Genomic DNA, 72,089 nt, shown 5'->3' on the forward strand with positions numbered 1-72,089 from the left:
ATGTTTTTGTACATTTTTACTTGTACAGCCGAAAACCAAATGGTTTGTGTATGGCTTCAAGCCAGCCAAATTAACATAAGCTACGCATGCAAAGGGTCTTTTGAAAATGACGCCTAGATGGGAATATACAGGGTGGGCCATATAGCATTTGCTTTTTGAAACACCTATTTTTTTGAGAATGGTAACACAAATGACATGTCAAATGTGTTCATAATTTACTTAAAGGTTTGACATTTACGAAATGGGACGCTATACGCTTGAACAAAATTGGGAAATATTGAAAACCTATTTCCAAAGTGGTGAGTCTTCTTCTTCTTTTCTGATTTTCACATCGGTGGCTACGTCAATAAGCAAAATTGTCGGATTTGGGGCCCAGAAAATCCACACATTACTGTAGAGAAGCAAATGCATCCACAACGAGTCACTGTTTGGTGCGGTTTTTGGTCTGGCGGCATCATCGGGCCATTTTTTTTCGAAAATGAGCGAGGAGCCGCGGTTACAGTAAATGACGAGCGTTACCGTGACATCCTCAACGAGTTTTTGTTTCCAAAAATTGAAGAGGATGACATGGACGACATTTGGTTTCAACAGGGCGGTGCAACTTGTCACACTGCCAAAGTTACACTCCAACTTTTGGCTACCGTTTTTGAAAACCGAATCGCCTCGGAGCTGTGATTTAAGCCCTTTGGACTATTTTCTGTGGGGAGCCGTTAAGGACAAATGCTATGCGAACCATCCAGACACGATTGATGCTTTAAAACACGAAATCGAAGTTGCCATTCATGAGATTGGAGCCCAAACAATCGAAAATGTGCTTAAAAATTGGGTTGATCGAATGGCCTACTGTAAAGCCAGTCGCGGCAGTCATTTGAACGATATTATTTTTCATTCATAAATGACAATGTTCAATCTTCAAAGTAAAAAAAAAAAAATTGATTAGTTTTTTTTATAGCCGATTCAAAAAGCAAATTTTACATGGCCCACCCTATATAATACTTCCTGAACTATACCTTTTTTATGACATCTTTGACATGTGGCAAGTACACAGACAGCAAACGGGTTCCTTCAACACACAAGTGAGCTTGGCAGGCGCTGGGAGAAGCTGTAGATGGGCAAAACTGTTGTTACCTGTTATGTCCGGCCGACTGTCGCTGATTCTCCTGGTATTAAGCAGAAGGGACTGTAGGCATTTGGTTGGACTGCTGACGGGCCACTTTCTAGACAGTGCATTCTGCCCAGCATGTGGATAGGAGGATAAGACGGCGGACAACTTTCTGTGTGTCTGTGCGTCAAAATTAGTAATTTTTTTGGTGGAAGTAATCATCCGCACTGAAGTGTGAGGCATACATATTCCAATGTGTAAATGAGTTCCCCTACTTGGGCATTAAATTATCAGCCAACCAAGACATGTCGGTAGCAATCAATGACAGAACACGGACAGCCAACAAAGCTAATGCTAATCTAAAATTGCTCACATCTAAAATGTTATCGCGTGAGCAAAAATTAGGAATGTATAAAGCACTGATACGACCTGTGCTTACATGTGAACTATGGACGCTGAAAGCTAACAAGACAAAACAGCTAAGGTGCTTTGAAAGAAGAGTGCTCCGAAAGATCTTTAGCCCGCTGAGACTGGCATATGGCATTTAACGCATTTGCCCCAATGCCGAACTGGAAGACATAGTTACGAAAGAAACTAGTTATAATAAGCTTTATTAAGTCTCAACAACTTAGATGGCTGGGAGATGTGGCTAGAATGTCAAGGGAGCGATCAACGAGAAAGGCATTAGATATTCGCCCAATTGGAGAAAGAAAAAGGGGACGCCCGAGGAAAAGGTGGCTAGAAGATTTGAAGCTGATCTTAGGAAAATGCGCGTGCAATGATGGAGGGAAGTGGCTATAAATTGAGATCGATGGCAAGAAGCTGTGAAAGAAGCAATGGTTCCCCAAGGACTGTGGCGCTAAGAAGAAGAAGAAGAATCATCCGAATGAGTCGACAAGTCAAAGGCTGGTGCAAATATTTCAAGAAACTGGTTCTGTGGAGTATAAAAAAAGGAGTAATAGACCAAAAAGTGGGCGTTCTGTTGAGAATATTGCTGCTGTAGTGCAAAATGCTGCTGAACAACCTTCAACATCGACGTTCTCAACAATTAGGCATTCATTAATCGTCTGTTTGGAGGGTTTTGCCTGTAGACCTGTTCATGGTGGATATTTAAATGATATCATTTGAATAAAAAAATAGTAAAGCCTGAAAGAATCTAAATTTTTACATATTTTATTTTCAAACAAAATCGAGAGTGTCTTTGGGAGCACCCTTTACAAATGGATGTATGCGCTTATGAGCGTTTTTTTTTTTTGTGAAATAGTATAGGAAATGTAGTAAAAAATAATAAATAATTATTGAAAAAACATTCTATGTAAATTGCGGCATAAGATACAAAATAAATATTATTCATATTTTAAATCGTTTTTACAATATTTTTTGATAAAAGGGCTATGGGGAATTCTGAAATAATATTTAGATAATTAATGCGCTTACATAGCAATAATATAATATTCCATTTTTAAGTTTCACTTGAATTTTTGTCTGCAAGAAAAACCATCAAATTTATTTAACAAAATCGAGGTCGCTCTACGCGTAAGTAGGCACGCCACTACAGTCTGAGTGCATACACAGAGACCCGAGAGAGAATGAGAGGGAATGAGAGAGAAAGAGAGAGAAAAAGAGAGAGAGAGAGAGAGAGAGAGAAAGAATATATGTATACCTCAATAAATTCACAACATTTGCAGACAATACAAATAGACAGAATTTACAAAAAACGGAGAAGGGTCGACCGGTGTAGGTAAACGACGGACACAAACCGTGGCAACAACGCACACTACTCCGAGCATTTATCACCTGCACAAACGCAGCGATTTCAGGACCGCAGCAACGGCACAAATTACCGCAAGGCAATACCTATAAATCCGACGCCAGAATGGATAGCACTTTATGGTACGCACAAGCATTATCCAGGAAACGGAAATAAGCGCCAACAGGTAGGCACCAAAAAAACGTCAAAAAATGCGGACCAAAAAACGCCCCAAATAATAAGCACCAAGGAAATATAACGCCAAAAAGTAGGCACCAAAATGTATTTCCCACAAGTTTGCACCAACAAACAAGCGCCAAAAAGTAGGCAGTGTTATTTCTCACTAAAAATTAGCCACAAAACAACCAAAAACCAAAAATACCACAAGGAAAAACTCAGGGAAAATAGCCTAAAGTGTATCTAATATAAGGTACAGCTCTCTCTCTCCTTTTCCTCTACGTTACATCTTTTTTCTCTCTCGTGGAACGAAAATGCCCAAAACGTTGCATGGCCTTGAAATTTTACTCCCCATTCTCACTCGTCCAACGACGCCTAAGAAGTTCCACTTCAAACACTGGAAATTTTTATATTGCCCTTTACGCCTTGGTTTTGTATCTGACCGTTCTACAGGGGCTAATCTGGCTGTTTTTGGTGAATGACATACAGCCATCGCTTTCTAAAGGACTCCAAGTTGATTGCATTTACACTGATTGATGGAGTTTTGTCGAACCACTTTGCTGCTACTCCAGATGTCCTCCAAGGGAGAATCTTAGGGCCACTTTTTTTTGTCATTTTTATCAATGACATAAGCAAATGCTTTACTTTTGCTAATTTCTTGCTCTTCGTGGATGATTTAAAAATTGTCTCATCTGTTAAGGACGCGGTGGATGCTGAGAAGCTTCAACCTTTTTGATGGTGCATGAAGTCACGTCTGTCTTGGAATAATAAAAAAAATCGTTTCATATAACATTTTCGAGGCGTCAGTACATTTTTAACACATTCACACAATTTCTCATAATACACTACAAAGTGTAACCAATTTTTAGGATCTTGGAGTTTTATTCGATGCGAAATATTCCTTCAGTGGTCACATTAGTTGTATTATTTCAAAATCGTATTCGGTTCTAGGCTTCATTCGTCGCAATGCATCTGAGTCTTCTGATCCGTATACCTAAAAACTGCTGTGTATGGGTCTTGTTCGTTCTCAAAAAATATTTCTTAAGACAGCATTACGTTCCCTACGATTTGAGTAACCTGCTGCATCCTATAATTTTCGGCCAGAGCTAATTAACTTAGAGTCTCTAGAAAAAAGAAGGACAGTACTGTTACTTTCGTTTATTATCAGTCTTGTTAATAGCTTCGTTGGCTGTCTAATTGTGTAAAAAATTAAAATTTAGTTACTTAATATTTAAGTAGTTTGTTAATGGAGCTCAGAGACATACGCTATCACCTCCCGCAACGCCTTTGGCAAACTTTCATGCACATATACATACATACATTCCCATATCCGGGCTGATCAATGTCAGAGAGTTTAAGATATATTTTGCGAGACTTGCACAAAGCAGCAACTGATTTAAAGAGTTGCGCCCAGTCATATGAAGAGAACAGTTTAACGACGATTTGTGCACGGCACTTGCTATTTCGCGTTTTGCATTTGGCACTTCGCAATCAGACCGCCTCTCGTAGTGGCGGTGTTTTGTAATGCGCTGCACTGCCCAGCTTAGCGAATATATCAGGCTAATTCTCATCAACAGCTTTAGGGATACCGTTTATTACGCTGCCTGTGGCGACAGCGCTGCTTTGTAATTCAGTGATCTGGGCGCGAGCAGCAACAAGTTCTTCATGCATATTTTAAACCTCAGCCACTCCCGTCTCAATAGCAGCTATAGAAAGTTTTAAACTTGAGATTTACCCAGCTAACTCACCGATTCTTTGCATGACACTTTCCTCAGAGCTCTTTATTATCGATTGTTAGCTCTTTGATGATGAAGATTCACTGTTCCTCGAATTTTATTACAGCCGATATGGCGATTTGTGGTGTTTTTCGAGGTGATAATGAAACTTTGTGCTTTTGATTTTTGCGAGTTTTTGACATCAATTGAAAAAAATCTCAGGTTTTGGTACTCAGGAAAAGGAAGTTATCTCACACGCACAGTTTTATATGGCAGTATTAAAGCAAAAATACTCCGATAAAATGTGAAACACTCGGGAGCGCAACAAAATGACGATCCACTTGCACGAGAACATTTTTTTTTAGTGTAGTGTTCTTGCGTTACTCATGCGTATGTATAAGGCTGCAAACATAGTGCACGCTGAGACGAAGACGAAGATGAAGACGAAGCTGAAGAGAAATTGCTTGCGTTGCGAGTAAGCGAATAGGTTTCACAGTGCAAGACGAATTGGTTGCGCTTTTGTTATGTTAGCCGCAATGGATTCGTCATCAGATGATGACCTGCTGATTGAGCAAAGCTTATATTTTAAATTAAAATGTATAAAAGTAAATAAAAAAGTACACCCTATAAATTTGGGAAGAGAAGCATTTGGTGAATTTCATCATTTGTATGATGAGCTGCGCCACGATGAAAAGAAATTTGTGGAATATACCAGAATGACATTTGAATTAAAATTGAGCCACTTATTATTAAAAATTGGACTAATTTTAATAAAACGCCAATTATATGTGCTGAAAGGCTAATTGTGACGTTAAGGTAAAAAATAATTTAAAATATATTTAGTTATATGCCTTTTATTGATTATTACTTCTCATTTAATTACTTGTTTATCGACTGTCTTAACTTAATTAACGTGCCAAAGCATAGACAGAACAAACAAACAAAAACCACGGTAACTAGCAAACGATTCGTCTTCAAATTCAGTACAGCAGCGTTTGAAGCTGATTGCTTGCGTTTCGTCTTCATCTTCGTCTTCGTCACAGCGCGAGTTACATACTCTCTCACTTCTAAGAGTAAGATCATTAGAGAGATCAGAGAACTTCCGTTATTAAGTTTAAATATTACTCTAGCTGTAAGTAAGTTTGTAAGTTTGTAACATAAAAATTGTAATATTAGCTCTTAAGTTTTAGTTTTAGTAGACACTTCTGTTTAAGCAGTTGATTTTAGTGACTAATAAAAAGTATTAATAAAAACAGGAATATTTAAAACATATTCCGTTTGTTGGTTTTAGTGACTAATAAAGACTATTAAAACTTAAAAAGGAATATTTAAAACATATTCCGTTAGTCGCGCACTATGCGTACGAGCGAGCGAATTCATACGATTTGTTCTGCACTGTTTTTCGTCTTCAGCTTCGTCTTCATCTTCGACTTCGTCTCAGCGTGCACTGTGTTTGCAACCTAAGTTTTATTTGCAAGTTAAATTACAAAATTTAGTTATATTTAATTTCAATATATTTTATAATACAATTTCCCCATACATTATTTATATACAAATCAGTGTGATAGTAAAGTTTTGAAATCAAACTTTTTCCCTTTTCAAATTGAAGCACAGTAATACCATCCTCGGCACTCATCTTTGGCAAAATGCAAGCAACGAGGTTTGCAAATGTAAATACACACACAAATCTGAATTTGCAAACATTCGCATCCGAACGATGAATTTGAATAACTTCTAGTTCATCCAACAAAAAAAAACAGCAAAGGCAGCAGTGACTGCGCTTACTCCCCGCAACTAAAGCTGAGAGTGAAGTTGAATTTTTTTAAAGCACAATTCAATACTATTATTAATGATATGTATATGTGTGTATGTTAAAAAAGTTTAAGTTTCGACATGTCTCTGTTTTATGCTCTGTAGTATGTGTGTGTGTGCGTATGCTTTCTCCTCACAGGGGCAAAGCAATCGAGTCAAAAGCACAGTTTTTGCATAATGAAAAATGTAATGCAATTGAAGAGTCGCAAAATATTGCACAAAGTTACTGAAATAGATTTAATAAAAAGCAAAGGTCAAAAGGCCGGCATATTTTTCTTCATTTCATTATGACTTTCCAAAGAAAAAATGCAATATTTGCAGTTTCTAAACTTGACAGTCTGTATGAAATATGACAACAATTTGTCTTGCGCCGATGCTGGAAGCAAATCATGGCTGCAGCAGCATTGAACTTTTCAAATCCTGCATTTTTTAAACATTGTTACGAGGGTCGCCATTTATAGTTTACACCTAAAAAAAAAACAAAGTAAAATAATAATACAAATGGATATATTGTTTTCAAAATATTCTACTTTATATTCAATACACTTCTGCATTTTGTTGAACCAATTTTCGAAGCACTTTTGCCACTCGGAAGTGGAAACCTTCAAAGCAAGCTGTTTTAAGGCGCCAACAGCTTCTACAAGCGTTGAGAAATGTTGGCCTCGCATTTTATTTTTGATGTTCGGGACAAAAAGAAATCGTTAGGTGCCAACTCAGGTAAAACAGATGACTCATTAATTTGATCTTTTGAGTGCTCAAAAACTCGCTTGTGTGAGCCGTTACGTGAGAGAGAGAGAGAGGGCTCGCATTGTCTTAAATGATGCGTAATGATGCGGTGATTAAAAATAAGTAAAAAATTGGCGCGTACGCTCCTAACAGGAGTCTTTGGCCGAGTTTCCCCTCCTATTTGTGGCGTGCGTCTTGATGTTGTTCCAAAAATGGAGGTACCTACAGTTTTAAGCTGACTCCGAACGGCAAATGGGTTTTTATGAGGAGCTTCTTCATGGCAGAAATACAGTCGGAGGGCTACCATTGTCTGCCGAGGGGCGACTGGTTTAGGTTTCTTTGGTGGTACAGTTGCAATATGACCAGATACTCCGAAAAAAAGGCGATCATTTGCTTTGAAATTAACCAATTTTGTTGAATCGAGCTCGACTTGGAACACCCATACTGTCGATTGCTGGGTTTTTTCCGCTTCATATGCATAAATCCAAGATTCGTCACCTGCTACGTCATCATATACCTACTTCAACAACTTAGATGGCACTACGGCCTATGTCAGCTTTTTGCCGGAGCCTGTTGGTGACACCGAGTGCTACCAGGTTTTGCCTCTCGTGATCTCCCCAAAGTAGATTAAGTCTTTCATCCTGTCCGGACTGCCGTGCCGGAGCACTTTCGTTCATTCCCGAGACATGGCCAAGCCAGCGCAGCCGCTGTATTGTAATAAGCTTCACTATGCCTACATCTCGCTATAGCTCGCTCATACAGATCGCTGTTCCATCGGTTACGGTACTCATTCTCGCCTACAAGAAGAGAACCAAAGATTTTTCGGAGAATTTTCCTCTCGAATGCTCCCAGTGCTCTCTTATCAGTTGTACGATGACAAGCTTCTGCGCCATATACGAGGTCGGGGATGACTTGGCTTTTATACAGCGTTGTTTTCGTTTTTCGAGAGACGGCTCTACTTCTTAATTACCTACTGAGCCCAAAGTAACACCTGTTGGCAAGAGTTAATCGTTTAATCTCTAAGCTTACGTCGTTCTGGCTGTTAACACTGGTACCTAGATAAACAAAGTCATTCACCACTTTAAATTCGCGGTTGCCAACAGTGACATATTGTCCAAGATCCGAGGACTCTTTTTATGTTGGCAGTAGGTACTATGTTTTACTCTCAGACTCGAGTACGCTGAACATACGGTTGTTCAGACCGACAATATCACTATCATCAGCACATGCCAATGGCATGACATTTTTGTCGTAGATAGTGCCAAAGCGGTTCGAATCAGCAACACGAATACTTTTTCCAGTAGGAGGTTAAAGAACTCGCACAAAAGGGAATCGCCTTGTCTGAAACCTCGCTTGGTATTGAACGGCTCAGAGAAGTCATTTCCGATCCTGACGCTCAACGTCGTTTTATACAGTCGTATAAGTTTTGCGGGTATACCAAAGTCAGATATAGCGGCATAGAGGCCATTCCTGGTTGTGCTATCGAACGCAGCCTTGAAGTCTATAAAAAGGTGGTGTGTGTCGATTTGTCCTTTGTGGGTTTTCTCCCAGATTTTGCGTATCGTGAAGATCTGGTGAATAGTAGAACAGACCTGATGCAATGGTTCCACGAATGTCCAATAATTCCTCTATCTCGCGATATGACACATGACGAGCTTTTGTTATCAATTGACAACACAACATCGATTGTTTCTGGCACAACAACCGTTCATGGCCGATCTTCACGAAATTCACCATAAAAGGACATGAGCGCGACATTTAAACATATCTTGTGTTGTACTTATTGCATAGAGTCACACTAAACGGCGATTTGAAGATGACAATCTGTACTATAAGTGTCTCTTTGACAGTGTTGAAGATGGAGTCCATCAAGCAAGAAATTCGTCATATTTTACGTTTTTACTACCTTAGAGGTAAGAATGCAACGAAGGCGGCTCCAAAAATGAGTGAAGTTTATTGACCTGATACTGTAACGATTCGCACAGCACAGCGTTGGTTCGATCGATTTCGTTCTGGTGTAGTAGATGTCGAAGATGCACCCCGTACTGGTAGGCCAATCGGTGAGCTGGTCGATTAGTCAGGAACTAGGTGTAGAGCACAAAACCGCTGGATGTTTGGGTGCCACACGTGTTGGCGCAAAAAAATCTCTTGGACCGAATCAATGCTTGCGATTCTCTGCTAAAATGGAAAGAACTTGACCCATTTTCGAAGCAGATGATGACTGGCGATGAAAAGTGGATCACGTACGACAACGCCAAGCGAAAAAGATCGTGGTCGAGAAGCGGCGAGCCGGCTCAAGCCATCGCCAAGCCGGGATCGACCGCCAGGAAGCTTTTGCTGTGTGTTTGGAGGGATTGGAAGGAAATTATCCACTATGAGCTGCTCAACTCATGGCCAGACCCTTAATTCGGTTCACTACTGTGAGCAACTTGCCCGTTTGAAGCAGACGATTGACCAGAATTGGTCAGTAGGAATGTTGTTGTGTTCCACCAGGACAACGCTTGTCCTCACACATCTTTGATGACCCGCCAGAAGCTACGGGAACTCGGATGGGATGTCCTATCGCACCCATCAGATAGTCCGGACCTGGCACCAAGTGACTATCTTCTTCTTCCGGTCCATGCAAAACGCCCTTGGTGATGCCAAGTTGGCCTTAAAAGAGGCTTGCGAAAAATGGTTGTCTGAGTTTTTTTCAAATAAGGAGGGGGGTTTTATAAAGGGGGATAATGAAGTTGCCTTCTAAATGGCAGCAAGTTTGCGAACAAAACGGGGCATATTGGACTTGAATCGGATAATTCTAAGTACGTTAAATAAAGCGCCAAATTTCGATCACAAATACGGCATTTATTGTTCCCCAACCCACCAAACTTTTCGTTAAAAACATTGAGTTACCGCTCATCACTCGTTAAGTTGCCAAGGCGCAAAATATAAAAGGCAACCCTTGTAAAGTCAAATTGCGTAAAGGGTTTAGTTAGAGAGGGAAATATATAAAATATTGAAGATAAATATCATAAACACATACATACATACATACATACATACATACGCAAGGCCATTTGACATCAAATCGTATCGTCGCTTGGTGAAATTTATACATCTTTTTGATAAACTTTTTAGGCGGTTTAAATTATATTTCGTTAGCCCCTAACCAAATTTTGTCTTTGAAAAAAAGTTTTGTATAAATAAAAGAAATTAAATAATAAATTTAAAACAAATTTAGAAATAAATCAATGTTGAAGTAGTGTAAATTTCTTTTCACATAAATTGCTTTTCAAGGTTCTGCTGCTATCTGCACACAATAACGGTATCTCGATTAGATAAAACAGATGCCAATTTTACAACTTTCCTAAGCGAATACGTCAAAGTATAATGAGGAATTTAAGAAATTCGAAGGCTTCTCAAAGAATAGAAAAGTAAATAAAAGGGGATATAGCTCAGTGGTAGAGCATTCGACTGCAGATCGAGAGGTCCCCGGTTCAAACCCGGGTGTCCCCTTAGTCAGTATTTTGCGCACAATAATTAATTCGTAATGCAGCTAAACATAAAAATCATAGAATAATGAAAAAAAGTCATACTGCAAGTTTCCTGTTTAGGCGTACAGCAGCGCGTCTCATAAATATTTAACAGGGACCTTTTTACAATTTATTTGTTGCCCTTTTAATTTTAATAATTTTTATGTGAAAATATATTTCATTTTATAACAAAAACCATTTAGCTCCAACTTGCAAACTTTGTACAAATTTGAAAAAAAAGATTCAACAAATTTTTATCAAAATTGAAAACACTTCTTAATCATAATTTTTTAGAAAAAATTCGCGTACGCAGTTTTATAGCCCATTGAATTTTGAAGTGAAAGTGCAAATTTGAGTTGGCTGAAAAATTGCATTAATTTTTGACAATTTTTTTTTCGCGGCCGTTTTGGGCATTTTCTCCATGCAATGAATACTCGGCATTTTTTATATGGCAGAAAACACGCAACAGCAATAAAAACAATAATCAATCTATTCTAGAACATATAAATATGTATATGCACATAGTTTTACCTCCAAAATTCTCCATAATTTTTATGCTTATTCCACTGTCTTATAGGGAGTGCACCGGCCTTGATTGGCTACCAAGCAACAGTTGCGTCATTCGCAGCTTCTTGCATTGCCAGCGGCATCGATGAGTCATAAAATACTTTGAAGAAAGCAATTAAACTTTTAATTCACCAGCGGTGCTGAATGTTTTGTGCGAAGAGGTTATTAAAGGGGGATATAGCTCAGTGGTAGAGCATTCGACTGCAGATCGAGAGGTCCCCGGTTCAAATCCGGGTGTCCCCTAAGTAAATTTTTTCTCTCCACAAATACCTTTAAGCACCAAAAACATTCGAGGATTGGCAAACACCTGAAGAAATTCTTTTTAGCCTTTAAACGGTACTTTGTTTTTCAACTGTAAGCCTTGAAATCACATGGAGAATATGACATCTTCTATCAACACGTGCTAATTTGCACAATTTAGTCTGAGTACAAAGGTGAGTTCCACTCTCACTCGAACAAAAAACGCACTTTAGAAGACCCTCATCATGTCTGTCCTATTATCTACACAAACTCCTAACAGTATTCGAGGGAGTCATACCTTACTAATGGTTAGGAATAATTCATCCTTGAAAGTTTTCTATGCGTAGGAAAAGAATAAGACCTACTCTGCGTTGGAACGGTCAAGTGCAGACGGGCTTGCCTATTTTTGGTGTTTCTGTTGTTGTTGTTGTAACAGTTCATCAAGCTTTGCTAGTAGGGTGCAGTCACTGGTTGTCAGCGTCTATCTCTTCTAACGGTAGGCCCAGGAAACATGGACATTTAGACGGGTTGTGTCCTAAGAGAGAGGAGCGCTAGGTGAATGGGTGTAAAGAGGCATGTGTGACTTTGGAAAGGGTACCTTTACATGCCGGACATATGTTGGGTTTGTCGGTATCGATTCTGCATAGTTAGAAGTTTAATCTACGGCAATATCCTAGAATAGGTCAAGTTACATTTACACAAACGTGAAAAATGACGAAGCATTTATCAAATTCATGAAAGATATGTTCAATTTCGATTGTGCATCAGACGTTAATAAGTCAACAACACTAAGAGGCACCATCATCAATTTGCCTTTTTCAAGACACTTTACACTCGAAACACTCCCTTTCATTTCCTACTTTTCCTATTATCTCCTATTATCAACAGAGAAATGGTTCATTACCATGTACACAGGAAGAAGGCATATACAAGTAGGAGAGAGCCAGATGTCGAACGTTGCCGAACGCGAAGGCCGATTGTGCCTCTTTGTCGTTCGTTCCGTGCTATCGCTCGCAGTTCAAGCAAGGTAACGACGCATGAGCAGCCGGCTACATCGAATTATAAGAGGTTATCACGTCCAAAAATCCCAATAACTCATTAGCCAGATGCTATTTTTTATTTACAAGAATTACCTGCCTATTTATAATCCGACAGAACTTTCCCTCCAACCCAATAGTCTACCATTCCATCCACTCTGCGGGCATTCAACATCAAAAGACATTATGTTACTTCAACGGAAACATTTCCTCACTATGAAGATGTTGCTCTGACGACATGAAACTTTCTAATTATGAATTAAATTCATCATTGTTTAGTTTTCCTTTATACAAAAGCCGAAACAAATAACACATCTACAAATAAATATTCTTCCAATTAGAATTAGCAATTGATGCAATTGGTTTATATTCTCTAATTCATCAAACAATTAGAATGAGTTCAACTAATTCCAATTAGATAATTGAAATTTTTATTCCAATGGTAAAACTAATTGCAATTAGTTGCCATTAGTAAAAAAAAATTGGTTTACCTTTACAATTAGAAATCTAATTGACTTCTGCTAATGCAATTAGATATTTAATTAGCTCGAATTAGAATTAATTATTTTGATAAAAGTAAATTTTTTGCAGAGAATTATTAAAGTGAACGAATAATGATGTAACTTACGAAAAAAAATGGCGCATAAAAGCTAACGAAAGCAAATCGACGCAGATAACATTCACTCTTCGAAATGGCTCATGTCCTGCCGTATCTCTTAACAGCGTTCCAATACCACAAACAGATAATGCCAAATATTTAGGTATTCTATTAGACCGGCGTCTTACTTGGCGATCGCATATATTTTTAAAGCGAAAGCAACTTGGACTGAAATTGCGATCACTACACTGGTTAATCGGCTACAATTCAGCACTTACACTAGACAATAAGGTGCTTATCTACAAAGCTATTCTGAAACCGATATGGACGTATGGCGTTCAATTATGGGGCTCAGCAGCAAAATCAAATCTAGAAATCATGCAAAGATTTCAGTCAAAGGTGCTCCGCATGTGTGCCAATGCGCCATGGTTTGTACGAAACGAGATATTGCACCGTGACCTAAAAGTTACGACAGTTTTCGAAGAAATAAACAACCTCAGCCAGAGATACAACAACCGACTTGCCACTCATCCGAATAATCGAGCAAATAACCTTTCCAAGATAAGCTACTCCTCAAGATTAAAAAAATGTCAGCCTAACGATTTAATGCAAAGATTTAAACCGTAATATACGTAAATGCAAAAGTTGTAAAATTGTATAATATATGTATATGTTATATGTTGTTCATTATTAAGTAACGAATTCCACTGGGAATTCTTACTCTAAGCTATTCTTATTTAAATTGTAGGTAAAAATAGTACTTATTGTTATTGTTATGACAGATTGTATGGAATAAATGGAGTTCGAAAAAAAAAAAAAAAAAAACTTACGAAAATCATAAATGTGAGGGTTCGTATACTGAATCGACCTTTTATGATTTCAGTGATGGTAGTAAGTTCTGCATAAGTAACACATATACATATGTATATGGTATTTTTAGTAAATCTGATTACATTTTTGCAGAAGGAAGTACTGCTCCATTGTCAAAATTGACAGAGGAGGGTGAAAGCATGCATTTTATTTCGAATATGATGCATCAATATTTCAATTATGATGATAAAACTTCCAATATATGGTCCAAATATCCCACATTAAAGGACATAGCACTTTCTTGCAACACGCCGCTTACGTCGTCAGGCCCTGTGGAGCGACTATTTTCCTTTGCGGGCATTATTAATAGTCCAAGGCGGAGTCGCTTGACTGACTTTTCTTTTGAAAAGCTCGTATTGCTGAAAGCAAATATACCCAGTCATTCTAGTTAATAAACAGTTAGTACATACGTTAAATAGATGTTCATGTATGTAATATACGTAGTACATATTATGTACACAAGTAATATATATATGTATGTGTGAAATTCATATTATGAATATTTCAGTTTTTTTTTGTTTTTCAAAATATCAAAAAAATTGATTCTAATTCGTGCTAATTGAATATCTAATTGCATTAGCAGAAATCAATTAGATTTCTAATTGTAAAGGGAAACCAATTTTTTTTGCTAATGGCAACTAGTTGCAATTAGTTTTACCATTGGAATAAAAATTTCAATTATCTAATGGGAATTAGTTGAACTAAGCCTAATTGTTTAATGAATTAGAGAATTTCACAAAAGAAGGTTAATTAGCAATCATTGGCATTATCTAATCATTATTTAACATCTCTGGTGTGCAGATATGAACATATGTACGTATGTACATATGTAAGCCCCTGCATCGTAACCTCAGTCAAGGCACAATACTTATCACATTGTGGAAAAGGCTTGCACAGCATGTAATATGAGGAGACGCATTACTCTCAGCTGATTACACACACACACATATATGCCCGGCATTCAACTGTGCTTCGAGTCTGTTCCGCCTTTAAAACGGTTTCAGAAGAGGCAGCGCTGGTTATCGCTGGAATGTATCCAATAGATATATTGGCAAACGAAGCTGCAGTATTGGCCGAAAGTGAAACGCAACGCATCGTAGCACGGGAAACTAGCACCCAAACTTGGCAGCAAAAATGGAATACCACAACGAAGGGCCGCTGGACACATCGCTGCATTCCAGACTTGCGAAGCTGGATTGGAAGAAAACACGGAGAAGTGGATTTCTATCTGACGCAATTTTTAACCGGGCATGGATGCTTCAAAGCATACCTCTTTCGGTTCAAACATGAATCGGATCCCACTTGCGATCACTGTGGCGAAAACGCGATAGAAGACGTTCACCACGTATTCTTCGAATGCAAGCGTTTTTATGGATATAGATCAAAGCTTCGGCGAATATTTGGAGGAAACTACGACCCAGATACATTCGTGCAATCCATGCTACAAAACAAGGAAAAACGGACGCCAGCATGCGATGTCATAGCAGAGACCATGAAAAAACTAAGGACCCTCGAGAGAATACGACGAAGGACCGGCGACTAACTCGCCCTTCCCCCCCCACGATGTAATACCTGGCGGTTGTCCCGTGGGGTGCGGAGTTTCGACGAAACAACAGGCTTGTCCTGGTTTCAAAGGGCCACTTGAGGGTAGCGCGCTACCACAACGCCCATAAAAAAAAAAAAAAAAAAAAAAACTGTGCTTTGTGTATTTCGACAAGTAAAGCCACTAGCAAACGCGTGTCATTTGTTAAACAATTAAAAGTAGTGCCGAATGCACTTAACTATACTGCGAACACATATGAGGGACATAGAATTCAATATTTTTTATCATAGTTTTTATTTGAGACTCACGATTATGTTTACAATTTAAAGACAAGAAGTTGTCACCTGCTTCTCAGTTCCGTCACTAAAATACAATTAATCGAACATACCTATCAGCTCTTGCGTTACCATAATTTTCTTGTTTGGGATTTTTTCTATTTTTTTATGGACTTATATGGTTTATTATTTACTTCTACATATTTGGAAAATATAACAAAGCCTCTGGTTTTGATTTTAATTTAATAAATAAATTATTTTATTTATACTTAAATAAATAAATTATTAAATTAAATAAATAAATTAAAATAAATAAATTAAAAAAAAAAACGAAAATATATCCATGTACATACATATCTTGAAACATTTATATCGCACTTGTTACGTTAAAGCGTAACAACTCAAAATTTCCAAATTTTAGTTTTTTGCAAGAAAACAATGTACAGTGGTCATCTCTACCCACTGTAAAAATCGTTCAGTGGTTTGTCTAGTCTTTCGTTAAAAACCCCGTTATGACTCTCTCTTTGTTTTCAGAATGACTTCTTTTGTCTCAACTAAAGAGTTACATTTTTAGTTGTCTCCAAGTGTTTGGACAAATTTGTGTCACATAAAGTGTTACATTTGGAATTGTGCCTGTTTACAACCAAACGGTTTGTTTAAGTTACGTGTTATTTTTTCAGTTAAACAGAGACAACTCAAAATAACACCACTAAGTGTATAAAAAAAAATTCAGGAAAAGAGTAACAACTCAAAAATTTGTTATTTTAGCGCAACTACTAAACAAATAAGAATGAAACAACCGTTATATTGTTTTTAATATTTTTGTGCAATTACATATTTTTTCCTTGTAATATATTATTAATATTTACGGAAACAGTTTTTCGTTTCTACTGAAAATGTTCAGATTTTGAGTTGATACGCTTTAACGTAACAAGTGCGATATGTATATAAAAAATGCATTGAAATTTTCAGGCAATCGCTCTCACTTTTCCACCTGGTGGTGGTGTATTTAATTTCACCAGAAGCAAAGTTAGGCAAAAGCAAAAACAAATGCAAAAGGAAATAAATGCAAAACCACAACACTTGAAAAGAAATAGAACATTCACCATGCAAAAGTGATTTTGTTGAAATACGAACTTGGGACCAATTATTGAGCGTGGGGATATAGCTCAGTGGTAGAGCATTCGACTGCAGATCGAGAGGTCCCCGGTTCAAACCCGGGTGTCCCCTGAGTAGAATTTTTGCACTTTAGAACTGTTCTTTTTTCATGAATTTTTTACTTATTTATTTTTTTTACTTATTTATTTTTTTTTTTTTTTTATTTATTTATTTATATGAAATGTAATTATAAATGATTGCATTACATAAGTAACTAACAGCTGCGGCTATCGGCCTGCTTTCATAAATTATTTTACTCTCATGGAATGTAAAAATTATTTTGATTTCACAATCATTAACAATTTGGTTTTCGGTCAATAATTACGATGATAGCCAATTTATGGATTCCATTTCGTTTTAATGAAATTTTTCGGGTATATGTAGAAAAAATCGTAAGTCGAAAATGCGAGAGCTAATAAAGACGCTTTGGGAACAATTAAAACATAGTAATAGTAAACGCAGCTAAACGAAACTAAATGAAGCAGAAATAATAGATAGGAAAAGTTTAACTCACAATTTTTTTTTTTAGATTTGCACAGATGTAAATAAGAACGAAAGACTCATAAAGTGATTAAAAATATCGCTCTTTCAAAGATTTTCGTGGCAAGCAGAATTTTTTAAGCAGTAGGTAAAACCGAAATGATACTCATATAATGAGACAGTCTTAAAAACCCACGTACACAAAACCACATTACGGCAACTACGAGGTTGGCTATTTAGATAACTGACCTTGGGCACTTGCGGTATTGTCAAGCACCATCTGAAGCTCCCAGTGGAAAGTTTGACATATTTTACCATAAATGCTTTCAGAACGTTTTGATGTGTGAGTCACATTAGTGTTGTTTACAATGGCTTTAAAAATTCATCTCTTCACAAACAAAACTGGCGACATTCCTGGAAGAATTGCGTGTACATTCGCCATTTTAAATAATTAAAATAAAAAAAAAAAATTTATATTATTTGTATAAATAAACTGTATATCATTTTAAATAATTTTAATGAAATCAGGGAAAATATGGCCGTTTAAAGGTATCTGTTCCCTTAAGGAGGGGTAGTCAGAGGCCCGAAAAAATTATGATTTTCAATAATTTTTTTTGCTAATCAGTTCATTTTTTTACAAAAATAAAAACATAGCAGGATGTATGATGCATGGTAGCATTTTCAACTTGACTTTAGCAAAATTTCAAAAAAAAAATTAATTAATAATTGTGAAAGTTATCGCTGTTTGTGTGGAGCTCGTTTTCCAGAAGTCGCTTGCGGTGAGCATCACAAGTCCTTGAGAGGAATTTGTTTTATTAATAAATAATCTTATGCCTGATCGAACCTTTTCTTTCTTTTGAAAACTAACAATTTTGCGGTCTCTGGAAATGTTTTTCAGATCTTCGAGAAAAAACCAACAATTAATTGTTTAAAAAAATTGAAATTTTTGAAAAAAAAAATCCTTCGATCAGGCACGAGTTTTTTGTGGTGTTTAAAACCACCACACATTTTATTAAAATCTACCGAGCGGCTTTTAAGTTACATTAATCACCAGTTGAAAAAACATAGTTTTAAGAAAAACGCATTTAAAGTTTTGCTATCGAACCGAAGTGCCCGAGCGCCCTTCGTTAATTGTTGAATAGCTCAAAAAGTATTAGTCGAATTCACTTCAAATTTTCACACATTTTTTTAAGATATTACACTTTAAGAGAATGCTAAAAAAAGTCCAATTTTTTGAAAATTCTGACTACCCATATCCCCTTAAAAATTTATTTCACGCCTGCACATTTTAACTCATTGAATATATTATACAAAATACATTATTAAACGGCGAAAGCAAAATCTACCGAATCTCAGAGACTTTTCCTGAGACTATTGTAACTTAAACGCTCTGTACCTACGTGGAAAAATCTCACTCTATTTGCTCTATTAGATTGAAGAAAAATGCATTAAATATTGAAAATCGCGTTGAAAGAAAAAAAAAAATTGTGTAAAAAAAGATTTGTTTCTTTTTAACTCGTGTTAAATCAAATCAATTTTCCTTTTTTACTCCGCATTCACTTAACCACATTAAATCTTCCTTTTTTACATGTTTTAATAATTTTTTTGGTTTTTGATGAAATGGTACGCTTAGTTCTGTTTTTAAATTTTAAAAAATTTTATTTTTTTATTTTTATTTTTTATTTTAATTTTTTTTTATAATTTTTTTATTCCTTTGATTTTTTGTTTTTTTTTGTTTTTTGTTTTTTGTTTTTGCTTAACTGGCACACTTGTTCATTTTCAATCGAAATAAGTCTGATTTTGCTTTTAATAGCTAAACATTCTGAAGTTCGTAGCAAAAATCAATCATTCGTGTGCCCGAATTAAGAGCCTACGAATCAATTCAAACGACTTGAATAGCGTGAACTTCCACATTTTAAGCGAAACACGCACATTTTACAATTATATGGGATACTCTGAGCTTAGAAATTCGAACATTTCATGTAATTCTCTATTTGGAATATGTAAGCATTCATATATAACAACAATAAACAATACACAATAACAGTATTGCAAATTGTTTATCTCATGGGGTTTTCAGGCATTGTTCACTCTTTAGAGCAGTCAATGCAAAATTAAGTGTTCACATTATCGCGCGAGCACTGTATGTGTGGGAGTTGTGTTTAACAGGGTATATAATCCTATTAAGAGCTGTTTTATATGCATTTTGAGACGCGACAGTGAACTGGGGATATAGCTCAGTGGTAGAGCATTCGACTGCAGATCGAGAGGTCCCCGGTTCAAACCCGGGTGTCCCCTAAGTAAATTTTCTGCTAATTTTTGTATTTTAAATTTTTGATAATTTAAAATTATTTTTTTTTAAATTAGTAACCCTTAACGGTCCAGGAGTATTTCCAGTTTACTTGCAGGGTATTCATTTATAAGCAAACTCTCTTTTATTACTACATCGCGCTTTTTTGAGTATTTCTACTGTGATGTAAAGCAACACAAAAGTATGTTTTCTTATCTTCTATAGTATTATTTTAAAACATGGCGCTTATTCTGACTAAACTACAACACGTACAGATATGAAATATATATCAAAAGAAAGGTTTTGATGAGCATATTTCCGGAAAATTATAAAAAGTAAAATTGGTTAATTTGTTCATGAAATATTTGCGTGTAAAGGTATCAAAATTTTCATATTGATAACAGCGATGTCTATGCAAAGCGGGTTGACACACAAATATACGCATATATGTATGTATTGTATATGAGTACGTTTGCTTTGTTTAGCTCCCTTTCTAATGAGCACAGCATTGTATACATTTGGATTCTCAATAATTGTTTTGCTTTGTTATCCTTACTAATAAATACATATGTATTCATGAACATAGTCCCAACGGGTGCTGCGAATTTTTTTCAGAATTTTGTTGTGATGGCAATAATCTTCTTCTTCTATCTTCTTCTATAGTATTATCTATAGTTCTATTTTAAAACATGGCGCTTACGAGCCATATTATGTCCAAAAAATGATCAATGTGCCATCATAAACTCGAGTATAGTCGATATGCTACCTGGTCAAGAGCGCACATATCTCAGCGCTGATACGATTGTTTCACAAGATTCACAAGATCAGGTAAGATTCCCTGTGGAATTTTTACACTCCCTCAATTTTAGTGGAACTCCGCCGCATAAGCTTCAATTGAAAATTGGAATAGTGATAATGTTGATTCGCAATTTAAGCCCAGCAGAAGGATTGGTGAATGGCACACGACTTATCATAAAAGAAATGCATCCGAATTGCTTGCACGCGGAAGTATTATGCGGAGAGGCTCAGGGAAGGCGATTTCTATTGCCTCGTATAAAATTGCAGCCACACTTCCTTTTACGTTGAAGCGCCGCCAATTTCCAATTATAATAGCCTTCGACATAACAATAAACAAGGCCCAGGGGCAAACATTATCAAGGGTGGGGCTTCATTTAAAGGAGGATTGCTTTGCCCACGGCCAACTTTATGTTGCGTTAAGCCGGGTTAGATCCTGGGAAAATATACGAGTTCAAATGGGCAATAACGAAAACTTGACGGTGAATGTAGTTTATAATGAAGTAATTTAAAAAAGAAAATTACTGATTTAACTGAAAATTTTTTTAAAAATGTTATAGGTATGCATAAGTTTTTACATAGGTATTACATATGAATAAAAATATACTCTTTTCTAATCATCATAACTTTTAATATATAAAAGTGTCACATATGCTGTTTACTTTCCGTGGGGAAAAAGCTCACCCGATTTTCGGGGGTTACATACTAGTTTTTATTTAATGTAAATAAACACAGAATACCATTTGTCTTGTCACCCTTTTCAATGGCATGAAATAGAAAAATTATATAAATATTTGGCTTTATTTACACGGACTTTTTTTGGAACGCCTTTTTTTTTGCTTAATTAGGAACAATTAAGCGATTTTGATCATAAAATCAACTTTTTAAGCCACGTTCGATCTGCTTCCGCCAAAACGCGCAAAGTGAGGAATACGTGTGCATATTTGCCTTCATATTCACTAAAAGGGAAATACAGTCATGTAGAATAATTGTTTTTATTGTAGTAAGTGTATGTGTGCGTCCTTTGAACAGTTTATTTGCATTTATTTATTTTTATTTTATTTTCTTTTTTTCCTTTTGTGTTAATTAAACGCTAATGCATACATATATTGGACAAAAAATGTTATTAAAACCTTTAAAAATCCAAAATTCACAAAAAGCAAACTGGGCTCAACCGGGATTTGAACCCGGGACCTCTCGCACCCAAAGCGAGAATCATACCCCTAGACCATTGAGCCGTACAACATGTTAACTGAAACTTTTGCTCTTTAAGCAGCGTACATGCGCAATATGATATTGCTCAAATTCAACAAATTCACCACGAACACGTGAACTCAACTCTATTCAAGCGTTGCCACGGCGCTACAAGGTAGAAAGATATGCGTGCACACCACAATGTAGAAAATATAAGGCAAAAAAGGCGCCATTCCAGTACTGCTACTTTGTACTTGGTGAATTTAACAGAATCGGCTGTTTTGAGTGACGTCCGCACAGCAAATAAGAAAATATTTGTGTGCAAAGTTACTTGTTTCTACGCCAATCAATGAATATTGTGATTTTTAAACGAAGCAAAGTAATAAAAAGTGTTATACTTTGAAAGCTTCATAAAGCAGTTTTTTCCTTGGTTTTGAGTTGTAATCGATGCATTTTTAAACTAACCTTGCTTTTCAGTTGCTTCCCCTTATTCTGTCTATTTTTTCGGTTGTTTTGCTTCTGCGCTGTTGTCACTACCTGGGATGGCGCAATCTTGTATGCTATCATTCTTGCGTCACATACCACAAACATTGATTAGGAATAAATAAATAAATAAAATTAGCGATGATAAAGGCGGCCTACAGACTCAAGTTAAACGGAGTCTAGGGAAACAAAGAAAACACTGGCCACTCTCAGATATGCCACCAGTTCTGGGAGCGGTGCGCACTGTTCTCGATGCCAGTGGACAATCGGGTGCCTTACGTTGGCTTCGGTAGCAAATATGATGTTTTGATAGAAATCAATGGTTAAGTTCTGATAACCTATTAACGATATTTCAGTACTTTCTACACCGATAGATCCAAACCAGTGACGGTAGCGGATCGTTCCCACGACACTCGGTTCTACTTAACTGGAACGACCCGGATTTATATCCGGCCAAGGACTGTCACTTTAGCAGCATTCCTAGTATATGCACGCGGAATGTTTATGCTGCTACAACAACAACAACAACGGTAGCGGATCTGTATGTTACTTTTTAGGTGCCAATTCTGTATCGATTTAACTATGGACTGACGACTTCATCAGGTCTGCCCATAGAAAACGTTGGTCTGAGTTGGGCTTCTGCAGAGTAGCCCCCAAGTGCTTTGTGAAAGAACCAAACAGGAATAGCGACCTTTCTCCTAAAAACTTGGTTGTGCGGCACTTTCTAAATCAGTCTTAGGCTTTTGAAACTCTTAAGATTCATCAATGAATCCAAAAAATCTGCGGAAAAGTGACCTCAAACCAATTTACCATCCATAACCAACCAAATAGTTTTCTCATCAAAATAAGCTCACAGCTTAAATGATGCAGTGTATTTTGTGAAATGCATTTTTTTCTGTTTAGCTCTTAAGTCATTCTCAAAAATTTTTTGTTAAGAAACCTTGAAAAAATGAAAATTTTTTTAAAATCGGAAAACGGACCCTACTTAAAAAAAGGAAGACATTTTTCGTCATTATGAAGAGAGCAAAAGCCAACGAAAAATCGCAGAAATTCTTGCTATTAGTTCCTCAACTGTCCAGCACATTAGGACACATAAGGACAGATCTGCGCCAAATAAAATATTTAATGATGCAGAAAAGAGGTGGATTGTTTGCAAAGTTAAAGAAAAAACCGATTTAAGCGCTCCAAAATTAACGAACGAAGTAGCAAAATATTCAACCCTGACACTGTTCGTAGAGTTCTGCGCGCAGAAAATTTTCATGGAAGGACTGCCGAAATAAGCCGTTGATTAATGCTCGTAATAGAAAACAAAGAATAGAGTTTTGAAGACAACATTTGAACAAAGCAAATTTAACCTTTTCAGGTCTGATGGGAAGTCCTGCGTTTGGAGAAAACCAAACAACGCGCTTCAACCATGTAATTTGCGCTCAACAGTTAAACACGGAGGGGGCAGTGTGATGGTATGGGGTTGCATGTCCTATTCTGGCGTCGGAAATTTAACATTTATCGAAGGAAATATGAATAAAGAGATGTATCTGGCTCTGTTAAAAGATAAGTCAGTACAAAGTGCGCATAAAATGGGCATTATGGATACGTTTATGTTCTGCCAAGGCAATGAGTCCAAGCATACGTCTGGTATTATAAAAACTTGGCTTATCTGGAGCTGTCCACATGTAGTACAGACACCTGCACAGAGTCGAGATCTCAACGTTGTTGAGAATTTGTGTTCAGTGCTGGAAAATAAAATAAGAAACTACAATATTTCTAATGCTTCTGATCTGAAACGGGCACTACAGGACGAATGGGATAAAACGAGTTCCGATTAAACAGCAAAACTTGTAGAATCTATGAATTCCCGATTAAAAGCCGTTCTGAATCAAAAGGGATGCCCCACTAAGTATTAGCCGTAATCATGAAATCGAAATATTAATGTGTTTATTTTTTTTTTGAATACTTTTAATTTAGTGCATCATTTAAGCGGTGGCCTCAAAACTGTAACTGAATTATTTTAATTTGCCATATCTTTCTTATAAAGAAACATTTTTTGTTATAAAACATGTTATTTAACAAAAACAAAAATATAAATTTTTTTTCTGTAATGGAAATACCATAAATTATATTTGATATTTTAATAAATTTTGGCTGCATTAAATGAGCTGTGAGTCACTGTATATTCTTATTTCTGACTTTAACGAAACATTGAGTCAAAATTTGTCTATTTTTTTATACACTTGAAAATGTTCGATTCGGTTTCGACCGCATATTCAATTCAGTACAGTTCCGCCTCGGCCTCAAAAGTGATGTTCTGTCATTTTCTTTTAATATCTACCCACCCATTACACTATTTTTAGCTGCTGTTGTTTTGTATTATTACCTTTAGCACCAATTTGGGCCTTCTCTTAAACATTCGTGGTAGTTTGAATTAATTCCTAATAATCTTGCTGCATTATTAGTATTATTTTCCATATTTTTTCTTTTTCAGTCTCTTCCAATTGGAAAACCTCGCTAACAATAACCTATCCGAGGCAGCCATTTTTACAGCTTTTTAATTTCAATTAGAAAAACAATTATGACACAATTTCTTACATATAGCTTTGTGAATTTCTGGAATTTAGAATTTTTTTATAATTATTAATAACTTGTTATATGACTGTAAATGATATAAAAAATAGGGAAACTTATTTCACAGATATTGTTTTTTTTCCTTTGGGCAAGGCAATAAAGTTATATACTAAGTTTCAGTCTTTCTAGTGTTAAAGTCCAATGCACACACAAATTAATAAAAATTCAAACGAAAAGGAAAAATAAAACATACTCTACGTATATGTATGGAGATGCGGGGCATCGATCCCCGTACCTCTCACATGCTAAGCGAGCGCTCTACCATCTGAGCTACATCCCCTGTTATACTCATAGCGTCCAATGTCTAATACGTCAGCAACAGTTCGGTACTGTTACGGAGTCACATATACGAATAACGATTACACTTACCGAAGCAAGTACAGCGCATATACGAGTGAAGAATATTCTTTTTGCTGTTATTATTGCTGTTATTGTTAATATAGATAAATACATACATACTACGCACATGCTTAGGACCCACCACTACTCTTTGGTATAAAATCATTTGCGTATCAATTTGGCACATTGTATTTGTATTTATTCACCTTCGTTTGCGTACTTAATATTTAGTTATTTTTGTTTCTTTCAACAAGTTTACTTTAGTGTTTGTATGTAGCGAAATATTGCGTAGAGTAAGCACAAACAACTAAACATAAATTATTGCGCTTGAGTAGACCTTTAACCCAAATATAATTGTGTGGGGATATAGCTCAGTGGTAGAGCATTCGACTGCAGATCGAGAGGTCCCCGGTTCAAACCCGGGTGTCCCCTGAGTAGAATTTTTGCACTTTAGAACTGTTCTTTTTTCATGAATTTTTTACTTATTTATTTTTTTTACTTATTTATTTTTTTTTTTTTTTTATTTATTTATTTATATGAAATGTAATTATAAATGATTGCATTACATAAGTAACTAACAGCTGCGGCTATCGGCCTGCTTTCATAAATTATTTTACTCTCATGGAATGTAAAAATTATTTTGATTTCACAATCATTAACAATTTGGTTTTCGGTCAATAATTACGATGATAGCCAATTTATGGATTCCATTTCGTTTTAATGAAATTTTTCGGGTATATGTAGAAAAAATCGTAAGTCGAAAATGCGAGAGCTAATAAAGACGCTTTGGGAACAATTAAAACATAGTAATAGTAAACGCAGCTAAACGAAACTAAATGAAGCAGAAATAATAGATAGGAAAAGTTTAACTCACAATTTTTTTTTTTAGATTTGCACAGATGTAAATAAGAACGAAAGACTCATAAAGTGATTAAAAATATCGCTCTTTCAAAGATTTTCGTGGCAAGCAGAATTTTTTAAGCAGTAGGTAAAACCGAAATGATACTCATATAATGAGACAGTCTTAAAAACCCACGTACACAAAACCACATTACGGCAACTACGAGGTTGGCTATTTAGATAACTGACCTTGGGCACTTGCGGTATTGTCAAGCACCATCTGAAGCTCCCAGTGGAAAGTTTGACATATTTTACCATAAATGCTTTCAGAACGTTTTGATGTGTGAGTCACATTAGTGTTGTTTACAATGGCTTTAAAAATTCATCTCTTCACAAACAAAACTGGCGACATTCCTGGAAGAATTGCGTGTACATTCGCCATTTTAAATAATTAAAATAAAAAAAAAAAATTTATATTATTTGTATAAATAAACTGTATATCATTTTAAATAATTTTAATGAAATCAGGGAAAATATGGCCGTTTAAAGGTATCTGTTCCCTTAAGGAGGGGTAGTCAGAGGCCCGAAAAAATTATGATTTTCAATAATTTTTTTTGCTAATCAGTTCATTTTTTTACAAAAATAAAAACATAGCAGGATGTATGATGCATGGTAGCATTTTCAACTTGACTTTAGCAAAATTTCAAAAAAAAAATTAATTAATAATTGTGAAAGTTATCGCTGTTTGTGTGGAGCTCGTTTTCCAGAAGTCGCTTGCGGTGAGCATCACAAGTCCTTGAGAGGAATTTGTTTTATTAATAAATAATCTTATGCCTGATCGAACCTTTTCTTTCTTTTGAAAACTAACAATTTTGCGGTCTCTGGAAATGTTTTTCAGATCTTCGAGAAAAAACCAACAATTAATTGTTTAAAAAAATTGAAATTTTTGAAAAAAAAAATCCTTCGATCAGGCACGAGTTTTTTGTGGTGTTTAAAACCACCACACATTTTATTAAAATCTACCGAGCGGCTTTTAAGTTACATTAATCACCAGTTGAAAAAACATAGTTTTAAGAAAAACGCATTTAAAGTTTTGCTATCGAACCGAAGTGCCCGAGCGCCCTTCGTTAATTGTTGAATAGCTCAAAAAGTATTAGTCGAATTCACTTCAAATTTTCACACATTTTTTTAAGATATTACACTTTAAGAGAATGCTAAAAAAAGTCCAATTTTTTGAAAATTCTGACTACCCATATCCCCTTAAAAATTTATTTCACGCCTGCACATTTTAACTCATTGAATATATTATACAAAATACATTATTAAACGGCGAAAGCAAAATCTACCGAATCTCAGAGACTTTTCCTGAGACTATTGTAACTTAAACGCTCTGTACCTACGTGGAAAAATCTCACTCTATTTGCTCTATTAGATTGAAGAAAAATGCATTAAATATTGAAAATCGCGTTGAAAGAAAAAAAAAAATTGTGTAAAAAAAGATTTGTTTCTTTTTAACTCGTGTTAAATCAAATCAATTTTCCTTTTTTACTCCGCATTCACTTAACCACATTAAATCTTCCTTTTTTACATGTTTTAATAATTTTTTTGGTTTTTGATGAAATGGTACGCTTAGTTCTGTTTTTAAATTTTAAAAAATTTTATTTTTTTATTTTTATTTTTTATTTTAATTTTTTTTTATAATTTTTTTATTCCTTTGATTTTTTGTTTTTTTTTGTTTTTTGTTTTTTGTTTTTGCTTAACTGGCACACTTGTTCATTTTCAATCGAAATAAGTCTGATTTTGCTTTTAATAGCTAAACATTCTGAAGTTCGTAGCAAAAATCAATCATTCGTGTGCCCGAATTAAGAGCCTACGAATCAATTCAAACGACTTGAATAGCGTGAACTTCCACATTTTAAGCGAAACACGCACATTTTACAATTATATGGGATACTCTGAGCTTAGAAATTCGAACATTTCATGTAATTCTCTATTTGGAATATGTAAGCATTCATATATAACAACAATAAACAATACACAATAACAGTATTGCAAATTGTTTATCTCATGGGGTTTTCAGGCATTGTTCACTCTTTAGAGCAGTCAATGCAAAATTAAGTGTTCACATTATCGCGCGAGCACTGTATGTGTGGGAGTTGTGTTTAACAGGGTATATAATCCTATTAAGAGCTGTTTTATATGCATTTTGAGACGCGACAGTGAACTGGGGATATAGCTCAGTGGTAGAGCATTCGACTGCAGATCGAGAGGTCCCCGGTTCAAACCCGGGTGTCCCCTAAGTAAATTTTCTGCTAATTTTTGTATTTTAAATTTTTGATAATTTAAAATTATTTTTTTTTAAATTAGTAACCCTTAACGGTCCAGGAGTATTTCCAGTTTACTTGCAGGGTATTCATTTATAAGCAAACTCTCTTTTATTACTACATCGCGCTTTTTTGAGTATTTCTACTGTGATGTAAAGCAACACAAAAGTATGTTTTCTTATCTTCTATAGTATTATTTTAAAACATGGCGCTTATTCTGACTAAACTACAACACGTACAGATATGAAATATATATCAAAAGAAAGGTTTTGATGAGCATATTTCCGGAAAATTATAAAAAGTAAAATTGGTTAATTTGTTCATGAAATATTTGCGTGTAAAGGTATCAAAATTTTCATATTGATAACAGCGATGTCTATGCAAAGCGGGTTGACACACAAATATACGCATATATGTATGTATTGTATATGAGTACGTTTGCTTTGTTTAGCTCCCTTTCTAATGAGCACAGCATTGTATACATTTGGATTCTCAATAATTGTTTTGCTTTGTTATCCTTACTAATAAATACATATGTATTCATGAACATAGTCCCAACGGGTGCTGCGAATTTTTTTCAGAATTTTGTTGTGATGGCAATAATCTTCTTCTTCTATCTTCTTCTATAGTATTATCTATAGTTCTATTTTAAAACATGGCGCTTACGAGCCATATTATGTCCAAAAAATGATCAATGTGCCATCATAAACTCGAGTATAGTCGATATGCTACCTGGTCAAGAGCGCACATATCTCAGCGCTGATACGATTGTTTCACAAGATTCACAAGATCAGGTAAGATTCCCTGTGGAATTTTTACACTCCCTCAATTTTAGTGGAACTCCGCCGCATAAGCTTCAATTGAAAATTGGAATAGTGATAATGTTGATTCGCAATTTAAGCCCAGCAGAAGGATTGGTGAATGGCACACGACTTATCATAAAAGAAATGCATCCGAATTGCTTGCACGCGGAAGTATTATGCGGAGAGGCTCAGGGAAGGCGATTTCTATTGCCTCGTATAAAATTGCAGCCACACTTCCTTTTACGTTGAAGCGCCGCCAATTTCCAATTATAATAGCCTTCGACATAACAATAAACAAGGCCCAGGGGCAAACATTATCAAGGGTGGGGCTTCATTTAAAGGAGGATTGCTTTGCCCACGGCCAACTTTATGTTGCGTTAAGCCGGGTTAGATCCTGGGAAAATATACGAGTTCAAATGGGCAATAACGAAAACTTGACGGTGAATGTAGTTTATAATGAAGTAATTTAAAAAAGAAAATTACTGATTTAACTGAAAATTTTTTTAAAAATGTTATAGGTATGCATAAGTTTTTACATAGGTATTACATATGAATAAAAATATACTCTTTTCTAATCATCATAACTTTTAATATATAAAAGTGTCACATATGCTGTTTACTTTCCGTGGGGAAAAAGCTCACCCGATTTTCGGGGGTTACATACTAGTTTTTATTTAATGTAAATAAACACAGAATACCATTTGTCTTGTCACCCTTTTCAATGGCATGAAATAGAAAAATTATATAAATATTTGGCTTTATTTACACGGACTTTTTTTGGAACGCCTTTTTTTTTGCTTAATTAGGAACAATTAAGCGATTTTGATCATAAAATCAACTTTTTAAGCCACGTTCGATCTGCTTCCGCCAAAACGCGCAAAGTGAGGAATACGTGTGCATATTTGCCTTCATATTCACTAAAAGGGAAATACAGTCATGTAGAATAATTGTTTTTATTGTAGTAAGTGTATGTGTGCGTCCTTTGAACAGTTTATTTGCATTTATTTATTTTTATTTTATTTTCTTTTTTTCCTTTTGTGTTAATTAAACGCTAATGCATACATATATTGGACAAAAAATGTTATTAAAACCTTTAAAAATCCAAAATTCACAAAAAGCAAACTGGGCTCAACCGGGATTTGAACCCGGGACCTCTCGCACCCAAAGCGAGAATCATACCCCTAGACCATTGAGCCGTACAACATGTTAACTGAAACTTTTGCTCTTTAAGCAGCGTACATGCGCAATATGATATTGCTCAAATTCAACAAATTCACCACGAACACGTGAACTCAACTCTATTCAAGCGTTGCCACGGCGCTACAAGGTAGAAAGATATGCGTGCACACCACAATGTAGAAAATATAAGGCAAAAAAGGCGCCATTCCAGTACTGCTACTTTGTACTTGGTGAATTTAACAGAATCGGCTGTTTTGAGTGACGTCCGCACAGCAAATAAGAAAATATTTGTGTGCAAAGTTACTTGTTTCTACGCCAATCAATGAATATTGTGATTTTTAAACGAAGCAAAGTAATAAAAAGTGTTATACTTTGAAAGCTTCATAAAGCAGTTTTTTCCTTGGTTTTGAGTTGTAATCGATGCATTTTTAAACTAACCTTGCTTTTCAGTTGCTTCCCCTTATTCTGTCTATTTTTTCGGTTGTTTTGCTTCTGCGCTGTTGTCACTACCTGGGATGGCGCAATCTTGTATGCTATCATTCTTGCGTCACATACCACAAACATTGATTAGGAATAAATAAATAAATAAAATTAGCGATGATAAAGGCGGCCTACAGACTCAAGTTAAACGGAGTCTAGGGAAACAAAGAAAACACTGGCCACTCTCAGATATGCCACCAGTTCTGGGAGCGGTGCGCACTGTTCTCGATGCCAGTGGACAATCGGGTGCCTTACGTTGGCTTCGGTAGCAAATATGATGTTTTGATAGAAATCAATGGTTAAGTTCTGATAACCTATTAACGATATTTCAGTACTTTCTACACCGATAGATCCAAACCAGTGACGGTAGCGGATCGTTCCCACGACACTCGGTTCTACTTAACTGGAACGACCCGGATTTATATCCGGCCAAGGACTGTCACTTTAGCAGCATTCCTAGTATATGCACGCGGAATGTTTATGCTGCTACAACAACAACAACAACGGTAGCGGATCTGTATGTTACTTTTTAGGTGCCAATTCTGTATCGATTTAACTATGGACTGACGACTTCATCAGGTCTGCCCATAGAAAACGTTGGTCTGAGTTGGGCTTCTGCAGAGTAGCCCCCAAGTGCTTTGTGAAAGAACCAAACAGGAATAGCGACCTTTCTCCTAAAAACTTGGTTGTGCGGCACTTTCTAAATCAGTCTTAGGCTTTTGAAACTCTTAAGATTCATCAATGAATCCAAAAAATCTGCGGAAAAGTGACCTCAAACCAATTTACCATCCATAACCAACCAAATAGTTTTCTCATCAAAATAAGCTCACAGCTTAAATGATGCAGTGTATTTTGTGAAATGCATTTTTTTCTGTTTAGCTCTTAAGTCATTCTCAAAAATTTTTTGTTAAGAAACCTTGAAAAAATGAAAATTTTTTTAAAATCGGAAAACGGACCCTACTTAAAAAAAGGAAGACATTTTTCGTCATTATGAAGAGAGCAAAAGCCAACGAAAAATCGCAGAAATTCTTGCTATTAGTTCCTCAACTGTCCAGCACATTAGGACACATAAGGACAGATCTGCGCCAAATAAAATATTTAATGATGCAGAAAAGAGGTGGATTGTTTGCAAAGTTAAAGAAAAAACCGATTTAAGCGCTCCAAAATTAACGAACGAAGTAGCAAAATATTCAACCCTGACACTGTTCGTAGAGTTCTGCGCGCAGAAAATTTTCATGGAAGGACTGCCGAAATAAGCCGTTGATTAATGCTCGTAATAGAAAACAAAGAATAGAGTTTTGAAGACAACATTTGAACAAAGCAAATTTAACCTTTTCAGGTCTGATGGGAAGTCCTGCGTTTGGAGAAAACCAAACAACGCGCTTCAACCATGTAATTTGCGCTCAACAGTTAAACACGGAGGGGGCAGTGTGATGGTATGGGGTTGCATGTCCTATTCTGGCGTCGGAAATTTAACATTTATCGAAGGAAATATGAATAAAGAGATGTATCTGGCTCTGTTAAAAGATAAGTCAGTACAAAGTGCGCATAAAATGGGCATTATGGATACGTTTATGTTCTGCCAAGGCAATGAGTCCAAGCATACGTCTGGTATTATAAAAACTTGGCTTATCTGGAGCTGTCCACATGTAGTACAGACACCTGCACAGAGTCGAGATCTCAACGTTGTTGAGAATTTGTGTTCAGTGCTGGAAAATAAAATAAGAAACTACAATATTTCTAATGCTTCTGATCTGAAACGGGCACTACAGGACGAATGGGATAAAACGAGTTCCGATTAAACAGCAAAACTTGTAGAATCTATGAATTCCCGATTAAAAGCCGTTCTGAATCAAAAGGGATGCCCCACTAAGTATTAGCCGTAATCATGAAATCGAAATATTAATGTGTTTATTTTTTTTTTGAATACTTTTAATTTAGTGCATCATTTAAGCGGTGGCCTCAAAACTGTAACTGAATTATTTTAATTTGCCATATCTTTCTTATAAAGAAACATTTTTTGTTATAAAACATGTTATTTAACAAAAACAAAAATATAAATTTTTTTTCTGTAATGGAAATACCATAAATTATATTTGATATTTTAATAAATTTTGGCTGCATTAAATGAGCTGTGAGTCACTGTATATTCTTATTTCTGACTTTAACGAAACATTGAGTCAAAATTTGTCTATTTTTTTATACACTTGAAAATGTTCGATTCGGTTTCGACCGCATATTCAATTCAGTACAGTTCCGCCTCGGCCTCAAAAGTGATGTTCTGTCATTTTCTTTTAATATCTACCCACCCATTACACTATTTTTAGCTGCTGTTGTTTTGTATTATTACCTTTAGCACCAATTTGGGCCTTCTCTTAAACATTCGTGGTAGTTTGAATTAATTCCTAATAATCTTGCTGCATTATTAGTATTATTTTCCATATTTTTTCTTTTTCAGTCTCTTCCAATTGGAAAACCTCGCTAACAATAACCTATCCGAGGCAGCCATTTTTACAGCTTTTTAATTTCAATTAGAAAAACAATTATGACACAATTTCTTACATATAGCTTTGTGAATTTCTGGAATTTAGAATTTTTTTATAATTATTAATAACTTGTTATATGACTGTAAATGATATAAAAAATAGGGAAACTTATTTCACAGATATTGTTTTTTTTCCTTTGGGCAAGGCAATAAAGTTATATACTAAGTTTCAGTCTTTCTAGTGTTAAAGTCCAATGCACACACAAATTAATAAAAATTCAAACGAAAAGGAAAAATAAAACATACTCTACGTATATGTATGGAGATGCGGGGCATCGATCCCCGTACCTCTCACATGCTAAGCGAGCGCTCTACCATCTGAGCTACATCCCCTGTTATACTCATAGCGTCCAATGTCTAATACGTCAGCAACAGTTCGGTACTGTTACGGAGTCACATATACGAATAACGATTACACTTACCGAAGCAAGTACAGCGCATATACGAGTGAAGAATATTCTTTTTGCTGTTATTATTGCTGTTATTGTTAATATAGATAAATACATACATACTACGCACATGCTTAGGACCCACCACTACTCTTTGGTATAAAATCATTTGCGTATCAATTTGGCACATTGTATTTGTATTTATTCACCTTCGTTTGCGTACTTAATATTTAGTTATTTTTGTTTCTTTCAACAAGTTTACTTTAGTGTTTGTATGTAGCGAAATATTGCGTAGAGTAAGCACAAACAACTAAACATAAATTATTGCGCTTGAGTAGACCTTTAACCCAAATATAATTGTGTGGGGATATAGCTCAGTGGTAGAGCATTCGACTGCAGATCGAGAGGTCCCCGGTTCAAACCCGGGTGTCCCCTTAATCAGTTTTTTACATTTTTTTATTAAATAATTTTTTTACTTTTTTATTTCATTTGCGTTATCTATATTGGCACATTAGAAATAATGAATCAATGTAATATAAACATAAAAACAGACATACCTACATGCATTACTTGCTATGAAATGTTGCTTTTGCTTTCGCTATAATTTAATATTATCGGATGTGGTTTGAATGAAGCAGTAAGCAACCACGTAATGTCAACTGAGCAGGATTACAGCGTCATAATTAATATTAAAATGAGCTCTATATTCATAAATAGACGATAAGAAATGAAACAAACTGAAGTAAAAACTTAAATAACACCACATTCACATCTTCTATAAATTATAGTAAAAAAAACTCGGTTCAAACACAAAAGTCAAATGTTACTTTATTTCCGCGATTTTGACAATTCCGACGACAGACGCCTTTCCAACACAAAACAAACTAAAAGAGAAGAAATTACAAAATTCAGTGAATGGCTTGGTGAAATTGTGGTTTGTGGCATTTAAACTAAACAAACTAATGAAAACGAAGTGCCGCGTATTAAATTGTGAAATCATGAAAATACCTCCAAATGGAGTTTTTCTGCGTTTTATGCGGATGGCGTCGTGGCAAGAATGAGTGTGTGTGTGTCTATAAATTCTTGTGTTTGGTAGTCTCGATTGCTTTCGCCTACTTTTCTTCTTGAAAAACAAGTAACTTCTCCTTCCTTTTGTTTGTCTATTTTCGCAGCCTGTGGTTCGAGTGGTAGTGCCCTCTCTCGCTAATTTGTATGCCTGCCTTACAATTTCCTGGTATTTAACTAGGCCCTCAAATGGATGCGGCAGCCATCTCGTTAAGAGATGACCAGCTTTAGCGAGCAATGATGGCATTAGTGACAAACCCACCAAGAGATTTAAACGCCGCATGGCAATCAGAATAAATATAGATTTCTCTAATTATTTAGCTTAGCTACCTCATTAATGGCTAGTATTTCAGTCACAAATGCGCTACGGAGAAGACGAGCCGAAATGCTTACTTTAGGTTTCTTAGAGTAGACGCCAAAGCCAAATTTTTCGTCAAGCTTTGAGCCACCAGTAAAGAAGCGTCGTAAGCAGTTTTCCCGACCAGTTATATTGTCAACCCATCCACGTCTAGCTGAAATTATAGTACTGAATAACCTGTTAAAGTATGGTTCATTCAAATAATAATAATCAGGATTAGTTGGACCCAGACCGAGTATTCAACACCTAAATCGCGCCTGACGTCTGAAGGCAGCTGCGTAGACCTTATCACCAGCGTTCGTACGTAACCGGAACGACCCGGATTTATATCCGGCCAAAGACTCTCACTTCAGCAGCATTCCTCGTATATGCACGGGGAATGTTTATGCTGCTCCAACAACAACAACAATAACGTTATCACCATCTTACGTTGGGAGATCGCATCTTCCTCATGTTTTTTATTAGCTCGAGCCGAGGAGACATTTCAATAGCGTCGATTGACGCGCTCTCTTTTGTGGGGATCGTTTATGTGTTGCCATTCGCTGAAATGGGAGTGACGTGGCGTTCTGCCACTGCAAGAGTGCTGGTTGGCGTATACTGCGTTGATTGTAGCCCTCCAATGGCGGTATTGGAGGCATCCTTCATCTGAATGCTGTCTGTTACTGTCCCCGTTGCCGTTTGCGGGGCTATCAGCTTTGACATTTTTGAACGCAGTGCGGACTGGTCCGCTTCCAGCTGCATTAAGGATTGGTGCGTTCTTTGCCGGCGGAGATCTTAGCAGTAAACTACTTTTTCTGAAGGCTGCTCTTGGATCCACATTGTCATTTTGACCATCTCTGCGTCTTTCATTCATCTGTTCTTTGCTCGGCGGTATTCATTGTCAATTATTTTGAGTCCCAACTTCAGGCCGCTATTCTTACACGAAAGTGCAGTTTCCCTAAGCGTTCCCATGGTTATCTATGCGAGCAGGGAGGCCATGCGAAGGTTGACTCTACGCTTCATGGGTAATAGAGTTCGGAGCCAGTACAGGAAGTAGTCAGGATTTCTCAACTGAGCCTGCACCACCAACTTAATGGTGCGGTGTAAGGAACGTACCCGAAGGCTTGCCAGAGTTTTAACGGGACACAGGCGATTGTAGCATTAGCCTATCAGCCATTTCGGTGAGATGTCACCCTCCTTTACTGAGGTGATATAATACTACTTTCACCAGCCCATAGATTTCCGAATCTAATAATATTTTCCAGTATACCGTAATCAGGATCTCACTGGCCTCGAGGCCTTTGGAGCCGATCCCCTTTCTCTGCTGCCTGATTTTAGTCGCCTCTTATGACAGGCATGTCTTACGTGGATGTATTCTTTCCCCCTACATGCTGGGGGTCTCTTTACATCTCTTATTAGACCACTTCACGAATAAGCAGTTTTTATTATAGAGACCGACAAATCAGTTTGCCACTATTGGACTGCACCTGTTCAAAAAATGTTTCTTAAATTCGCTCTTTAGACTTTAGTGGCCCCGTACTGCAATGATCACACTCAACCTTTACTTTTTGAAGTACATATATGAGTAATTTAGAGAAAAATGGGTATCTCTTATACAGGAATGAAGGCTTTTAAAAGTGCGATGCTTATTTAGCAAAAAAAATATTACATTAAAACAAATCAGTTAAAATTTTTGGCAGAAAAACATCTTTTCCGAGCTCTTCTTACGGGTTGAAGGGCGTACAGCCTGCACCGTGTTAATTTTCCAATTTCCAGTTAAAAATGAAATTTAATGATACTCTCACATGCAAAAGCGTTGCTATGGCAACGATGCTGATAACGTGCAAGCCGATTACCGGGGATGAATGCCCCATAGCACACAAAAAGTGTTTACTTGCGCACACTCAAGGGCGCCACGTGCCTTCCTTTTGTTGCTAGTGTAATAAAAATAGGTACTTTTAATGCATAATTTGAAGTACTTACAACACTTCATTCCAGTATTTAAAATAATCAATTCAAATTTCAATTTCAGTTTCAGTTTCAATTTCCTTTGATTTAATTTCATTTGCAATATTTGCGTACGAAATTTACACAAACATTTTTTGCATTTCGTCAACACGGACGCTTTATTTGTTACACTTTAATTGAAAATCTACACTTCAGATGCATTCGTTAGTTATGAATTCCACTATTAAGTACATAGATTTCAATGCACCTGAGTTGGCAGAAGTAGAACATACATACATAAATATTTCAGAGAATATATCTGAATTGTTCAAATTGTAATTCTATTGTTGTTGAAAAAAGATTACACTACTTTATAGGTTTTGCTCTATTATTGTAAGTAAAAGCAAAAAAGCCTGTAATAGAGAACTTGCACACCCACACACACGCACACCCATCTCTCTGCTAATGCAACGATGTAATCAGCTTATCGGTTTCGAGCAGTCCTCTTCACTCTTCACAAGCCTTACAAAAGTGCAAGGCAGAGCGGCCGGCCTCCCATTTAGTCTCTGTTACTCAGCACACGTGCGTTGTTCTCCGTCAGCCGTCAGCCGGCAGCACTTTACAACATTTTCAATTCAATTTACTAAAACGCAATTTTAATCGAAATATGAATCGTTGGCGAAATCACGTCGCTGTGGTGACTGGTGCCAGTTCGGGCATCGGTGCCGCCTGTGCCAAATTGATTTTGGCCGAAGGTATACAGGTTGTTGGACTGGCACGTCGCATCCAACGCTTGGAGCAGCTTAAGCTATCCCTGCCCACTGCCCAGCAAAAACTATTCCACTTCAAACAATGTGACGTATCACAAGAACAACAAGTAAATGAGGCGTTTGATTGGATCGAGCAGACGTTGGGCGGCACGGACATACTCGTCAACAATGCAGGCATCCTACGCGATGGCAATCTGGTAGACATGTCAATTAGTGATATTCGTGATGTAGTAAATACAAATTTGATGGGCTCCATCTATTGCCTACAAAATGCTATCAAAAGCATGCGAAAACGCAACTACCCGGGGCATTTGATTTTTATTAACAGCACAGCTGGTTTGGCGGGGTATAATCCGGGCAAGGATGATCCCAGCTTGAATGTTTATACACCAACGAAATTCGCTTTGAATGCAGTTAATGAGATTTGTCGACAAGAGCTGATAACACTGAAAACAAAGGTCAAGACAACGGTGAGTGCTTAGAGAGCAGCAAGCGAACTCTGGGAAAGTGAAGGATTTAAACCTATGTTTTGTTTTTTTTTGTTATTTTACTAGAACATCAGTCCGGGTTGGGTATCTACTGAAATTGTACCGGACGAGACCAAAGCACAGTTGGGCGATGTCATTTTACATGCCGACGATATTGCCAATGCAGTTATTTATGCGCTCTCCACACCACCACACGCGCAGGTGCAAGAGATAACTTTGCGCGCCGTAGGCGAGTGGTTCTGAATGAGTTAAGTGGTGTGGTGTGATGTGGAATGAGGTGAGCAGAATCAGCGGGAGAGTGTCGACGATCTAAACTTTTGTAAACACACACACACATACACACGCACATACAGATAAATACACGTACACACGTACCTTTGCTCGCCTCTATGCCAACGAATAACTCTCGTGTTGTTTATTTTAATTTTAACGAATTGTTGCATTTCTTTGCGGTTGTTGCTTTAAACTATTTCTATTTTTGCTCTTCATTTCCATAGTCGCCAATCACACAAAAATTTACCAAATTAGAATCTACTGCTCGTTGATTGTTTTCGACTGATAAACTCATTAAAGTGTCATCACCTAATAATCATAAAATCTCGTATTTGTTGTTCTTGCAGCAATTGATATTGTTCGTAGTTGGGGGTGGGAGATAAACAAATTAATAACAACCAACAAGCGCTTTATGTGAAATTAATTGCAAACGCGGTGGGAGTGAGTGAGAGAGAAGGAGAAGAGCAGCGGTGAAACAAGAGAGCAGTTTGTGTTGGCCAATCTTATGCCAGTACAACTACAACAGCAGTATAACACAACGGTGCCAATAACTGAATTATGTTCGTCGCTCTATCGACAATAAATGTCAGCTAAGCGATTAAAATAGCACGCAGCCAGTTAGATGAGACTAATTAAAAACAAATAAATGGGTGAATCCGCAAAATAGCAGATTTTTATAAACATTGTGTTTGTGCGCAATTTACGGTATTGCAAATTAAAAATAAATAAGTAAATTAAAAGGGAATGAAATGAAAATATAAAAAATTAAATTAAAGAAGTAGAAAAAAGTAAAAACAAAAAATAATAAAATTATAAATGAATAAAATTAAAAAAAAAATTATTAAAATCAAAAAAAACATGAATAAACTAAATTATGGCAAATAAACTAAAATAAAAAAATAATAAATGAATAAAATTAAAAAATAAAACAAATAAATTAATGAAATAAAAATAAGAATAAAATAAATAATAAATGAATAAGATTAAAATTAAATAAACGAATTAAATTAAATAAAGTCAAGTAAAATAAAAAATAAAATAATTATAAATGTAGAAAACTAAATAGATACAAATAAAATGACATTCAAATAAAAAATCATAATGAATGAATAAAATTCTATTAAGACAAAGAAAATAAAATTAAAATAAAAATAACAAATGAGTAAAAAAAAAATTAATTAATAAAAATAAATTAAATTCCAATAACAGGTGATATTTGGAATAGCCCGCTATTTCGGTAGATGTCACTTTTGAAGCTATCATTTTTTGATATTTGACAAGTAGAGACTACGCCATTAATAAAAATGGAACGATAGACGCTTAAACAACGCATTGAAATTATTAAAATTCACTATAAAAATGGTGAAAATTTGGCAGAGACGGTTCGTAAAACTCGAACACTTTTGGGTCACCGGGAAGCACCTTGTCGGACCGCAATACAGAAATCGGTGAAAAAATTCGAGCTGTTGGGACAAGGTAGGGATGTGAAGAATAAAACCCGTGCACATCGCTCAACAGCCGAAAATATTGCCTTTGCAGCCGAAAGTGTTGAAGAAAACCAAGGTTTGTCCATTCCTCGTCGTTCTTTGGAATTAGGCATTCCACAAACGTCATTACACCGTATTTTGCATAAAGATTTGGGTATTAAGGCTTATAAAGTCCAGTTAACACAAGAACTCAAGCCGGCCGATCATCAACAACGTCGGGTCTTTGCTGATTGGGTCGTTGAAATGCATAAAAATGATTCGGAATTCCATCGAACAATTATCTTGAGTGATGAGCCCCATTTCCACCTCGGTGGTTTCGTCAACAAGCTAAATTGTCGGATCTGGGGCTTAGAAAATCCAAGAGTTATTGTTGAAAAGCCTCTCTATCCTCAACGAGTGACTGTTTGGTGCGGTTTATGGTCCGTCGGAGTCATTGGACCTTACTTTTTCGAAAATGAAGCTGGAGCAACAGTTACGGTGAATGGATAGCGCTATCGAGAGATGATTAACGATATTTTATGGCCGGAATTGACAAGCAACGAAACCATTTATGAAAATCGCAAATATTAAATATTAAAAAAATTGTACAAGCCCTGTTTTGAAAATGCAAAAAACAAAATCTAAGCTCAATCGCATATACTTTCAGCTACAGTTTGAAGCCTCACGGCATAGAACGCCAATAATTTGGCAAAGAAAGAAAACATATCTACAAGAAAGCCCATACGTTGAACGTAGCCCCGGCATATTGAACAATATTCACAAAACGATCGGGTCTTAGATATGCCCAGCCAAGGATTATCACTTCAGCGGCAATTCGCAAAAATGTATGAATTTTTTTTTGTAGTTGCAACAACAACAACAAAAACAAGAAACCAAAAAAGTACGCTGCATAAATTAAAATGTGTTATTTTGTTTTTATTTTTCCTCGAGCCATAAACTTAAATTGAAAGAGAAAAGCTAAATTTAGAGTTTCTCATAAAAAAAAAATTCAACACAAACCCAATACAAGTTCTACAAAAATTCTTGTAGGATGTTATTTCTTCAAAACTTTGCGTCAATGGCGTCGAGCCACCTGAGCGGCTAAACATGCAACATATTGTTGTAAGTACAAATATGAACTCGCTTCGAGGCATCCCAAGTAATAAATTGGTTGAAACTTCGGGAATTTGTGTATTGAAATTCTTTGAGTATTATTCAAACAGCGCAAAAGTATGCAAAGCTTGACGCACGACACACATACATACACATATAAGTACATTGCAGTTATAATCAAGTTTAATTAAAAAGTTAAAAAGAAGGAAGAATTGCGCAAAGTAAACAAAGTATCTCAGTTGCAAGAAGTAACAATGCCGGAAGTGAAAAAACGCAAACATAAAACTTGCTTAATGTTCCTGTTGCATACTTGAGGGCGCATTGTGGTGCTCTTATGCATACACACACACATACATATAGGAAGCAGGCTAACCCTTGACTGCGTGCTGGTGTTGATTAGAGTGGGTGCGTGCATGTGTGCGGGGTTGCCTACAAATAGCGACAACGCTCAACTCAGTTGGCTATGCGAAATATTTTTACGCTAAGTTTATTTATGCACGGCGCAACTGCACATACATTTACGCAGCCTTGCAGAGTTCTCACCCTACCAATTTTTCATCGCTGCTCTTCACTTCTTTAGGGTCCCTGTCACAAAACCGGATGGCAGCTGTTGATTTCAGCTTCAATCCTTCCACTCTCGCACTGCTTTTCGGTTAATGAGGTTAATAAACCTTTTTTATGCTTTCACCTGTCACGGATATGCACAGTGTGCATGTGTGTATGTGTGCATGGATGTGCGTATCAAATACGCTCCATGTGTGTGTGTGTGTGCTTAGATTAGATAAGCGTCATTTGTTGTTGCGCAATTTTTATGCTTGAAAAGGGATAACGATCAACTCTTCCTGAGTAGGGGTAGTGGTTGGAAAATAAAAGAAAGCGTAGAAACCGGCTGCAAAAGTGAAAGGTGGAAAACCCAAATACCGAAAGTTGTATTTCACATTAACGCCTAGGCCTCGCACAAGCGCTTATATATGCATATGTACGTACACACACACTAATAAACTCGAGGTAAAATTATTATATAAAATACCTTTGCGGAAAATGTAAATTTTTCATGGCGTGGCTGGGTGTTGGTGGCATTTGTTGCACATGTGGATGACGATTTATGAGGGCAGTGAGTGAATATACGACTTCTTCATTTGGCCACGCACACATACATGCCACGCATACACGCATACATGCAGAAAATTTAAGCTCGAAAATTTAAATCTGGTTAATTAGACGGTTTGGGGGAAATCAAATTTCATGAAATATGACAAATACTAAAATGTATGGAGGAAGTTGCGGTAAGAGAAATACTCTGGACGCATAAACGAGACACAATAGACCTTTCAGGTCGCAGATCTAAATCCCCTAATAACATTAGCTTGGGGAAAAAGAAATCCATTATTTTCTCGTTAGATGGCTGTGCTACTGAGCTACTTATCTGATCTGATACGGCGAGAACCAATTCGCAGAGAAAAGTTTCATTATTTTTGCTTTTGTTCGTCCGAATTGTCTGACTCATAAATTACACTTCCAATTTCGCTTCTTAACAAAGGGAAAAGGAAAATCGCAAGTGAGACTTCGCTTGCTTCTTCGGTGGCACGCGGTCAACGGCCGTGAAAATAATCACAGATGAGAAAATGTTAGAAAATTTAGATGGGAATCGTCTTAATAACATGAGCATTCCAATTTTATGTTATGCCGATGATGCCATATCAATTGCGGACTCTGAAGAGAATTTGTAAATATTACTACATAAGTTTGTAGTTACAGCCAAACAGTTTAATATGGAGGTCTCCAGAGGAAAAACAAAAAGTTTAGTAGTTGCCAAGAATGCGATCAGATGTAAACTTGAAATGGAATGGACGATGATAGAGCAAGTTATGAAATTTAAATACCTGGGGATAGAAATATCCAGTAACCGCGACATTACTAAGGAAGTCAGAGAGAGATGTATGCAGGGCGCACGTATTGCAGGTTGCATTAGGGATGTTGTATGGTGGAACAAATATATGACCACTGAAAGCAAGACGCGTATATACAAGACTGTACTAAGACCAATCCTGACCTATGGAGCCGGAGCACGAGCTGAAAACGCAAAAACAAAACAGCTACTGCGTACAGCTGAAATGCAAGTTCTACGATTCATCGTAGGAAAAACACGACTTGACTGCATTAGAAACAAGACCGTTTGTGACGAAACTGGCGTTAATGACGTAGTGAAGTTTATAAGAACAAGAAGACGAGCTTGGAATGATCACGTTTCTAGAGCTAGTGACGACAGAATTATCCGAATAGCAAGGGACTATATACCATGTGGAAAGCGCGGACCTGGAAGACCACCAAAAAGATGGAGCGAAAGCTGGATTTCGACATCAGCGGAAGGACAATAACATTTCGTCATTTTGAATTTCAATAATACTTTGTAATTTATAACTATGTAATTGTGTGAAGAAAAACAGGTGAAAACCTATAATAAAAGAATAAGAAGAAGAAGAGAAAATTTTCACTGTTGAAGAAATTTTTAACAAGCCAAACGACAAAATCTATGCTAAAACTTCAAAAGACGCAAAAAATGTTGTTTCATTGGTTCAGCGTAGCTACCATCCAGCCTCCGTAATGGTTTGGTGAGGAGTGTCTTGTAAATGCGCTACATCTCTTCATTTCTGCGAAAAAGACCGAGGCAAAAGTGTACCAGAAGGCGGTCTTAGAAGGCGTTGGATCTTCCAGCAAGATTCCGCACCAGCCCATAAGGCAAAAACCACCCTGAAGTGGCACAAAACAAATGTTTCTGGGTTCATAGCAGCAGAATATTGGGTGTCTGGAAGTACAGATCTGAATCCATTGAACTACAGTTTGTGATCAGAATTAGACAACACGGCCTGTCGAAATTCTTACAGAAATTTGTAGAGTCTCAAACAATCTTTGGTTAGAGCCTGGCCTAATCGTTTGAAGGCTTGCGGGAAAGTAAATAGTGACCATTTCGAATGAAAATTTAAATGTTTGTTTTACTAATATTTTCATGATTAAATAAAACTTACTTCATTAAAAAAAACTATTATAATTGACTTAACTTGTAACAGAACTTATGGTAGGACTAAGTACAAGGTGAAATCCAAAATAAACAAGACTGAGCTAAAATAGAAACGACAAGAGCTTTGTTCTGATAACTTTGAGTTTATTTATTCAAAATATTCCCCAAATATTCCCCTCTAAAAGTTTCTCGACAGTGTGTTTCAGGCCATTGACCGGAACAACCGATCACCCTTCAGGATGTCGGTACAAGCCTTTTGGGTGGCCTCTACGCACACAAAACGTTTTCCTTTCATGGCCAAATGCAATTTTCCGAATAGGTAAAAGTCAGAGGGAGTCATATCAGGTGTGTACGATGAGTGATTGGTGGTTAAAATGCGGTTTCTAATCAAAATATCTGTCACAAGCGTGGATCGATGAGATGGTGCATTACATGCATTCGTACCATTCGGCACTTTGGCCCTTAGTTTCCGGTTCAAGTTAGAAAAACCCCGTTTCATCACCAGTTACAATTTTGTAAAGGAAGTTCTCGTCTTTTCTCGCCTCTTTAATGAGGTCTTTCGAATGTTGAATACTGATTAATTTTTGGTCCTCAGTTAACTTGTGCGGAATGAAACGTGCACAGACCTTTCGTAAGCCCAAATGATCAGTTAAAATGCGATAAATCGCTTTTTTGGAAATATTCGATTCCGATTCCATGAATTTCAACGATGATTTCGGTTCATTTCTGATAAGTTTACGAAGAATTTCGATGGATTTTTCGGTGATTACTGATTTTGGGCGGCCCGAATGTTCATTGTCATTTATGTCCCCACAACCATCTCTGAAACGAGTAAACCAGCCATGAACTCTGGCACGAGATAGACGATCATCGCCATAAACTTTTTTCACCAATTCAAATGTTTCGGTAAACATTTGACCGATTTTACGACACAAACATACTGACACTGTAGACGCAATAACTTCGCTTCTACTGAACCGAACGTCACCAAACTTTCACTGAAAGTCAGCTAGGGATGTAACGTTCAACGCACTCACTCATTAAAAAGATGGCGCCACCAAAAACATTTTTATGACGCCAGTCTTTCTTATTTTGGACCTCACCTTGTATATCTCGTAAAGTATCGATCAAAAAATTCCCACTAAAAACAATCATTTGCTGATTCGAATCTGTGCACTTCCGAATGGTAGTCTCGCACCAACCTATTTGACCACGGCGGCAAATTAGTATTACTGTGTTTTGTTTCGCCAGAAATTGCAATCTGTCAATACATTCCATTATTTGATTGCAAGTAAAATCCGATTAAACAAAGCCGTGATAGAGTTCCACGAGACTACTGCTGACATTGATTGAGTTTGGTAGAACCAGTTGTCTTGTGCACCCATTTCTAATGATAAAAGTTGAGTTTCCTGCCAAAACAAATTTCTTCGGCGTTTGGATGAGAATACATTCAGATACACTCGTACATCTTCAGGTTTGTTTATATTATTTGGAGGTTATTTCCGAGGCTAGCGTAAAAACCCATGTTTCAAGAAAAGTTTTGACAATATAAACAGTAACGAAACCTTGAAAATTATTAAGAAAAAAGTGATGAAAACATAAAATACCCAAACTTTTATTTGTTGACACTTTATCGTTGGACTAACAGAAAGAAACTGGAAAGAGAAAATGCAAACAGCCACAAGCGAATGCTTCAACATATGGCATATCAGGGCGCATTCAAGTAAATTAAGCCAAGCAATGCCAGTTCGAGAAGATAAGACGAAGGTTGCGCATTTGAAAAACATTTCCAAATAAACAACACCAGAAATAAGTGAAGCTTCCTGAATTGAAAATGCAACCTCGAAACCGAAAGCGCAATGCCAGACAGCCTGACTACACACGAATCACCACGGCTGATGTCACATTGACTGCAGCCAAGTTCAAATTAACTGAAGAAAGCTTTGAAGGGCGTTAAAGCGACGGAAAGCTAGCAACAAAAATGTACGAATGTGAGAATGCATTTTAAAGTAAGTACAACAGTGGCAGAATGCAAGCGCTTCTTCTTCACAGGATTGCAAACTTTGTAAAGCATCGACGCGCCACTAAATATGCTACAAATTTCGCAATTTTATGCTAGTTTACACAAAACAACACAGTTATCTGTCTTCCCTTTTATTGCCTTTCGATTTCCGGTGTTTGCACTTAATGTTTTATGCACTTGCAATTTACATATACAAAATGTGTAGGTGCTGATCGCTAGCAGAGCGTTTATCGCAGCAGCTGCAGTTGGCAGTTGACACTCAATAGTCAGTAGTTCAGAGGCAACAGGCAAAAGCTGACGGAATAGCAGACGAACAGAATAACAAATGCAGGACAATCAAGCAAAAACTTGTGCTCTAACTTAAGAGTATAAATAAATGGCAAAGCGTGTTGTGCTGCAACTACTTGTAAATATATTTGCTTAATGCCTACGAGAGAGAGAGAGAGAGTGAAAGTTGAGCGTTGTCTTTGCTAAACTCTGCCCTGCATACTTAACGCTTCGTGAGAGTACACTTATAACGGTTTATTAATAATTCATAATGGTTTATTTATAGTAGTTCCAGCAGCTTTTATATATATAATTTAAATTAAAAAAATATCTAAGCTGTAATTATTTCGCAGGTATTTGCGGCCAGCGTAGCCGAGTAACTTGAGCGTGACGACCATTCGCTAGGGCACGGATTCAAAACCCACTGTGGGCATGAGACACCATAGAAAAGATTTTTTCGTATAGCGACCGTCACTCGAAAGGTAATGGCACACCAACGAGTTTATTTTTGACATGAAGAAGCTCCTCATAAAAACCCTTTTGCCGTTCGTCCCTCCATTTGTAGAAAAACATCAAGGCGCAGAAGGAGGAGCTCGACCAAAAAAATGATGTAAGTGTCAATTGTATACATACAACTATGGTCAGACATTTAGCGCACTTTATATTATACTGATAAATAATGCAGTTACTTCTAAGAGAGTGCAAATTTTCCTAATTTTGTTTTCAGCATGATAAGAACTATTTATGGGTCTCTTCAAATGCCCAAAAAATAACCGTTATAATTCTTTCGTATTTGTTATTGCTTATTTTTTCTTGAGTTCTGTCTCAATCACGTTGGACAACTATTTAGCGCACTTACACGTGTTTTTCTCTTACATGCGATCGGTTCGGCAAATAACTATTTTTTGTGGTGAATATTTAATTAATAACGTCTATTATTTAAATTTTTGCTAAAATGGCTAGAGGAAAGTGTTGTTCAGTTGAACAAAGAAAAATAATATGTGTCAAAAATTAAATACCAACAAATTAGTACTCTTTATTTACTTAGAAATATCCGTTATTTAATGAGAGAGAAAAAGCTCAACATAGTAAAAATCTAAGCTTATACCTTGTATTACTTTTTATAACGATTTAAAATACAGTAAGAATCTGACCGCCGAGACTGTTCGAACTCGGGACGAAAATAGCGTGTTTTATTTAATATTTTTTCACATGGTGCCGAAACCAGGGACGACAGTTGTGTAATCAGATTTTCACTAGCGTGCGGTTTGTTTTAAATACTATAAATTACAAGCGAAAAGACATTAAAAACTATAAATTTGAAAGTGAAATTCGTGAGTCCAGCGAAAAGCGTGTAGAAATGGAAGCGGTGTATCGGTCTACGTGCCGAGCTTAAGTCTCTAAATTGTGCAACAGCGTAAGCGAATATTTAAAATCGTTTAAAAATGCTAAATTGGCAGACCATAGCGATCCATCAAGTGTCGAGTCCGAGCTGATTGTTTTATTAGAAAGGCTCAAAAACGCGCATTCAAATCTAAAAGCCGCAGATGAAGCCATGAAAGTCTTTGTCAAACAAGACGATTTTACGAAGGAATGCGATACCATAATTGAATATGATGATAAGGCGGTAACCACTTTAGCTCAGTTGGAGCATTTTATTCGGGTTAATTTCAAAACACGTGCTGAAGCATCAAATAACTCCTATGAAGGCGCCGGGCAGGATGCAGCGACGGAGGGAAATAGTGGCTATAGTGGTATAAAACTTAAGCCCTTTGAGTTAAAAAAGTTTGATGGAAACTTCGAAAATTGGCTTCCTTTCTGGGAGCAGTTTAAAAGAGCAGTGCACGAAAATTCAAAATTGTCTACATCTACAAAATTTAATTTTTTGAATGAAGCGTTAGTAGGCAAGGCCGCTGCTTCCATAGCCGGTTTTACACCCACCGAAAAGTGTTACAGCGAAGCCATAATTCTCTTGCAAGAAAAATATGGAAACAATGAAAAAATCGTGGAGAAATTTGTTCAGAAATTAATGAATATTAGAACGGTGCAGTCAACAGCAGATATATATGGATTAAGGCAACTGTACAACGAGGTTACTTCGACTATGCGATCGCTTGTAGCATTTCACATATCATCGGCTCAGTACGATATAATGGTAAAATCAATTTTGTTGAAATCTATACCTACAACATTGCGTGTGCAATTTTACCGTTCATTTGAAAGGAATGCAGCTTGCAGTACAATACTAAATTCCAGCATTGATGCAGTTAAGGAGAGCATAAGTAACGGAACAGAAAATGATCAGCTAAATAAACTTCTGAAATTTTTAAAGACCGAAATAGAAGCCTTAGAAAAGGCGCAAATGTCTGAGCGAGACAAAAAATGTAATGTGAAGGAAAGAAGAGAAACACGGTTTCGAGATGGAGGTACTGCAGCGGGACTCTTCGTAGGCAACAGGCAGAACTATCAATGTGTTATTTGCAAAACAAATACGCATACCACGAAAAGCTGTAAGAGCGATCTACCTGTCGAAGAGAAGAAGCTTATATTGAGAAGAGAGGGTAGATGCTTTCGATGTACAAACCGTAACCATAATTCCAAATATTGTAATGCACAATGGGTGAAATGCGACAGATGTAGTGGTAGACATATATCAACAATGTGCGAGCGACAACAACGAAGTGACAAAGAGCGAAATGAGAAACAACCAAAAAGTAAATATAACGGGGAGTCTACAGAAATAATGGCCTCTGGTGACGGTCAAGCATTGTTTGACAAGAACTTTATATGTGTGCGTGTCGGGTGCTTGACGCTAATATCTAAAATTTTTGATTTTTACCGACAACAAGTATGTGTGACACGACGCCACCCGACTGCACTAACACATACAAAGCTCAGTCAAGCATGCTGTATCGTCACCAGAGGCCATAACGAATGCAGCGGACGCAACAACATTAAATGCAATTGAATTAAAAGAGACTGGTATTTTTCTCCAAACCGCAAAAGCAATAATTAGCGAAGTGAATAGTGGTCATAGCGTAATGTCCAGAATTATTATGGATAATGGGAGTCAAAGAACCTACATAAGCGAAAAATTGGCGGAAGTGCTTAAGCTTCCCACCTGTGGTTTTGAGAACGTTCAAATTATTGCATTTGGTGACAAAAAAGCAAAAAAGGCAACTCAATTGAAAAGCGTAGAAATTTCATTACGGAGCCGATATAATGATAAAGTGCAAAAAATAAAAGCGATTGTTGTACCTACTATCTGTGCTAACATTTTGCCACTGCCCAAATTTAAAAACAAGCAGTTTAGAAACATCAAAATAGAATTAGCAGACGGTATTAATGTTTTGATTGGGCAAGACTATTACTGGATATTTAACTACGGTGAAATTGAACGGCTACAAGAAAATTTAGTTGCCATAAAAACATTCTTCGGATGGACTATTCAAGGCAGTTGTGGTGAGAAATGTAATACAGTAGCGTGCAATTGTGTAGAGAGTGTAGAAGAGTCAAGTGAAAAATATTTTGATATTGAAAAATTTTGGAGTTTAGAGTCTATTGGCATCAAGAGCTGTCAACTACAACAGAGTAATCCCTTAGAAGGAACAGTGTTTAAAATCAGTGAAGTGAATGGCCGTTACGTAGTGTGTTTGCCTTGGAAAAATTTAAACGAAAAACTGAATAGTAATAAAGAAATCGCAGAACAGAGATTGTACAGTTTGACAAATAAATTGTTAAGGGCCAATAATAAACTCATTGAATATGATATAGCGCTTAGGGATTTAATCCAAAACGGCATAGCGGAACAGGTAAACGACTCAAACAGTGAAATAGTGTACTATATGCCCCACAAACCGGTTTATCGTGACGACAAAATCACTACAAAAACGCGAATAGTTTTTGACGCATCTTCTAGCGAACCAGGTGTCTTATCTTTAAATGATCACTTGAATGCGGGTGACAATCTCGTAGCAGATTTGCTGAAAACTCTTTTAAGATTCCGTTCACATAAAATAGCGATAACTGCGGACATTGAAAAGGCTTTTCTTCAGATAGAGGTCGCGGAAAATGATCGAGATGCACTCCGATTTTTATGGTACGAGCGTACCCCAGTGTGTAAAATTCGTCTGCCCAAAATCGTTGAATACCATATGACCAGGGTAACGTTTGGTGTAACCTCCAGTCCGTTTTTGCTGGCAGCTACACTCCGTCATCATTTAAACAGTTCTCAGCAAGAGTATGGAGTTATTTGCGATAAACTAAAACAATGCTTTTATGTAGACGACTTGGTGATAAGCGAGCGAAGTTTAGAGGAAGCGAAGTTAATGTATTTAAAATCAAAAGAAATTATGGCCAAAGCAAGGTTTAATCTTCGGAAATGGAACACAAATGATCCTGAGCTTAGCGCATTTTTCCTGACTTATAACAACGAACAAGCAATTAGCCAAAAGGTACTTGACATAAATTGGACTACAGCGAACGATGAGATTAGCGTCAGCATTGAGAGCATTAGCGAGTATTTGATGAATTTGAGACCAACGAAAAGGAATGTCATGAAAGCTATGGCGAAAATTTATGACCCTTTGGGAATGCTAGGCCCATTTACTGTTCGAATAAAACTCATTCTTCAAAATATTTGGAAAGAGAACTTGGAATGGGACGAAGCTCTAAGTGGTGATAATATGAATGATTTTCAACACTGGCAAGAAGAAATAAAAGCTCTGCATAACTTTAACATGAGACGATGTTTAGCAACAGAAAGTGACTCTCAATACGAAGTTCACATATTTGCCGACGCCAGTCCGAAAGCGTATGGTGCGGTTGCCTACGTGCGCCAACTAACAGCGGCCGGTATCATTACAACAAATTTCATTTGTTCTAAGAACAGAGTAAGTCCGATGGAGAAAAGTAAAAAACAGAGTGAACTGACATTGCCTAAATTAGAATTAACAGCAGCGTTAACAGCAGCGAGATTAAAAATATTTTTAGTATATTAGATGCTCTCGACTTCGAAGTGCACAGCGTCACCTTATGGAGCGATTCAGCGATAGCTCTCAACTGGATTAATGGGCAAGGAAGACAAATACCCTATGTAAAAGCGAGAGTTTGCGAGATAAATAACATAACGAACATTCATGATTGGAAGCATTGCCGGGGCAGAAATAATCCAGCGGACCTCTTTACCAGAGGTATAAAAGCAAAAGCATTAGTGGAATCAGATCTGTGGAAGTTTGGCCCTGAATGGTTAGTTGAAGGGGAGTTGAATTGGCCTTCGGAGTATATTTTAGAAAAATCAATGAGCCTGGTCGCCGAATCTACAGACAACAACAAGGGAATCATTATCGAAACTGTTATTAAGCTTGAAAATTACAGTGAGTTGAAGCGGCTTTTGCGAGTTACAGCGTTTGTTTTCCGACTTGTTAAAAATGTTAAACATAGCGTAATAAATAAAATAAAACATTTATCAAAACCGTTCGGCGTAATTAACGAAATAACTGCGCACGAGTTAAGCAAAGCAGAGTCATATTGGATCAGATATGTGCAACGAAATTATTATAATAGAGAAGTTGTTGCTTTAGAAAGTCAGCGTTCAATTCCTGCTGATTCAAAAATTTTGTTGTTGAATCCAGTTTTAGTCGATGAGTTATACGGTAATTATAATCCAATAATACTACCAAAACGTTCTCATTTAAGTAGTTTACTTGTTTGGGAAGCGCATAAGCAAACGATGCATGGAGGCATAAATACGGTCTTAGCCCATTTACGACAAAAATTTTGGTTAGTACAAGCGCGTCAGCTCATAAAATCTTGCCTCCATAAATGTGTTATCTGCAGACGGCTACGTGGAAAAAGTGCGTCCGAGAAGTGGACAGAATTACCACGCGAACGAGTGGAAACAAACAGACCATTTAAGACTATTGGAGTCGACTTTGCTGGGCCACTGTATGTTAAAGAAGAGACTGAAGGCGATAGGCGAAAAGTTTACATCATGCTAATAACGTGTGCTGCATTTAGAGCAGTTCATTTGGAACTCGTCGGAGACTTGACAACTAACAGCTGTATAAATGCATTACGGCGGTTTATAGCGAGACGTGGTGCACCAGCAACTATAATGTCAGATAATGCCAAGACATTTAAACGAGCGGATTTTGAGTTAAGAAAACTAGACGATCTTTTGAATAATAGCGAGGTTCAGCGGTTAGTAGCGCATGAAAGCATAAACTGGAAGTTTATACCTGAAAGAGCAGCGTGGTGGGGCGGTTTTTGGGAACGCCTAATAAAGATTGTTAAAGATTGTCTGAAGGCGGCCATAGGAAAAGCGAATTTGTCCGAAGACGAATTGACAACGCTACTAACTGAAGTGGAAAGTGTGGTCAATGCAAGACCATTGACTTACATAAGCAGCGATCACAACGATTTGGAGCCTTTAACTCCAGCACATTTTTTAACAAACTTTAAAACTCTTTTACTCCAAACAGATTACAAAAGCGATGACTCATCCTTGGCGAAGTCGTGGCAGCAGCGACAAGCTACAATATAATAAAGAGGTATACGAAGAGATGGTGCACAGAATACTTAAGCGCACTCCGTACCATACACCACAATAGAGGCGGTCCAACCCGTAGTGTTAAGGTCGGGGACGTTGTCCTACTACACGATGATAATAAGCCTCTGCTCCAGTGGAAGCTAGCGGTTGTGCAGCAAACATATCAAGGAAGAGATGGTCGCGGCTGCACGATCAAAAGATTTTGAAGCGCCCAATTCAGTTATTATATCCTTTAGAAATAGCGTCCTCTATATCCGGAGGATGTCAAAAATTAAATACCAACAAACTAGTGCTCTTTATTTACTTAATATAGAAATATCCGTTATTTAATGAGAGAGAAAAAGCTCAACATAGTAAAAATCTAAGCTTATACCTTGTATTACTTTTTATAACGATTTAAAATACAGTAAGAATCTGACCGCCGAGACTGTTCGAACTCGGGACGAAAATAGCGTGTTTTATTTAATATTTTTTCACAATATGGAACCTTTACCAAATGGGGACCAATCAAGTGAAGATTTCCAGAATAGTGCATTGTTCAAGAAAAATGGTATACAATGCCATCAGAGATGCCAAGTCGGATGCCAATTTATTAAAACAAAAAAAAAATTCGTAAAGCTCCGCCACGTAAAACTTCCCCCCGTGAGGATCAAATAATTGTAAGGAAAAGTCGATCGGATCCTTTTATGTCTTCACGAACGATAGCGGCTGAAGTAAGGGCAGAATTAGGCTTAGTTGTGTCCAGTAAGCTCGTGCGAAGGCGTCTGAATGAAAATAAAATATTTGGTCGCAAAAGCAGAAAACAACCGCTCCTATTAAAAAAGAATATTAAAGCGCGTTTATCATTCGCGCGTAGGCACCTCTTCGAAAAGACAGAGTTTTGGAAACGAGTACTTTTACGGATGAAACTAAAATAAACCGCATCGGTCCTGATGGAAAAACGTATGTACATCGTGAAAAAAAATCAGGAAACCAATCCACGGTACACAAAAAAGACGGTGAAGCATGGCGGTGGGAATTTAAAAGTTTGGGGGTCTTTCTCGTGGCGCGGGGTTGGGCCGCTGGTCAAGATAGAAGGAAATATGGATAAGCATATGTATCTGAATATACTTAGAAATAATATGGAGCCATATTCTTTCGAATTTATGCCAGTAAATTGGATATTTATGCACGACAACGAAACATACTGTGGAAGTGGTCAAAAACTGGCTTTCGATGGAAAATATTACCCAGCTCGATTGGCCAGCACAAAGTCCGGATATAAATCCAATCGAAAACTTGTGGAATGATGTGAAGACGGTTGTGATGGTTGGACAAAAAAAATTTAAAAATATCGATGAACTTTGGGAAGGTGTACAGGGAGCATGGAACTCTATTCCTTTGGACAGGTGCCAAAAGTTAATAGAGAGTTTACCACGCAGGTGTGAAGCAGTTATACAGAATAACGGCTATTCTACCAAATATTGATATGGTAAATAATAATAGTCACCAATATTTTCTCAATTCCTACAAATATTTTATATTTTTTACAGAAATCAAAACTGCGCTAAGTCTTTGTCCAAATCCCTCTATGACCAAATAAGAATTACTTCTATTTTATCATATTTTTACTAGGGAAAACTGTCTACTTTAAGTTATTTTGTCTTATAATAAAGTTTTAAATATATTTAGTTAAAAAAACTGGATTTAATTTGGTTTCATATCATTTAATCGAGCATTATATTCAACTCTTTTTAAGTGCGCTAAACGTTTGACCATAGCTATATATGCAAGGATGTTAGAAACAAGATTGCGCCCATCAGAGAGTGCGTTACGTCACGTTTGCCGAGTTGTTCAGTGTTGCCAACCACTCGCTCTTCGCAATAAATTTAGTGCTTTTTTATATCCAAAATGAGAAAATTTTTAAGTTTGTTGTTTGTTTCTTTTTTCTATTATAATTTAAAGCTACCGAAGCTGAAAGTAAAAAAAACTATATTATTGAACAAAGGAAGTTATAAAAGTTCACTATGAGACGATTTTAGTGCTAATGGAAATTTGTTGATTCTTATAAAATTTGAAGTCAAAAGTCAAAGGCCTCTCATATAATATATTATATACAAATATTCGTAGAAACGCACTTCTAAGTCTAGCTTCACTACCTTCTCTCTCTCTCTTTTCTCAATGCATGGCTCACAACAACTTCTGACTCATATTGTTTGTCAAACCAACGGAATTCTAGAGTGCATGTAAAATTCAAGTTTCGTTGTTGTTGTTATACTGACTAGCTAAGAAATCCGAAAACATTGAAGTGAATGAATAACAAACAATGTTTTTGCGTTAAATTGATAATTTATGTTTTTTTTAACAATTCATGTGCAAAAGTATTTTAATAATATGCTTTTTAAGATTTTTATCAAAATGCCAAAGGAAAAATATCTGAAAAGTTTTTTGAATACGAATCAAATAAAAGAGAAGCTGAACTTTCAAGTGAGACCCAGGATTACGCAACACAGATTACGTAAAAAAAGCGGTGCGCAAACCTATGTTGAAATCACATGCAGTGGGCAATTGAGTGGGAGAATGTTGTATTGTCCGATGAAAAAAATTTAAACTAGATTTTCCATACTCATACAGGAGTTATTGGTGTGATTTGCGTAACAATGACGTACATAGGTATGTACGTAAGTATGTTAGAATGAAACTTTGGTGATAGCAGAATTATAGTGTGGGCGGCATTTTCATCAAGAGGATAAGCAAATATTTGCTTTGTGTCGTCGAACAAAATGAATTCCAAAATATACACGGAATTGTTGGTTTGAAGAGCGCAACATACCGCTTATGAAGTGGAAGATTTGCATCCGGTGGAGAGCCTCTGGGGGTGCCTGTGGCGCAAAATTTATGGGAAAAAGCGCAAGCACACCAGTATGAGACTGTGATAGAGCTCAAATAGGAAGTTATTGAAATTTTTTTTAAATTTATTAATAAAAATGGAGGGCCTATCAATTATTAAAAGTTCTGTAAATATGTTTATATTAAAAATTAAGTTGGTGCATTTATACGAATATGTTCTAATTTTTAGTATAATATTTAAAATGAAATGATTTAAGTCTAATAACAACAACGAAAGTTGGATTTTACATGCAATCTAAATTTCCGTTAGTTTGACAAACAATATCAGTTCGGAGTTGTTGTGAGCAATGCACTGAGAAAGGAGAGAATGAAGGTAGTAAAGCATAAATTAAGAGTGCGTTTAAACGAAGGTGTGGGACTGTAGTCAATATACTTATACTTATACATATCCATGCATATTTGAGCGATCGCTACTCTCATTTGAACCTACTTTGCAGAGATTGATGCATACGAACATGCAGAAATGCGCCTCCATATGTGCTGTATACCAAAATTCATTAGAGGAAATTTTTTTTCGAAGAGAAACTATGAAGTTACATACATAGACATATGTACATACATATATAAAATAACGCTAATGAATAAAATTTAAATGAAAAATGAGAAAATTTTGTAACCAAACGCATTTGTGAGAGCCCATGCACGCGACATTTACATTTGGACACATACGGGTATAAACAGGGTATTGATGGATGTAAAATCACTACATATTATAAAACAAAGTCGCTTTTTCTGTCCCTATGTCCTCTTATACGCTTAAATCTTTAAAACTACGCAATGGATTTTGATGCGGTTTTTTTTTTAAAGATAGATTGATTGAAGAGGAAGGTTTATATCTATATAATGTGAAGAAATATATAAAGGGGGCGTGGCAATCGGTCAAAATGTGGCAAAAAAACATAATTTTTTTGTTTTCACGGCCATAAATCATAAACGAATCAACCAATTAAAATGAAACTTTCTTGAAGTTTAACTTTGAAATATTTACTTTCGTTCTGCATCAAAAAAAAAAAATTGATTTATTTGTTATTTAACCAAAATTGTTTAACCCTTTCAATACGGATTTTTTTTTAAGGGGGAAAAATATTTAACCATGAAAAGTTATTACTAGTGATCTTAATAGTATGTCCTCTTGTATAAATAAAGAAATTATTTCTAGGAATTGAGAAAATGTCCTGGGAAAACATTGTCCCACCCGTAATGAACAGTGGGACACACGTGTCCCAATAGTACCTATAAACGTAAACTATTAAATTAAGGACCCGGTGATATCCTTCTTTATTTTCATTTATTGAATTCATTTAGTTCCTTTTACAAGGTAACAAACAATATTTTGAATCAAAGTTTATGTATATGAAATTAGCTTGTGTGATAATTTTTCTAATTTCTCTCCTTGTCTATTGGTTCTTTGTACGGTTGTCATCTTATCAGTATGGCAATTGCTGATCAGTAAAACTTCTTTGGTGTATTGCCATTTACAGACCAAACACCCTTTATTGTTAAATTTGAAGACGTAGGCACCCCTTTTCATTTTTGGTCCATCAGTACTTGGTAATAGCTTCCTATTCTTCATGATGCTGCTTACTAAAGCAAACTCCAAAGATTGTGCTAAATGTACGGTAGTAAAAAACCGATCACACCAAATTACTGCCATTGGATTCGATATTGTTGCACACAATTTTTTTACAACTCATTCTCCAAGAGTACCCTCTGCTTGAACCTGTTCCTTCCCAGAATAAATATCAATATCATAGCTGTACCTAGTTATGGAATCACATCTTTCCCAAATTTTAATTCCTCTTTTGATAGGCTTCATTGGGTTGTATTGTTTCAAAGTAGACCTTCCTTTGAATTTTGCCATAGCTTCGTCAATCGATTGATAAACGCAGTCAGTGCGAGATATTTTAAAAGTATATTTTAGGCAAGACACCATTTCATCAATATAATAAGTTTTAGTAGCATCTGATGGCTTTATTGGATCAGTGACATAAAGTTTTGATGACAGAAGGAAAACCCGATCTCGGCTGATGCAGTTCTTCATAGCCATGTTGCCCAAAGATTGATTTTGTGACCAATACATATGCATGTGCGGTAGTTGGTTATATGACATGACCATGTATACACCGACAACGATCATCATTTCGTATTGATTGGTTGTACTAAGGCTTTTCCCTTCTTAGATGTAGAAGCATTTCGGTTACTATTGTTTATTCTATTGTTAAGTATTTCGATTCGCTTATTTGTGCAGTCGGCAATTTGCAGCTCTCAGAATCACTCTCTTCTAATAAGCTTCGTATTACGTCTTCGTCATTTATTCGTAAACGCTTTCTATCCCGGGTTGTGTCGCTGGTTGAAAAAAGTTGAAAATTGTAATTGTTTAATATGATACTGTTGGGACACATGCATCCCAATGGCAAGCTCTGCTGGGACACATATGTCCCAGATTTAGATTATGATCTATATCATATACAGTTTTAACACTATCAATTTCACAAATGTTTATCTTTATTCGCACGATATTACCTGTCCATGTTTCCACCAATTTCACAAAAAAAATCACACTCAGTAGATCTATAATTGTCGTTTTTGTACTTACTGACCTAGCACGTGCTACGATTTAACTACGACTGCAAAACATGTGTAGAGAAAAATACAAAGTATAACGGGTCATACGGAGCATAATTGATGGTATATCTCGTAAAAAACTGATAGGAAGAAAATACGCAACGATGCAAAGAAATATTTGACATTTAGTAAAACGAAAACACTCATTGGGACGTATGTGTCCCGTTAGTATTGAAAGGGTTAAACAAAAGCAGCTCTTTTTCCAAAAAAGCTGTTTGTGTGTGTGTTCGCTGTCAACCGAATGAAGCAACAGGCGTTAAGCGATAATCTCACCACACCTCATTAATGTTGAATTACATCGTATGGTGCCGTATGTATGTATGTATTTACGAATCGCTCGCATTATTTCATTTCGGACATATGTACATATGTATCTATGTATGTACTGAATTCCATGTAATTATATGTACATACAATTTTACAGCGAAATAAAACGCTATTTTCAGGTTCTATATTAGTAAATCGCACATAATTAAAATACAGTTTTTGAATAGTTTTTATTGATTCGGAGCGCGTTTAGTTTGCTATCAATTCCATACAATAACATTTTTTGTCATTTACTTTTTACGACAACTAATAGCTTATTTTCGAAGCGATTTCAACAAATGGGTACAACATTAATCCTTATCCAATTAAATACCTTAAATACAATACATTGTTGTTTTCATATAGATCTATGTATATGGCTCTTTACAGCATATAATTAAAAACAATATTTTTCAAGATATTACTACAGTAATTAGTAATTGAGATCTACCGGAAAAATTGCGTTAGCTGTTTCGTCATCCGGCATTGCCGCTACTCTTTTGGAAAGAGTCTTTTGGAAAGAGGCCGAACCACACACTCTACAATGAAGCACCCGCTGAAAATCGCCACCGATGATGATAACAGCGTCTGTAGTGTTTCTAGACAGAGCAATACAGGAAAATTGATGCGTGACTGCTCATTAATAGTCTGGGACGAAGCTACCATGTCAAACAAGACGTCTGTGGAAGCACTGGATAGGACAATGCGCGATTTGCGCAACAAAAATGCACCTATGGGTGGATGTACAATTCTGTTCTCAGGAGATTTCCGTCAAATCCTACCAGTTGTGACTCGAGGAACACGTGCTGACGAAATAAATGCTTCGCTAAAAAGATCCCACCTTTAGTCGTATGTCAATAAATTAGAGCTTAAAACTAATATGAGGATTTCGTCATCTTCACGTGAGAACAGGCTATTTCCAGAGATGCTGCTAAAAGTTGGCAATGGAGAATTAACACAAAGTGAGGGAAGGATTAACCTAGAAAACCTTTGTGTTTTGATAGACAACATCCAAGAGTTAGTCAACAATGTCTATCCAGACATTGATAACATAAGTTATAAGACAATATCTTGGTTTAAAGAAAGAGCTATTCTGTCACCAACTAACGAACAAGTAGATAAAGTAAATAACTTGATTATTTCAAAGATTGATGCGCCGACGAAAATATACTACTCGGTCGATACTGTTCTCGATTTGGAAGAAGCTGTTCAATTTCCTACAGAATTTCTAAATTCTTTGAAACCGTCTGGACTCCCTCCTCACAAAATGGAGCTGAAAATAGGTTGTCCTGTTATTTTATTAAGAAACCTAAGTCCACCTAAACTTTGCAATGGCACGCGTTTGATGGTAAAATCACTGAAAACTTTCATAATAGAGTGCACAATACTCACAGGATGTGGTACCGGAGAAGATGTATTGATTCCCCGAATCCCTCTGATCCCATCGGATCTACCATTCCAATTTAAACGCTTACAATTTCCGGTAAAGACATCTTTTGCAATGACCATTAATAAATCTCAGGGTCAAACCTTCAACGTTGCAGGCTTAGATTTGAGTGTTGACTGTTTTTCACATGGCCAACTGTATGTCGCTCTTTCAAGAGTAACCTCTAGAGAAAACATGTTTGTATTGTCTAATGACAAGAAGGCTATGAACGTTGTATATAAAGACATTCTGTAATATAGTAATTGTAAAAATAAAATAAATACATATGTAAAAATGCAAAAAGTTAATATGCAAAAATGTAGGGTATGAATTTAGATATCCCAAAGATAGCAGGAAATCTTCATGCTATAAAGAAAGGAGAATTGTTTTACTCCAAATTTAACGCGTGCGGGCCACGGGCAATAATGAATAAGCCAAAACTACTGGATCGATTTTAATCATTTTTTCAGTGAGTGACATAGGGTATATATTTTATACCCGTGCGAAGCTGGGCGGGTTGCTAGTATATTATAAAATGTATGCTTATTGAAGCAGAGAAGGTTTTGAATAGAATTTATGTTAATTGTAGACGGTGGGTGCGATCATAACTACTCATTCAAGCTTTTATTGAAAATAGTAGGGCGCATTGAAATTTAATAACACTGGTCAACACTGTTTATGTCACATGAACCCGTGTATGAGACTTTTAATAGGGTGGAGCTAAACAAGAACATAGACATTCACCATTTGTTATACCAATCATGTGATTGTTATTTTTGTTTAACTCAAACAAAAGGTATTACTACCAAGTCTAAACACACTATCCAGTATCCGAACTTATCATCGGCTGTCAGACCCATCTCACAAAGTGCTGAACTGCCTGTTGCAAAGCCTCCAAATCAACTAGAAAGTCAAGATTCTGTTTCTAGTCCGGAATTTGTTCTCAGTCAGCATAAAAGTGATTCAAGTTATGAACCGTCAACTTCAGAAGCGAAGCCTCATTTATTGACACAAAGTGATTTAAATGATTTAGTATGTGATTTGAATCTATCAAAAAAAAAAAACAGGCTGAACTTTTGGGGTCTAGATTAAATGACTGGAATTTACTTTCTACTGATACGGAAATTACATCTTTTCGCCATCGCGACGATGAAATAAAACCTTACTTTTCTAAAGCAGATGATTTAGTCTATTGTAATAATGTTCCTGTTGTGAAAGCTGTGCTGTTGCATAATGGAAATAAGTTCTCTTCAGTACCGGTTGCTCATGGCTCTAATATGAAAGAGACCTATGAAAATATGAGAGTTCTCCTTGAAAAAATCAAATGCATTAAACCCGTTTGGAAAATTTCTGGAGATTTTAAAGTCATTGCTCTTTTGCCTGGGCTACAACTAGGTATACAAAATTTTGCTGTTTTATTTGCGAATGGGAGACAAAAAAAATCGCTACATAAAGAAAGTGGGGCTCAAACGTGAACCACTTACTCCAGACCGTAAAAATGTTAAGAATTATCCTTTAGTGAACCCTAATGACATATTTTTACCACCGTTGCATATAAAACTCGATTTGATAAAAAATTTTGTAAAGGCTATGCCCAAAGATGGCAGTGGATTCTTATACCTAAAAGAAAAATTTCCCAAACAATAGTGAAGCAAAAATTAAAAAGGGAGTATTCATAGGCCCACAAATACGGAACTGTGAAAAGATAAGGATTTCGAAGAAAAATTGAATGATCAAGAAAAACTTGCCTGGAAAAGTTTTGTGAACGTTGTTCAAAATTTTCTAGGAAACTATAAAGCGGAAAATTACAAAGAATTAATAAATGAGCTTTTAATGTCATATAAAGGTTTAGGGTGTAATATGCCTTTAAAAATACATATGCTGGACTCTCATTTGGATTTCTTTCCAGCAAATTTAGGTGCTGTGAGTGATGAACAAGGCGAGAGATTTCATCAGGACATTTCCTTAATGGAAAAGCGTCCAGGAATGTTAGCAGATTATTGTTGGAAACTTAAAAGAGACCAACGAGAAGCTAAATATTCAAGAAAATGATCATTTTTTATTGTACTTTAAAAAAAAATTTCATTACTTACTTTTTACAAAAATATATGTTTCGGTATCACAAGCATACCTTATGTAGCAATTTTTTTTCCTTGACATATTTTTATTTGGTGACCCCAATATATTCAAAATTCGATTTGAGTTTTTGTGTGGCAAAAAAAGTTTTAATTTTGTTAACCAGTGTAATTTTTTTTAAATTCCATTTATTTTCTGCATTTAATTTGATATAATAAAAAACACCACCCATAAAAAGTTGCGCGATACAAAATTGCTCAGTTGTCATTTTCGCCGCCATAGTCGCGCTGCAAAAGTAGAAAGTTACCAGTTTTGTGCATTTCGGCAAGGCGAACGACACGTATTTGGCGCCTTCGACTCAAATACAAATAATCTACTTTGCTGTCAGTTAAATTCGTTGCCGTAACGCACCCATTGTGATGACCTATCACTTGGCGATTGTTCCGGGAAGTGTTTGCTTAAAATGGTAAACTTCCAATTCCTATTAAGCACTAATGCTTCAATTTATTTCAAAGATCCTTATCTGGCTATGAATATAACCATGACATTTTACAAAAAGCGAGCGACGGATAAATAAAACTCTGTGCGACCTTTAACCCTTCTTTACTTATTTATTCACTTTTGCATGTTACATGAGCAGACTTCGGAGATTCGAAAATATTAGGCATAGCAAAAAGAGAACTCACAGCAAAGTGTTGTTATCAAAACTTATATGCGTGTGTGTGTATGCATCTGCGAATAACTATAAATTTTTGCTTATATGCGAGAGTTTTTAAGATATAAAAATACCTACGTTCATATGGCGGTGTGAGCAAACTAGCTTTTCTATATTTATTTATATCTATGTATATATGCATGTATTTGTCATTCTTTTCATCTATCCCCTTGTTTATCCGTACGCACGCAACTCGTCACACACACACATTTAAAAGCAAACACTTGTTTATTTCCTTGTTGCTCATACAAAATAACTGCTGTGTCCCTCGTTTACTCTATCGTTTGTCCGTTCTTTTTGCACTTTGCCCTTCAAAGTTTTGTTGAAGTATAAATAAATAAAAGCAAATTAAATTACATGCGTACATTTGCGCTACGATACTTCTTTGACTTTTCGTTGATTTCTGCCAGGACGTGATGCCTCTTGACAGGGCAACCCTAACAGAATTGATTTGCTCAGCAGTGAAATGTTTCGTTAACTCTTTCGAATTGCATGTCTTCAAGTTTGTTAATTCAATGTCAATATTTGCATGCTGCAAGATGAGGAGATGCAGATTTAGTTGTAGTTGTTTTTTGGTAGTTGCTAATTAGACTGCCAGAAAGACAAAATCAGCGCAGTATGGGAGAGCAGGGCACGGGAATTAGTCAATTAAAAGCCTGATTCAAGGAGTTTATTTTTAGTTACGAGGTATTGGAAGTATTAAAAATACGAGGCAGAAATAAAAACAAAAAAAAATTAAAAAGTTGGTTGAACAATTTTTTAGTAAGCCTGAGGCTCAATAGCAGTACAGAAATATCTTCAGGTGGCATGCAGAGGATATTTCGAAAGACGCGGCTAGACGTTGTTTGAAAATAAAATATATAAAAATTCAGATTCTTTCAGGTTTCACTATTTCTATTCAAAATACAGTTCTTAATAATTATATGTGAAAAATGACACCATTTAAATGCCCACCAAGAGAGCGTCTACAGGCTGCCATACGAGAATTAAAATTCACTCAGACACTATCGCATTGAGTTCAGCAATCGATCCGAATGTTGTGTTTCAGCTCTGAACTCATTGTTGGCTTATTCACATAGACTTTACTTTTCAAAAAACCCCACAAAACGTAGTCTAATGGAGTTAGATCGCATGCTTAGGTGGCTGTTTATGTCACCATCACGCGAAACTACTCGACCGGCAAACTGTGATCGCAATAATACAATCTTTTCCCGTGTTATGTGACTTGTGGTTCCGTCATCTTCAAGATAAAGATCGTCTACGTCTATTTCTTCAACCACATATCACAACAAATCTGCCATCAGTTCAAAGATAAACCACACCAAGCAGTATATTTCAGTAAATGTAAGGAATTTTTTTTTCGCACTTCACCTGAATGGCACTGGACTGGAATCCACAAGGGAGCAGAGGTTGCGGGTGGCCAAAGATCACTTGGGACGGCGCAAAAACAGCAGCCCAGAACCGTGTACAATGAAAGTGTCTCGTCGATGCCCTGTGTTTTCGTGCGGAGTGAAAAACGGGTACACAAAAAGAAAAATGATGTTTCTAAAATTACTTGAGAGTTTTCTTTTACCCAGATGCGGTAATTTTATTTGTTGACAAATCCGGCCTTAAAAATGGACCACAAAAAGTTTCAATAATTTTTACGCGTTTCTCCAAATGTCAAAGATTTTTTTTTTTTGTTTTGTTTTTTTTTTGTTTTCATTGGAACGTTATAAATTTTTAAATACATTTCATTCTATTACACCTAGTTCAAAACTATCAAGTAATATTATTTTATTAAATTCGACAGTATTTACAGGAAATACGTATATAACTGGAAGACAACTGACAGAAATTTACATACATTTGTCAGTCATCAAAATTTCTGGAACAAGATCATTTGGTTTTTTTCGTTTCAGCTTCCGGCATTGGTCATCTAAATTGGCAAGTCGCCGAGCTTCCGGGTTAGTATGTTTTTCGAGCCTTTCGGCATGAGCTACAGCGTAATGTTTGACAACTTCTGATACTAATCACATCTTACTTCGAGATTTGGGTATATTTTCTCTTGCAATATCTGCATATGTTTTTGTTTGTGCTGTTTGGACTTCAGAGCTGCGTCTATTTTCAGTGTATTTAACAAAAGCATTTCCACGGTTAGCTGAATTAGTTGGAGCTATTTTTGCCTTACTGTCTCTTATCTTTTGTAGTTTCTTTGCTACCAGGCGTCCTCTGTAGTTTGCCGGATGTTCCTCCCCACAATTACAGCACTTGGGCATTTGTGTATCTGGTTTCGTGCAACTAACAGTAGCATGTTTGCCTGCACATTTAACACATCGAGGTGGCTTGCAACAATAGTTCTTTGTGTGGCCGTAAGATTGGCAAGTTTTGCATTGGGGTATCATTCTAGATGGCTTAAGAGGCTCAATCTTAACAATCGAACCCAAGATTTTTGTAATTTCGTAAATTTTTTTAATATCCTCCTCACATTTAAAGGATAGTATAAACATGTTTAATGGCTCTTTGGTTTTCCACTTTAGTTTATTTATTGCATTTGTTATTTCAAACCCCTGTTCTTTAAGATCTGATATTATAGATACTGGGTCACATGCGTGATGTAGGTTCTTTACTATAACTTTAATTTCTCTTGTTTGTTTATTTTCATAGGAGTGCCACGGCAAACGACGTTCCTTTTTGTTAATCCAAGCTGTTAGTTAGATTGAGTTTGTGAACGCTCTTGTTTTCAAGTTTGATAGAAAAATCATTTTCTACTTGGTGGTGGTCAAAGATGACGTACAAAATTATTTAAGATTGGTTGGTTAGAGTGGTGATGCATCCTGAATCCAACTAGCGCTTCCGCACCATTTTGTTGCCACATCCTCGTTACCAAATTGTTTAACAGTTATTTGCAGCAGGACTATATCCAGTCTGTGCGGTTTAGGAACCTTATTAGGTTGTTGACGTCTAAGCGAGACAGTTGCTCGAGACTCTCGAACAGCGGTTTGCCCAGGGTTAACATTCTGTCCTTCCATAGGGCAGGGCATTCACAGAGGAAATGGAAGATTGTTTCCTTTTTCTCCGGTTGTTTACAACTATGACAGTATGTGTTGTGAGGGATGCCCATTTTGGCGGCTTGTTCTCCGATAGACCAGAAGCCAGTTATGACTGCCGTAAGTCTACAGGTGTCCCGTCGTTTCATGTTTATTAATGTCAACGATTGCTTGAGGTTGTAGGTGGGCCATAACGTTCCGCTAATTTTGCATTTCGTCTGGTCTCTCCATCTACAATCTGCAATTCGAAGGTGTTTTAGGGAAATTGCATTCTTGACCGCACCTAGTGGAGTGAATACTGGTACTGCAAGAGCGCTATTCATGGCAGATCCCCCTCTTCATCAGCTTTTTCGTTACCTTCTATATTCCGGTGTCCCGGGACCCAAATTAAGGTTACTCTATGGTTTTCACTCAAGTTGGTGAGGCTGTTCCTACTTTGCTCCACCACTTTAGAGGTTGTTATAGTCGCGTCTGGCGCCTGGATTGCGGCTTGGCTATCCGAAAGAATAGCGATATTGCCCTTAAAAGAGAAATCTGCGATTAGTAACCTACAGGCTTCCCCAATTGCTAGTACTTCCGCTTGGAAGACGCTGCTGGTATTAGGGAGACGCACAGATTTTTCAATTCCAAGTCTATGAGAATATATACCACCTCCAACACCACAATCCATTTTACTGCCATCTGTATAGACTGTGGTATCGAAGTTGTTTAGAGAGAATCCCTTATTCCATTCTTTTTTAGATGGAAAGAGTGTGGCAAAATTCCTATTGAACGTTACCATCGGGACGATGTAGTCAGTCCTCACCGAGGTTAACTGAGTTTGTCGCAATAATAGACTAGCGTACCATAAGTTTTTTCTTTCCAGCGACCCGCTTCATTTAACCTAAATGCACTCATGGTTGCCGTCTTCTTTATATGTAGGTCTATTGGAATAACGTGTGTCAGTGCATTGAGAGCCTCTCTAGGGCATGATCTGATTGCACCGACCGTTATTGCACAGGCTGATCTTTGTATTCTGCCGAGTAATTTGGTATTGTACTCTTTCCCTAGAGCTTTCCACCAAAGTACCGAACCATACGATAAAATGGGTCGTATAACCGCCTTATACAGCCATAATGTATGCTTAGGTTGAAGACCCCATCTTCTTCCTAGCATACGTTTGCAGGCATATAAAGCAATTTCTGCTTTCCTTACCCGTTCTTCGACGTTTAACTTCCAGCTAAGTTTGGAGTCCAAAATTACCCCTAAGTACTTTGCACTGGTTGATAAAGACAGAGTTTGTCCGTTGATATTTGGTAGGGTAAAAATTGGTACCTTGTAACTGGTGGTAAAAAGCATAAGTTCTGTTTTACGCGGGTTTAAACTTAGCCCACATCCTGTGGCCCAAGAGTTAAGCTCGCCTAACGTCCTTTGGATGATCCCACTGATCGTATTTGGGCACAGTCCTGACACCATTAACACCACATCATCAGCGTACGCCACCACTTTTTAAGATTACTTTTTGTTGAAATATTCCCGCAGTTCCTCCAGATAGGCCCAAATATATTCTATAGGGTTTATTTCAGCAGCGTTGAGAGGTGTTTGCCTATACTTTTTGTTGGAAAGCACCCACATTTTAATGTCATAAGCTCTATGTTTGGGTTCGTTATCGTATTGAAATAAAAAATTGTCCCCTGAAATGGTGTTGCCTATCCATCGTGCCATCCATAAAAACTAGTTTTTCGACACTCTGAGCTGCCATACAATCCCCAACCATAACAAAACCTTACCGGCGTACTTAACAGTTGATTTAAGGATTCTGATTCGCAGATCTTCATTTGATTTCCACCATCCCCTACGACGACCATTCAATCCAAAAATATTATTCTTGCTTTTGTCGCTAACGGTTATGATTTTCCAAAACTCAAAATTTTTGTTGTATAGGTTTTTTTCAATAAAAGTCGCTTTTCTGTATTTATTTTTGATAGAAGCGGGCAGTAATGTGCAATTTGAATTCATTCTTCATTAGAAATGAGTTGTACATGAGATTATATCACCTCTTACGGTGAATCTCCCAATTTGAACCCTTCTAGCGGTAAAACTGTTGCTACCCAGCCAGAGACTGGGTACCTCACGTAGTGGAAAACCTTAGTGGAAGGAAAGGGGGGGAAAAGAATGGGTGATCTGGCTCTCCTAAAGAGGACAGGTTCTGAAGCTGACAACCTTATCCATCCGTTGGACATCTTTTTTAAAACCTTTGGCTAGGCACCCGGTTCTGGCCTTTTTTCGTCCAGTTTGAGGATCCTTTTTAAAAGGTTATATCCATAAATTGATAGTAAACTAAATTATAAGAAGCTACCTGGAAGCTCAAGTCGTAAGTTATAACAGAAATATGTTGAATTCACCAACTAAGTCGAAAAAGTCTGGCCAGACGGAGGCCCAGTACTCATTGTCGCGAATCCACAACGAGCGGAAGCAATTATCTGCACAAGACTGTAAAGCTAATGAGGTTGATGATGATGATAAACAAGAAAACTAACAAATGCCCCAAAATACTTCCTTGGAAGCCTCCAGATGACACAATAAAAGACTATGACTGATGATTGTCAATAACAACTGCACATCTACGATTCAAGAGACATGGCTCCAACCAACGGAGGAGTATGGAATGGGAACCAAGTCATGCTAATTTCTTAACAAGCATTGAATACGAAACGCTATCAAAACCCTTAGAGAAGTCCGTATATATATACAACATGAACCTGAAAACCTTTTTGAAAAGCTGATACGCAATCTTCCGAGAAAACAGTCAAATTTGAAACAGTCAATCAAGCCACTTAGAAGTAGTTGAAAGCTGGGAAATACACAGATCTATAATTACTCAATTATTAATTTGCAATTAAAAATTTGCTAATTGCATTGGCGCTTTTAAAAATTAGTGTAATGAGAGCCAATTTGTACTCATCAATAAAATTACCTGTAGATCAGTTGAAGTACAACTGGGGAGGATATGAAAGCGAAACACAATTTTTAAGCCGAAAGACCTTTTACTTATAAACGAAGAGTTCTTTAGTTTAGTATTAGTTGTGGCACAATAAACTGAAGATAACAAGATAGAGTCCTGGTCTACAGATGAATTAGCATGAACTCAAAATCATTAACGGACAGAGGATTAAAATTGGATTTACAAAAATCGGCGCAGAGGTTAGCCACTTCACTAGTAGAATTTACACCTTCATCAATGAAAAAAATGGTCAGAATGCTAAAGCACCTGTTCTCTTATAATTACTTAACGGTGCCATATTAGCGCTTATTGGCTACTCGATTTCTTTAGGTTAGGTTAAGTTGAACCGGTTGACTCGCAGCGGCCGCTAGATCGCTGCGACCCATAGCGATACCAGACTGAGTTCATTAGTAATGCGAATTAAAGGAAACATTTCTTACTCACTGCTGAGATATCTTCCAATCCATCGAACTGTGGTGCCTCTATATATTATAGTCACACACACACACACGCATAAGAAATTTTCTTAATTTCAAAATATGAACTATTTACTCGCATGTTCTTGCTTTTACTTCATTAACGAAACTATTTATGTACATAATTACACTCAGTAAGTCGAGTTCTATACAATCGCCTTTATCGCTTGAAAAATCCCACTAGATTAGATTCGTTATCTTTGCAGGAGTTTTCTTAAGTGCCAATAAATAATGAAAAGGAATTTCAGCAAAGAAAATATGACCACCTTTCCGTAAATAGTATTTTGCCATAAGCCACCTTATGGGCCCATACATTTAGGGATTATACAAATTCGCTACTTAGCAGATGTACGAGTATAGGCGAAATCATATTTAGAGGGGGCAGCATATGGGTAACTCCTCACTCAACGCAAACTGTGTAATGTAGTGGAAAAAACTGGTATACTAAGGACACAATATACACAAACACACACACACATACACATACACACACACGCACAATAAGAGAACAGGAAGTCTGCTGTATGAAATATATTGGCGATTTTTATAATATTAGGCTGCCACGTCAATACGCCGAAGAAGTTAATGGGCGGAAGCCAAGTGAGTACTGAAGCCAATACTGCTAGTGGGGCAAAAAGGTGAAGGTGCAAGCAAAAATAAGAGCTGGCAATCAAAATGCTTAATATTTTATTAAAAAGGTGCGTATTAAATGGGAAAATGGAGCGGAAATTGCGGTCTTTACTGATACGAAATTCCTGTAGATTGCCAAGTGATTTGGAAAAAATAATAATCTCATATTGCAAAAATAGGGTGCAAAAGTTTGAAGTTTCTCTTTTAGCTGTTTTCTGTTTTGACAGCTGCCACAATTCGAAGGCGTCTCTTTTGACAGATATATAATAGAAAATGTATTGTATAATTTATTCAAATGAGTTTGATTTCACTGAGATCCGGGTAAAATTAAATAAAATCCATCACGAAAATTGTAGATTTGTGAAAATTCGCAGCTGTGAAAAATTGAGGATACTTTTGGATACTATGAAAAAGCTTCTTGCAATAAAATATTTGCCATTCGGGGTTCGCATAAAACTGTAGATTCCTCCATTTGTGGAACAAAATCAAGAAGCACACCAGAAATAGGAGTAGCAGCTCCGCCAAACACCCAGTCATAGAGAACGGAACTTAAAAATTCATAATAAGAAATGTTAAATGTTAAGGTAAGGCTGCTGTAGTGACAGCCCTTAGTCGTATATAAATTCGCGTTACTCCGGTAACGTAGAAGCGTCTATCGCGGGAACGAAAAAAAGTAATGAGTCGGCTCGCTCTGCTCACGCCATAACAATACCAGTGTACGCTCGTCCTGGTCGTCTAATTGAAAATATCATTTCTGTACAGTTATGTCATCTAAGAACATCTAAGAATTGCCAAGTCTGCCGCTCCCACTTACCGAGCTAGCCAGAGAGCGTATCACTTAAGTCCTCAAAATCGAAAAGAAGTTCAGAATTGAACTGGGCGACAAGGTAAACTGGAGTGCATAAGCATTTGAAAGGAAAAACCAGGAGTGTACTTTGCACTGGCACTCAAATGCCTCGAAGACACCAGAAAGCATAGGAGCTGGAATATATGGTCCCAGGGCAAAGCATTCTGAGCCGATGGGTATTTTTCCAAGCATCTTCCAAGCGGTGGTATATGCCATCAGTCTATGTGCGGAGATTAATTTTAATAGGAACTTCTGGAATGGAAGAATTGTTATACTGAGCGACAGTCAGATAGCACTCAAGGGTTTGTCATCCTTTGAGATTAAGTCCTCACTGGTCCTTGAGTGTATCGGAAAACTGAATCTGTTACGAAAGCACAATCGCATCCGGCTAATTTGGGGCCCAAGATGCTGGCGTATAACTGAGCACGAAATAGCGGACGCATTGGCAAGTGAGACTGTTGTCTCGTCATTAATAGTACCAGAGCCTTTCCTTGCTATGGGACAACACACCATCAAGGAGAAGCTTAAGAGTGAAGGACTAGAGCTAAGAAAAGTTTGCTGGCACCAAACGCAGGGGCTAAGCAAGGCAAAATTCCTACTGGAGGGTTTAAACAAAAGAGGTTTAAAACAACATAACACTCCGAAAGGATAAACTGAGAATGCGCACGGGTATTCTCAAAGGCCATTGCAGGCTGCGTAATCATAGCGATATGATCCACTGAATCTTGTCGTTTCTGCGACTAATCCCAGGACACTCTAATGCACCTTCTCCTGGAATGCCGCACTATATCGCGGAGAAGGTTGAGATAACTCGGCCATTTGCAGACACATACGCCAGCCTAACCCAGATCAATCTTAAGTTTAATAAGGAAATCGGGTCTGGATGAGGGGCTGTGAGGAGTAGAGGACAATAAGCATTCTCAT

General features: G+C 36.8%; 2 protein-coding genes and 11 non-coding genes across 15 annotated transcripts; 9 read left to right on the forward strand and 4 right to left on the reverse strand.

Moving 5' to 3' along the window:
• Positions 1-10,705: 10,705 nt before the first annotated feature.
• Trnac-gca (transfer RNA cysteine (anticodon GCA)) lies at positions 10,706-10,777 on the forward strand. Its single transcript has one exon. It is a non-coding gene; the product is annotated as a tRNA-Cys (tRNA).
• Positions 10,778-11,532: 755 nt separating this feature from the next.
• On the forward strand, positions 11,533-11,604 carry Trnac-gca (transfer RNA cysteine (anticodon GCA)). Its single transcript has one exon. It is a non-coding gene; the product is annotated as a tRNA-Cys (tRNA).
• A 5,478-nt stretch (positions 11,605-17,082) lies between these two features.
• Trnac-gca (transfer RNA cysteine (anticodon GCA)) lies at positions 17,083-17,154 on the forward strand. The gene has a single exon. It is a non-coding gene; the product is annotated as a tRNA-Cys (tRNA).
• A 2,634-nt stretch (positions 17,155-19,788) lies between these two features.
• On the forward strand, positions 19,789-19,860 carry Trnac-gca (transfer RNA cysteine (anticodon GCA)). Its single transcript has one exon. It is a non-coding gene; the product is annotated as a tRNA-Cys (tRNA).
• A 1,953-nt stretch (positions 19,861-21,813) lies between these two features.
• Trnap-ugg (transfer RNA proline (anticodon UGG)) lies at positions 21,814-21,885 on the reverse strand. Its single transcript has one exon. It is a non-coding gene; the product is annotated as a tRNA-Pro (tRNA).
• Positions 21,886-25,153: 3,268 nt separating this feature from the next.
• Trnaa-agc (transfer RNA alanine (anticodon AGC)) lies at positions 25,154-25,226 on the reverse strand. Its single transcript has one exon. It is a non-coding gene; the product is annotated as a tRNA-Ala (tRNA).
• A 419-nt stretch (positions 25,227-25,645) lies between these two features.
• On the forward strand, positions 25,646-25,717 carry Trnac-gca (transfer RNA cysteine (anticodon GCA)). Its single transcript has one exon. It is a non-coding gene; the product is annotated as a tRNA-Cys (tRNA).
• A 2,634-nt stretch (positions 25,718-28,351) lies between these two features.
• On the forward strand, positions 28,352-28,423 carry Trnac-gca (transfer RNA cysteine (anticodon GCA)). The gene has a single exon. It is a non-coding gene; the product is annotated as a tRNA-Cys (tRNA).
• Positions 28,424-30,376: 1,953 nt separating this feature from the next.
• Positions 30,377-30,448, reverse strand: Trnap-ugg (transfer RNA proline (anticodon UGG)). Its single transcript has one exon. It is a non-coding gene; the product is annotated as a tRNA-Pro (tRNA).
• A 3,268-nt stretch (positions 30,449-33,716) lies between these two features.
• Trnaa-agc (transfer RNA alanine (anticodon AGC)) lies at positions 33,717-33,789 on the reverse strand. The gene has a single exon. It is a non-coding gene; the product is annotated as a tRNA-Ala (tRNA).
• Positions 33,790-34,208: 419 nt separating this feature from the next.
• Trnac-gca (transfer RNA cysteine (anticodon GCA)) lies at positions 34,209-34,280 on the forward strand. Its single transcript has one exon. It is a non-coding gene; the product is annotated as a tRNA-Cys (tRNA).
• A 3,460-nt stretch (positions 34,281-37,740) lies between these two features.
• Positions 37,741-47,095, forward strand: LOC128856954 (farnesol dehydrogenase). Of its 3 annotated transcripts, none has more exons than XM_054092427.1 (3): positions 37,741-38,434; positions 38,519-38,729; positions 46,967-47,095. In XM_054092427.1, the coding sequence occupies exons 1-2, from the start codon at positions 37,862-37,864 to the stop codon at positions 38,693-38,695; spliced, it is 750 nt and encodes a 249-aa protein (XP_053948402.1). In that variant the 5' UTR covers positions 37,741-37,861; the 3' UTR covers positions 38,696-38,729; positions 46,967-47,095. The 3 variants fall into 3 exon arrangements, with proteins under 3 accessions (XP_053948402.1, XP_053948401.1, XP_053948400.1); XM_054092426.1 differs by lacking the exon at positions 46,967-47,095 and adding an exon at positions 39,073-39,428; XM_054092425.1 differs by lacking the exon at positions 46,967-47,095 and having other exon boundaries at positions 38,519-38,855.
• LOC128856441 (uncharacterized) lies at positions 42,572-53,224 on the forward strand. Its single transcript, XM_054091744.1, has 5 exons — positions 42,572-42,590; positions 48,074-48,367; positions 48,509-49,327; positions 49,536-51,505; positions 53,096-53,224. Exons 1-5 carry the CDS (start codon positions 42,572-42,574, stop codon positions 53,222-53,224), a joined length of 3,231 nt encoding a protein of 1,076 aa, XP_053947719.1.
• Positions 53,225-72,089: the final 18,865 nt, after the last annotated feature.

This window comes from Anastrepha ludens, chromosome 3, assembly GCF_028408465.1.
Source record: "Anastrepha ludens isolate Willacy chromosome 3, idAnaLude1.1, whole genome shotgun sequence".
NCBI lineage: Eukaryota > Metazoa > Arthropoda > Insecta > Diptera > Tephritidae > Anastrepha > Anastrepha ludens.

What these genes read in the sequence shown, in the direction of transcription:
- LOC128856954 (XM_054092427.1), top strand. Translation starts at nt 37,862, where the DNA reads ATGAATCGTTGGCGAAATCACGTCGCTGTGGTGACTGGTGCCAGTTCG. An exon ending in AAACAAAGGTCAAGACAACG is followed by an intron (nt 38,435 to 38,518) that starts GTGAGTGCTTAG and finishes TTATTTTACTAG; the next exon opens with AACATCAGTCCGGGTTGGGT.
- LOC128856441 (XM_054091744.1), top strand. An exon ending in GGGAAATAGTGGCTATAGTG is followed by an intron (nt 48,368 to 48,508) that starts GTATAAAACTTA and finishes TTTTGAATGAAG; the next exon opens with CGTTAGTAGGCAAGGCCGCT. An exon ending in TCATTTGTTCTAAGAACAGA is followed by an intron (nt 51,506 to 53,095) that starts GTAAGTCCGATG and finishes TACTCCAAACAG; the next exon opens with ATTACAAAAGCGATGACTCA.